The sequence below is a fragment of the Polypterus senegalus genome, chromosome 2, assembly GCF_016835505.1.
Source record: "Polypterus senegalus isolate Bchr_013 chromosome 2, ASM1683550v1, whole genome shotgun sequence".
In the NCBI taxonomy this organism is placed as follows: Eukaryota; Metazoa; Chordata; class Cladistia; order Polypteriformes; family Polypteridae; genus Polypterus; species Polypterus senegalus.
In genome coordinates, this window is record NC_053155.1 from 275,169,464 (window position 1) to 275,241,552 (window position 72,089).

General features: G+C 41.0%; 1 protein-coding gene across 1 annotated transcript; it reads right to left on the reverse strand.

Moving 5' to 3' along the window:
* Positions 1-47,604: 47,604 nt before the first annotated feature.
* Positions 47,605-56,491, reverse strand: arxa (aristaless related homeobox a). The gene is made up of 5 exons (XM_039745607.1): positions 56,156-56,491; positions 54,934-55,486; positions 53,436-53,481; positions 50,377-50,708; positions 47,605-48,728 (listed from the first exon to the last, which is right to left on the reverse strand). The coding sequence occupies exons 1-5, from the start codon at positions 56,340-56,342 to the stop codon at positions 48,488-48,490; spliced, it is 1,359 nt and encodes a 452-aa protein (XP_039601541.1). The 5' UTR covers positions 56,343-56,491; the 3' UTR covers positions 47,605-48,487.
* Between the last annotated feature and the right edge of the window lie 15,598 nt (positions 56,492-72,089).

Here is a 72,089-nt window from a genome sequence, read left to right on the forward strand (position 1 = left end):
ACTCGTATATCAAAGCAAATTTCCCCATAAAAAATAATGGAAACTCAGATGATTTGTGCCACAACCCAAACATATTCATATAAAAATGATTAATACAAGAGAGAGAGAGGTTAGGAGTGCGCGCTGATACAATGCATCGCCGTACCCACCACACAACAAACCAACTCAGGATGCCAGATTAGGACCCGAGTGCAGCCCTGCAATGGGTGATACCTCAGCACCACACCAGTTCAGATGCAGTGGACCAGTGGGAGGTTATTTTTATAGTGGCTGGAGTGCCAATTCTGCCACCAACCCCCAAGTTTTTAAAATACAAAGTAAAAATACATAAAACAAATTACGGGTATCCTGCACTTTACCTTTGGAACGAATCGTGGCTGGTGTGAGGGAGACAAGAGAGAGGAGGAGGAGGAGGAGGAAGGTTATTGTGAAGAACGACTTTCACGCTAGCTAACGGAATCACTGCTATCTGTTGGCTCACTGGAGTCGTTTTCTTTTTTTGCCACTTTTAACAAGGAACCTTTCCAATGACAGCTGTTTTTGCCTCTTTTTGAGGATTTTGTGAAAATGTGACATTAAATTATCATTAAACAGATTCATCGCTCGCACACAAAGTAAAAAAAAATGCTTTACGCACACACATGTGGTCACAATGCTATAGTAAGGAGTATACGCTCGTACGGATGTTGAGTGTACGAGTGAGGCACGCTGACTGAGACTGAGTGTCGGAGACGATTACCCACAATCCCACGGAGAGAGAAGAACCATCGACTCAGTTGTGATCACGTCACACTTGGCTCGTATTGCAAGACCTCGCTCGTTTATCATGCTAATATTTATTCAAAATTTTTGCTCGTCTTGCAAAACACTCGCAATCCAAAGTTTTACAGCATTAGGTTATATCATAAGAAGTGAATTTAAGCCAAGAGACATTATGCTCATTTTATAAAATGCACTCGTAAGACCACATCTGGAGTATCGCGTGCAGTTCTGGTTACCACGGCAGAAGAAAGACAGAGAGCGGGCGATGAGGTGCATGCCAGGACTTAAGGACCTGTCCTACTCTGACAGACTTGGAGAAGTAAACCTGTTTAGTCTCGGGCAGAGGAGACCTGATCCAAACCTTCAAAATTCTCAAAGCAAGCAGTAAAGTAGATCCATCAGAGTTCGCTCAGCTTAACCGCAAATCACATACTTGAGAACACCAGTGGAAATTAAGGGGATGTGCATTTAGGACTGAAGCCAAGATGCCCTTCTTCACGCACAGAGTTGTGGGACTCTGGAACAAATGACGAGGACATGTAGTCAAAGCAGAAATGCTGACAACCTTTAAGAAGAATCTGGATGAGATATCGGGACAGCTTAGCTATTCGTTAAAGAAACTTGCTTCATGGACTCATTTCACAATTGCTTTATGTTCTTGATGAAGCTGTCACAGACTAAGAAATCAAGATTCATCTCTTCATGAGATTTTGATTTTCCTTTGGTTGGGTTGTGCCGGCTACTGATAAATTGCACTAAATTAAGCTTCCCAAAGCTAAATTATTGCTTTCCAAGCAGCTTGAAGCCAATCATCTGATTCTAAACTGGCTACTTCTTGAATCCTTGCAAACGGTATCAGGAGCTTTCTGCGCTGTGTTATTAAAAGAGCTTCTTTTTTCCAGCTAACACTTCTTCTCCGTCAATCCAACACACCGCAATCACAGCCAGGCTGTTAAACAAAATTTCTGCCTTCTTCTGCGCTCCAATATTTCTGCAGTACCCGGAGTCTCTGCTGCCTTCTCATTTTCCTTCTGCAGATATCTTAGAACATAAAATGTGGATGCAGGAGTTTAAGAGCAGCTCTCCACAATTTCCTCCCTTAAACAAGCCGACCACTCATAGCCTCGGTTTAGACTTACCAGAAGTGGATGTGGTCTTCTAAAGCACATTTGTTGCTGCACCGCGCAATACATGCAGTAGTTGGTTTGGATACACAGGCGATACGCTCTACAGCATGGCCACAGATCACACAACGTGATAACCCGCCATGTCAATGTTTGGGCTTAACTAGTCTTCCCGGAATGGAATCTGATCCGCCTTTTTTAAATCCAGCCCAATAGCTGTATGAGTTGTCACTTTTTGTTGTTTCTAAACTCTGGTTGGCAGGTGAGCCATTGTGGCTTGGCAACTCTTTGGATGGCTGATTTGGAAAAACAAAGCAGAGAAGCTAATATGACCAGCAGAGCCAAGTGTTTATGTGCCATCTGTAAGAAATGCAGTGTCTAAAGCTGCTCTGGTCTCCTCTCCTAGACTGCGTCGTACAAACTCCACACCTCAGACCTGGCACAACGTGGCCTTGCCATCATCGGGACTCTTTTTTAAAAGTTTTATAGCCTTTTCCTTACTGATTAAAATAATGGAGATATCATTCTGAGTGTTTTAAAGATTCAGGAATTTGACGGCCACATTGTGTGTGTATGTTTGTTTTATTTTGTGTGTTTTTGCAGATGTTGTTTATGAAATTTGTGCTCCCGTTGCACCATTTTTTGCAGTTTGTCATGCAGGTTTGCTAAGCCGTTGCTGGGCCTGGCATTGGTGCCGCAGCAGATCAGCGTCATACATCTCCTGGTTGTCCAACTTTGTGGAATGCGTCAAAACAAACCCCTACTTTAATTACTGTTAAAGGACTCCATCCATCCATTATCCAACCCGCTATATCCTAACTACAGGGTCACGGGGGTCTGCCGGAGCCAATCCCAGCCAACACAGGGTGCAAGGCAGGAAACAAACCCTGGGCAGGGCGCCAGCCCACCGCAGGGCGTTAAAGGACTCTCAGGTTATAAATTGTTTTCTGTTCCACGACTTTGAGTTACCTTCTGCATTTTGGCTTAGGCTATGTGAACTATTTTGCCCGTTCACTCTGTCACAACGTTTTTCAATCTATAGTTTTGTCTCATGTTCTGGCCTTTATTTTTTGATTTTTATCCCACTGGTTAAGACATTTTCTTGTTATTAATATTATGATCCACCTTCAGAATCCATCTGCACTGAATGAAGCTGCTGCTACCCTGTGTAGTCAGAATAAACTTCAGCTGACATCGGCACGCAACTCTACGTGAGATAAAAACTTCAAGAAACACATGGAAATGGGCCAACACACAGAGCAACTTCAGCCATTTCCGGACTCCTTGTTGTTTTAATTTCATTTTGTATCTCACACTGCAAACTAAAAATATTAATAAATATTCCACGGATGTACTGTGGACTTCTACTGCTAAGGTTTGCATTGGGTGTGACGAGGATGGACAGGATTAGAAATGAGGACATTAGAGGGTCAGCTCAAGTTGGACGATTGGGAGACAAAATCAGAGAGGTGAGATTGCGTTGGTTTGGACATGTGCAGAGGAGAGATGCTGGGTATATTGGGAGTAGGATATTAAGGATAAAGCTGCCAGGGAAGAGAAAAAGAGGAAGGCCTAAGAGGAGGTTTATGGATGTGGTGAGAGAGGACATGCTGGTGATGGTGTAACAGAACAAGATGCAGAGGACAGAAAGATATGGAAGAAGATGATCCGATGTGACGACCCCTAACTGGAGCAGCCGAAAGAAGAAGAAGAAGAGGACATATTGTGGACTTCTCTCATTGGGCAGAAACATTTTTTTTCCTTGAAAAAAATCTCATGGAGGGTCCACAGCAGTGGTGATTGTGAATCACTGCATTTTCCATAAATATTTGGTTAATTTTCCAAACACAACTCTGTATGTCAAACGCCTATCGCTGAGCAGCTAGAAGACTACGTGACAATGATGCTCTACTGGGCATGCAACATAAAGGACATGATTGAAGTAGGCGAGTGCACCAAAGAAGGCCAGCTCTGCTCAGAGGGCATTCGGTGAGGTGTTTCTGTTGTTTGGCAGTCGACATATCAGGTGAGTTTCATTTAACTGTAAGATGTTGCATATTTACTCTCCAGTGGCCACCATGTAAACGTAATCTCAATTTAGCTTATCTCAGATCACCAGACCTGCTGACTGAACTCTCAGAAATATTTGCTAATGATGTTCATTTTAGAATTTTTTGATTACTGTTTACTACATATGTCAAAGTTAGTACCGCTGTACCCGCATTGCACTGGCAAAGAGACGGAATCGAGTGGAAACCCACCTGCGCTCAACACTTTTACTTTGTGTTATTAGTGTTCTTGATCATCAGACTCACAGGGCACTGCCGTCCGTTTGTCGACACCTCTGTATGTGTTCTGATCGACCCGAGCACACCTCGTTCTGTTTCTTTCTCAGCTGCCATCCTGTAGCACGAGAGAGGCTCGCTCTGATTGACTGGAAACTGTACGAGATGTTTCACGTGAATTGTGTTACATTTGTATCTACTGTGTGTGATGAATTTTATTTTCTTGTTTTTAAAGCTCAGTGTTAGCCTTTGACTTATTTTGCTATAAATGAGATTCCCTCATTATTGACAGCAGATGATCCGTGTGATCACCACACCATGCGTCGTTTCCCCCATAATGCCAGATTACATTAATACCTCAAGTAAACTGCTCCAAAGTTTACTTGGTATGGAGCCAAGACCACCCTTTTCAAAGGGTCTCTGTATGATTGTTTTGGTCCACACAAGAGTGTGATTAGCGTGTTCACATCTATCTGAATTGATAAGAGTTTCGTGGCAACTGCACCAGAGCTAAACAAACACAAATGGTACGAAAATGTCTTTAAAAGACAAAAGGCCATCCTTAGAAAGTACCAAGAAACCGGGGGTTCCATCCTCCTTGTATATTCGCTCCTTGTTACCCCATTGATCATCATCATCATAGAAAACTGGAACCGATCATCGCCCCTTGCCCGTGGTGACCCACCTTAAGGCTTTCCGCCCACCGTTCACATCCCTTTCTCATTCTGATTCACAACTCAACGCAACCCGAAATGGATCATGACCCAAGAAGCACTACGGCTTACTCGGTTTGGCCTGAGGCTACTAAGGGCTTTCTCTGCCCAAAATGCTTTTCTGTTGCAGATGTCGACTCGGAGTCCTTCCTCTGGGGATGTCAAGTATCAGCTAATCTTAGACTGAGGATGGAGACAGGATTGAATTCTACTGAGTGCCGAACATTGTTCTGTCCTGAGGAAACTAAAGTTGTTGAGATAAAGGATGATGGAATGAATCCTTTGGTTCATCTGAGTTTCATCTAATGTTGAGATTGTGATGTGAGACATGGAGGTGAGTCCAGGTTTCCAAGAAAATTACCTTTATTGTTGTGAAGTCAGGAACAATCTTAAGTGTTTAACCAAACGGGAGCTGTCACATCTGCGCTCAAACAAACTGCAAGCAAGCGGTGACACTGACGGCCATCTTGCATTAGCACCTTTCTTCAGATTATAAGAGCAGAAAGCCTCCTTCATCCAGCAGGTTCATTTTGGAAGGAGAGACTACAGAAAGTGAGGGCACGGCCAGGTCAGTTTTAAATGTTCCCCACGTCAATGAACTTGCACCACAGATGTTGAACACCAGGCCTGGAGGGCCGCAGTGGCTGCAGGTTTTCATTCAAACCCTTTTCCTAATCAGTGACCAGTTTTCACTGCTGATTAACTCCTTTTCCCTTCATTTTAATAGCCCTGTTTTTAAGGATTCAGTCGTCTGAATTGATTCTTTTCTTCATTAAATGGCAGCCAAACAGAAAGAAGACATGAAATGAGCTGACAGATGACCAGCTTTTTCTAAGAACGCCATAAAAATATTTTGGTGACCTGAGATGGGCACTGGTGAGCTGCTCATATGGCGGCTTGTTTTGTGTCTCCTTATTGTTTGGCTGCTAATTAAGGAAAAAGAGACAACTGAGGCACTTGAGTCAAGTTAATTAAAGCTAAGAGAAAAGAAGTTAATTAGCAGCAAGAACAGGTCACTAGTGATGAGCGAGCACCAAAGTGTTCGGGTGTTCGGTCCGAACACATCGCGATGTTCGTGTGCTCTACCGAGCACCCGAGTGTAATGTAAGTCAATGGGAGACAACCAGGCACCCCCTGCTCTGAAGATCTGAGGGTGTCTGGTCCATTGGAAAAGGTCAGAAAGTGACAGAAACACCACCCAAATGGACCGGGGACAGCATGGGGACGATGCATCTTGGACTCCCAAGTTTCTGCTGGGAACCAGTTTGTCCGAGTTGTACACCACTTTTACAGACTGACAAAAACACGCCCAAAACCCCCCCCAAAAAAATCAATTTTACAGGAAAAATGACACTCTAAAACATTATATGCCAGTGCCTGCATATATAGCACCCGATGACGTGTTCCGGCCAGCCAATCACTGTAATGCCAGCACCTGACATGGCTACTGGCATTACAGTGAGGGCAGTACTTACCTGCCCCTTGATTGGCTGACTCCAACCCACGAAACATGCGGGGCGGAGACTCGAGCATGGCGCACAAGCACAAGTGGTGCTTGTTCGAGTAGCGCCATGCTCTGAGCATAGTGATGCTTGAGCCAAACACGTTCGGCCGAGCATGCTCGCTCATCACTACTGGTCACTAATGAAGAAGATGAAAACCTGCAGCCACTGCGGCCCACCAGGACTGGAGTTTGACACCCGTGGCTTACACGGTGAGCCTGTGAACTTGTATTTGAACCAGAAGTGGACAACCAATTCCTGCCTCTTTTAAAAGAGTGTCGGTGCAAAGCACATTTGGGGGTTGGGGGGGAGTATCGAGGGCCTTTTAGATTAGATTAGATTCACTTTATTGTCATTACACATGTATAAATACAGGGCAACGAGATTCAGTTTAGCATCTAATCAGAAGTGCAAAGAGCAGAAGTACAATAAATATAATATGTGCATATTATGTACAGTTAAATATGATATTTACAGTTAAATGCCTTTTATTGCCTGGTTTGGGGGTGGTGGTGGTGCCAGGGTCTCACAAGGTATACGTTATGAGTGATATAAATAAAAGGAAATCGAAATCGATCAGATGTGTGTGAAGCGCCACCAAGCCCACATTGTAATTGCATTTTTCTTACATTTCTCATGTTATCCTCGTACTGTTTAACAATTACTGGTAGTGTGCAAAGGAAAGAGCAGTTTGAAATGTTTTTAATCAAATCAGTGAGAGATCATCTTGAATTGCAATTCCGATTTATTGATGACGCTTTTCGATATGCGTTTCCAGGCTTCTTTGTTTTTCAGAGTCTGTGCAGAAGGTCCCTTATTGCCTTGTCAGCAGAGGCAACCATTTTTTGCAAAATGTGGAGTGAAATAAAATACTAGCTGGGCTGATAAAAGGGGAGTTACAGTTTAGTAGGACTGGAGGGGTCGTTCATTTCTCATTTTAAAAAAAGTCATCACGGCCAAAATGAAATTATTAGCTACTTTAACCCCGACTTGCAGAAGTCACCGGCTGTACAATGCTTTTTAACGTAACTTTATCTTACGCAGAACACTGCACCTCACTCAGGCTAGTAACAATTGTTCTGTAAAAACTTCATAGATTGCAGACTGAAGTGTAAGGAGTGATAATTCATCCTAATTTAATTCAAACCAACCTGTAAGATTTATTAGGAATATTTTTTAGCAAGCTCTTTAAACAAGCAAAGATAGAAAAAAACAAGACAAATACCACATCATAAGTAGTGCTCCTGGCATTGTGCATTGGTTTTCTTTTCTTGTTCTGTAATTGTCATTTGTTTTGAGACGGGTGTCTTCATTGTACTGAAGTTATTATGGTTTATGTTTTATTTACTTGTATCTATACTAATAAAAGGCAAAGCACTCACTCACTGACTCACTCACTCACTCATTACTAATTCTCCAGCTTCCCGTGTAGGTACAAGGCTGAAATTTGGTAGGCTCATTCCTTACAGCTTACTTACAAAAGTTAAGCAGGTTTCATTTCGAAATTCTACGCGTAACGGTCATAATGGTTGACAACGTCCGCCATGTTGAACTTTCTTATTTGTGGCCCCATCTTCATGAAATTTGGTGGGTGGCTTCCCTGCGCTAACCAAAACAGATGTACATACTTATTTCAGTGGTATGATGCCACTGTCAGCCGCCATATTGAACTTTTCAACGGTCTTTGTTATTTATGGGCCCATCTTCAAGAAATTTGGTACGCCGTTTACCAATGTTAACTGAATCTTTCTTACGTACATATATACGTCCATAGCCTGCAGCTCGGTCACCATGCGAGGCGGCGTTGGGTCCCCCATCCCAACGCCTCCCACGTTGTTGTCTGCCTGCCTATATAAGGCCGTCCGTCTCTCCGGTCTCTACATTCCCTTCCTTGCTTCACCACAGGATTCACGTCTCCCTGCTGATAAATGCAGCTTTTTTATTTAATCCATGGCTTCTCCTCTGTTTTATTGTTGATTTATTACGATTATAGTTATTGTGTAGGTATTTTAGACTTACTTTACATTGTTCAGGTACCATTTCCTTTATCATTCCAACCGTACCCCCATTAACATGTCTATCGAGGTGAACATTGTGTCTTATGTATTGAATCACTGGGACAGGTTCAAGGTGTGGACTGATGACGGTACAGGAGATAATTATACTACACAGGAGCACTAGAAGAGTGAAATGCTTAAGCCCTTCACCTATGGTTCTGCATGTGAGTTGATGGCTGCCGCTGAATTGTTCGGTTGTCACTTTCAAGTGTACCGAAATGGCCAAATATTTTACACCTTTGGACAACTGCAAGTGCCTCTTAAACATCTTTGATTAACAGGTGATGATTTCAGTAGTGGACACTTTGATGTTTATGAATGTTTAAACTCTCAAAAGCTGGATGTGAAGTTATAGATGAAACCGGCTGTATACTTACAATGCTTGACAGATGGCGAATGTCACTTCAACACAAGTCCTACAAATACTGTCGTAATTGAAACAAACCATGAAACTCAAACCGATTATGACAGCAGTAATCCAAGCTGTGAGATTTGAAACAAGATTACTGTTCACATGGCCAACTGTACGTTGCATGCTCAACAGTAAGCTCAGCGAACAGCTTGGTCATATTACAACCAGAGGGCCGAACTGACAACGTGGTATACAAAGAGATCCTTAACAAATAATTACTGGTATATTTTCCCTCAGTTTAAAAAGGTTTAATTTTCTTCTTAATAAAAATTTTAAGGCAGTACTTTGCCGCTGTGAAGCGCGGGTATTTTGCTAGTTTATTTAATAAAATTTTGATTACAAAAAAATAAATACTATACGATGGCAAAGAACAACCCCCACCCCGAAATACACACCAAGATAACTAAAAAGAAAGAAAACTTAAACTTTGGACTCGGCAGTTCCAGTCACAGCGAGTCGTTATGCAGGCGTATTGCTGTTGGTACAAAGGAGCCCCCATAGAGTTTCTTGACACACAGATAGATAGATAGATGCTTTTATTAATCTCAAGGGAAATTCACATAATCCAGCAGCAGTATACTGTTACAAAAAACAATATTAAATTAAAAAGTAACAAAAATTCATGTAAAAACAGACAATAACTTTGAATAATATTAACGTTTACCCCCCCGGTGGAATTGAAGAGTCACATAGTGTGTGTTGGTCAATCTCTTCAGTCTGTCAGAGGAGCAGGACAGTGACAAAAGTCTGTGTCAGAGAGAGGATGTGCAGCATTGTTCAGAATGGCACTCAGTTTTGTTTTAATTTTCTTGTTTTCAATGACATCCAGGGTATAAATGAGCTTGCCATTTTAATTAGCTTCTCTGTTACCAGCCCAGCACACCACAGCATAGAAAAGCGCGCTGGAGTTATAGAAGATGTGTAGGATGTCACTACTCGCATTAGAGAAACACAGTCTGCCCTTTCTAATATAGTATCTCTGTGTTCTGAGACCAGTCGAGCCTGTCATTGATGTGGACCCCCTCTACGTCCGCTGAAGAGTAACCAGACGTAGAGACTGTTTGGTGCATTGAATGTTAATAATCAGTTCTTTGGTTTTGCTGATGTTTAGGTCCAGACAATTCTCTTTGCACCAAGTAAACAAACTTCCCCACCTGACTCCTCTCCTCTGTCTCATGCCCCTTATTGATACACCCCATGAGTGCAGAATCATCTGAGAATTTTTACAAGTGACATGACATGGTGTTATATTTATAGTCTTGAGGTGTAGAGAGTGAAGAGAAAAGGAGACAGGGCTGTTCAATGTGGTCTCCCAGTGTTGCTCCCATCCAAATCTGAAGCACAGTCCTCGAGTCTCACAAACTGCAGTCTGCTCAACAGATACAGTGGAACCTCGGGTCACGACCGTAATTCATTCCAAAACTCTGGTCGTGAACCGAAGCAATTTCCACCATAGGACTGTATGTAAATACAATTAATCCGTTCCAGACCGTACAAACTGTATGTAAATATATATATTTTTTTGTTTTTAAGCACAAATATAGTTAATTATACCATTGAATGCACAGCGTAATAGTAAACTAAATGTAAAAACATTGAATAACAATGAGAAAACCTTGAACAACAGAGAAAACTAACACTGCAATAGTTCGTGCTATAGCGCTAAGAAACGCTCGCTAAAAACTCATTTTTTTTAATGAGTTTTAAGCACAGGGAAAAAATGAACATTTGAAAAATTCGTAATTTAATAAACCACCAAGAAAAATAACATTGCAACAATGCACACTACGAGCAGATCGCTGGAAACAGAAGTGAAAACAAAAACGAGCCTTTTCTACCTTATACATCCAGCCCTCCGTCTCTCGCTCGCTCGCTCTCTCTTTCGTGTGTGTGTGTGTGTGTGTGTGTGTATATATATATATATATATATATATATATATATATCTCTGTCTCGCGTGTGTGTCTCTCTCTCTTGCACACCGTGTGTGTGTGTGTGTGTGTGTGTGTCGCTCTCTCTCTGTCTCGTTTCTCTCTCTCTTGCACACCTGTGTGTGTGTGTCTCTCTCGCTCGCTCGCTCGCTCTCTCTTTCGTGTGTGTGTGTGTGCCTCTGTCTCGCGTGTGTTTCTCTCTCTCTTGCACACCAGTGTGTGTTTGTGTCTCGCTCTCCTCTCTCTCTCTTGCTCGCTCGCTCGCTGCACAGGAAATGCACACGGAGAGACTGAACATGTACAAACCGAAAAGGAAACTTACTTGTTCATATACCGAGTGTGTGGTCGTGAACTGAGGCAAAAGTTTAGCAAAGTTTTTGGTCGTAAACCGATTTGTACGTGTACCGAGACGTTCGTGAACTGAGGTTCCACTGTAGTCCACTATCCAGGACACCATAGGCTCTTCCACCTGCATATCTGAGTTTACCTCTTAACAGGGATGACTTGGTGGAACTGAAATCAAAACATAATCCTGACGGTGCTGCCAGCGTTGTCCAGCTGAGAATAAGCTTTGTGGAGCAGGGAAAACTTCACTGGGATTAACACCTGTCAGTGACAACAAACCCAACAGACACTCATCATCATCATCATCATCATCATCATCAACTCCAAATGAGAGTGGAGCCTGGTACAATAAGGTATTTATTAAAAAAAAAGTGAAACTTTAAAAATCAATTATTAATTAAAATGAATCTAAGGGTAGAGCCCCTTCATCCCAGTGCCCTGGTAGGCTGACCCCTCGAGTCCAGTAACACTTTGAGGAGCAGCGCCATAGCCCATCATTCTCAAGGCGCTGTCTGCGCCGATCGGTGTGCTAACTAAGTGACCCTCTCAATATTCAGTGCTTTCAGATCGTCCACCTGAGTCTTACCCACCTCAATGCGTTTTATCGCCTGCAGTGACTTTGGCTACATTTGCTACATCTACCTAAGGTAGAACATTTTCTGTAGCTAATTCATTGCATATTCCATAGTGCGAGAGTAAGATTTCAATGTTCAGCCATCAAACTGGGCTCTCTGATAAGCACGGGGTATTTGGGACTCTGCATACATGCTGTACGTACTCGCCAGTAAGCACCAACTCCAGGCTTGGCTCCAGAAGGGGACACTGGTAGCCATTTTCTGGATGAATCTTGAGTTTATTCTTCTTTGTGTGGTCCTTCTCATAGTGACAGATCACCACAACACACAGCTCTAAGGATAACTGAGCTGCAAACGCCCCTTGGCCATGCCAAGGTCACAATTATAAATGGGTTCTATGATTTTCATGTGCTGCGTATTTGAAAGCAACTAAGTAAATAACTACAGGCTTTTTTTTAAAGCACCACTTAAGCTTGTACACCCGTTACGTGTTAATGTGAGTTTAGTATTTTATTGTTATTTTTGAGTTATTATGTGTCATATTATTGTGTATTTTCCTTTATGTATTTTACTATGTACTGTGTTCTTAAATTTAAATCTGTTCCTTGCTCATTGTGAGTGGAGCCCCAGGACACGGGGCCACCCTGATGTCGCCAGACCTCTGCCTGTTTAAGTCAGCTGTGAAGGCTCAGGAGCAGGAGGTCATTTCATTTATTGGGGAGTGCTGTGAGTATCGATATTTCTGCTTAGATTTGGTGGGTTTGTGAAAATTCTTTCCTGTTTTTCTCGCCAACAGATTGTGCATCACGACTTGTTTGCTGTGGATTGCCGTTTTGAGGGAAGATCTTTTTCCTTTTATCTGTGCAATGCCCCTATCAATGTGAACATGGAGGCAGCTCACTGCAGGCTAAGAACTTTTGTAAGACCCTATTTATGTGTACATTTTACTTAATATCATTGTACTTAATTGATATCAATATAAACGAGAACAAACATACTGACAGCAGGTGAGTACTAACATGTCTACACGAACTTACACCTGAGATGAAATATGAGATCATTTCTGAAATGTGAAGCCTTTGGTCTCAACTGTCCATTGCAAAATAAGTAAGTTACCGACTGGTTTATGTGTGCGTTAGAAAAAGTACAAATGAAAAAGAGAATATGCGGTATCAGCACGAAATGTACAGCAAGACAGCTGCTGTTTTGAGTTGATAGTGTCAGACATACTGTAGCAGTACCGCTGACACCAAAACCAGGGGGACAACGGATTCTCAGGGTGCTGCAAAACAATCTAAAACAACTTCAAAAAGGGGAAAAAGACAAAATCTGGCTTTAATATAAGCCTCTCTGAAACGAAAATGCGTGTTGATGATGCAAGGGGGACAAATCTGAAGAGAGCATTATGATGGTGCAGCATTGTCATCCCCCAGTCATTTAAACAGGCTGCTGAAATGTAGACATGGTGTGAAAAGCACAGTGCGCTTACATGAGCAAATGGAGGACTCTGCCTCTGCTTCATTCAGGGACTCTGACATTCTCTATCCAGCATTAGTAATACGAGCTGTAAACGATTTAATTGAAGCAATGAATTCTTCCCGATGACAGAAAATAAAAATCGAACTTGACAGAAATTTCTCAGGATCTCCACCTGCCACAGAGTCAAAATGTGCCTTGTGGATCCGGTAAAAAGTTCCCTGCAAGTGAGCTGATTTGTTTGCATCTGTCGTCAACTTTTGTTTTGTGCTTTGTTAAAAAAAAAAAAATGTCTTCACTGTGTTCACACTATCGGGGTACTAAAAAAAAAAAAAGAAAAGTGTGTGACATGGATAGCGTTTCTGTTGTGACTGCTACTATGGAGCTCTTAATACATTGTGCTGCAGCTCTGACACCTGAGGCTGCTGTTTAGGCAGATGATGACTTGCAGAAGCGCCTAACCTTAAAAATGTACACTAGCAGGAAGGCTCTTTTATTTCATCTTTGTGAAAGCAGTTTTATGTTGTCTTAAACCAGGCCCTCTCATTTAAACTACAGTTAAATATTCCGAAAGTCTGCTGTTTTGAAAGGACAGTCACAGACCCTCTTATTATGTTGTTTCATTTTGCGTATTATCCTTTCAGATCCACTTTACTGAATTCAGGGTCTGGAGAGGGCTGCAGTCTGTCCTGACAGCAAGGCTGGAAACAAGCGCAGACCAGGCGGCAGTCCGTCACCGAGCCCACCCTTTGGCACTGCCAATAAGCTTCACATACCTGGATTTGGGGATTTCCTGACATTCTTCTCTACTGATCCCCTCAACCTCTGTCAGGTGGGCTGGAGACTATCAGTGTACAGTTACTATCAGGTCTCTCCAGAGATGTTCGATTGAAACACTTAAAAACATTCCGAGAGTTGACCCTAAGCCACTCCTGTGTTCTCTTTGCTTTGTGCTTGCGGTCATTGCCTTGTTGGAAGATGAGACTTCGGCCCAGGTTCTTATCAAGCACTCCCTCAACTCTAACTAGTCTCACGGTTCCTGCTGCAGAACAACCCAAAGCATGTTGTTGCTACCACCATACTTCACTGTTAGAATGGGACTGCAAAGGGGAAGACAGTGGCTGGTTTCCTGCAGACAAGAAAGACATTTAAAACTGAGGTCAAACAGCTCACACCAGAGAATGTTGTTTGTTGCAAGTTCCAAATTTGATTTTATGTGTTGTCTGGTCAATCTGTCATAAAGGTCCAGGTATGTGAAGTTTTACAGTGATGGTTTTCTCTCTGGGAGTTTCTCTTGTCTCCACTCAGGTTCCTTGGAACTCAGCCACTGTGACCATTGGATTCTCGGTCACCTCTCTTACCAATCCATTTAAGAATCATGAAGACCACTGTGCTCCTAGGAACCTTCAGTGCTGCAGAAATTTTGTACGTAGGCTTTCCCAGATATGAGCCTCAACACAACCTTGTCTCTTAGCTCTGCAGGCAATTCCTTTTTCCTCATGGTTTGCACATTGTCAACTGTGGCACCTTCTATGAACATGTATGTGCCTTTCCTAATCATGTCCAGTCGATTGAACTGACCACAGGCGGACTCCAATCACAGTGTAGAAACATCTCCGTGATGATCAATAGATTGGGATGTACCTGAGCCACATACAAAGGGTCGGAACACTTGTGTCATTGTGATATTTCAGTTCTTTAATTTTTATACATTTTCCAACATTCTTAAAATCCTGTTTTCGCTTTGCTATTCTGGGGTTTAGAGTATTGTTTGATGAGGATAACAATAAATTTAGTACAAGGCTTTAACATAGGAAAAAGTGAAGGAGTCTGAACGCGCTCTGAAAAAACTCTGTGTACAGTATTTATATACACTGCTCAAAAAGAAATGAAGGGAACACTTAAATCACACATCTCAATGAACAAAATATTCAAGTGGAAAATCTTGACTGAGTAATACTGTGTAATTCACTGAGAACAAAATGATGTAACAGTGGTTAATGGAAATCAAATCACCAACCGACTAAGGGCTGCAGTCAACATCACACCGAAAATCAAAGTCAAAAATTGAAATCCTAGGCTGATCCAACTTGTGCGAATCATCATGTGACTCAGTAACAACAACAACATTTATTTCTATAGCACATTTTCATACAAATAATGTAGCTCAAAGTGCTTTACATGATGAAGAAAACAAAAAAAAAAGACAAAGTAAGAATTAAAATCAGAGAACACTAATTAACATAAAATAAAAGTGGGGTCTGATGGCCAGGGAGGACAGAAAAAACAAAAAAAAACTCCAGATGGCTTAAGAAAAAATAAAATCTGCAGGGGTTCCAGGCCATGAGACCGCCCAGTCCCCTCTGGGCATTCTACCTAACATAAATGATCAGTCCTCATTGTATTCAGCGTTCTCATGGAAGGATTTGACGGTCACGTGGACCTCTGGCCTTTAATCCATCAATGTAGGGACATCACAGTGCTTTGATCAGGTGATGGTGGCGCCAGTCGGCACCACAAAAAAATGGAAAAAAAAACAGAAGTGAGAGTAGGGGTCAGTACGGATTTTGGACCAAACACCATGAATAGTAATGATAATTAATTGAATATGCAGAGCATCAGGATTAAATTAAAATGAAGCTATGAGAAGGCCATGTTAAAGTAATGAGTTTTTAGCAGTGTTTTAAAGTGCTCCACTGTATTAGCAAATTCCTATTGGCAGGCTATTCCAGATTTTAGGTGCGTAACAGCAGAAGGCCGCCTCACCACTTCTTTTAAATTTAACTCTTGAAATTCTAAGCTGACACTTGTTTGAAGATCTGAGATTACGATTTGGAATATAAGGTGTCAGACATTCCGAAATATATGATGGAGCGAGATTATTTAAGGCTTTATAAACCATAAGCAGAATTTTAAAGTCAATCCTGAATGACACAGGTAACCAGTGTAGTGACATCAAAACTGGAGAAATGTGTTCGGATTTTCTTTTCATAGTTAGGATTCTAGCAGCTACATTCTGCACTCATTGCAAGTGATTTATGTCTTTTTTGGGTAGTTCTGAGAGGAGTGCGTTACAGTAATCTAGTCGACTGAAAACAAAAGCGTGAATTAATTTCTCAGCATCTTTCAATGATATAAGAGGTCTAACTTTAGCTATGTTTCTTAAGTGAAAAAATGCTGTCCTAATGATCTGATTAATATGTGATTTAAAATTCAGATTACAGTCAACAGTTACCCCTAAGTTTTTACCTCCGTCTTGACTTTTAATCCTAGTGCATCAAGTTTATTTCTTATAACCTCATTGAATTCATTATTGACAATCACTAAAATTTCAATTTTATCTTTGTTTAGCTTGGGAAAATTACTATTCATCCACTCAGAAACACAAGTAAGACATTGTGTTAGTGAAACAACAGAGTCGGGGTCATCAGGAGCTATTGATAAGTACAGCTGTGTGTCATCAGCATAGCTGTGGTAGCTCACGTTGTGCCCTGAGATAATCTGACCTAACGGAAGCATGTAGATTGAGAAGAGCAGCGGACCCAGGATAGAGCCTTGTGGAACACCATATCGGATATCATGTGTCTTTGAGTTGTAATTACCACAACTCACAAAGAATTTTCTACCTGCCAGGTAGGATTCAAACCAATTTAAGACCCTGCCATAGAGGCCCACCCATTGACTAAGGCGATTTCTAAGAATGTTGTGATCAATGGTGTCAAATGCAGCACTCAGATCTAAGAGGATGAGAACAGATAAATGGCCTCTGTCTGCATTTACCCGCAAGTCATTTACTACTTTAACAAGTGCAGTTTCTGTACTGTGATTTGTTCTGAAGCCTGACTGAAACTTATAAGAAAGGCAAGTTAGAAATAGGTCTAAAATTGTCAAAAGCAGAGGAGTCGAGATTACTTTTCTTGAGTAGGGTTTCAACTACAGCAGTCTTAAGACAGTCTGGGAAGACCCCCATATCTAATGACAAGTTTACAATGTCAAGAATATTATCAATTAGCCTGCCCAATACTTTTTTGAAAAAATGTATTGGTATTTGGTCAAGGACGCAGGTGGAGGGTCTCAGCTGTGAAATTATTTTATATAAATCAGGTAAATCTATCCTGGTGAAAGAATTGAATTTGTTTTTAGTACTGGGGCTTAAGAGAATGTGCAGTGTTGGGGAGATGTACTATATTATTTCTAATATCATTAATTTTTTGATTGAAAAATACAGCAATGTTCTCACAAGTTTCACTGGAAGTATTTTAGGGGCATTCCTTTGAGCTACCTGGGTTTAGCAGACGATCAATTGTAGAGAATAAGACTCTGGGATTACTAGCATTGTTATTTATAATTCTAGAGAAATAGCAGCGCCTCTCAAGACGGACAGTGTTATTGTATTCTGTTATTTTAACTTTTAATATTTCATAGTGGATAGTTAGTTTAGTTTTCCTCCATTGACGCTCAGCTCTCCAGCATGTTCTCTTAAATCAGACACTCTTTGGGTCTTCCATGGTATAACAATGCTAGAAGATTTTTTAACTGTCTTTTCAGGTGCAACTATGTCAACAGCAGCTCTCACCTTAGTATTACGTTTTACCACCTTACTATTTACATTGTCCTCGCTATTGTAGTTCGCAGTATAAACTGACTGGTTGCTTGGAATGTTTGTAAATGTTCAAGCTGCTGATAAATCAAAGAAGCATTTTTTAACAATATGCTTCTCATGAATGTTTTCTATCATTATTTCTATATTAAATAGTAGAAGAAAATGGTCTGATAGACCGATATCAATTATCTGCTTCACATCAACTTTCAGTCCTTTAGTAATTACTAAGTCTAACGTATGACCTGCTTTATGTGTAGGCTGATTAATGAACTGTCTCAAATCAAGAGTCCAGGAGGTTCATGAATTCTTTTACTTTCTTTTACTTTTTTTACAGTAGTGTGTATGGCCCTCATATGCCTGTATTCACTCTTGACAAAGTCTGGGCATGCTCCTGTTGAAATGACAGATGGTGTCCTGGAGGATCTCCGCCCAGACCTGGATCATGGCATCAGTGAGCTCCTGGACGGTCTGTGATGCTACTTGGCAGTGCCTGATGCACCGATACATAAGATCCCAGAAGTTCTCAGTTGGATTCAGGTCAGGGGGAACATGTGGGCAAGTCAGTGGCTTCAATGCCTTCATGCCTTCTGATGACATAAGGCTTTGTATTGTCTGACAATGGCTCTATGGCACCTAAAAGCAGTCCGGGTACCTTTGCCTAGCACATGGAGGTCTGTGTGACCCTCCAAGGATATGCCTCCCCAGACCATTACTGACCCACCGCCAAACCAGTCATGCCAGATGATGCTGCAGGCTGCATAACATTCACCATGGTGTGTCCAGACTCTTCACATGTGATCAGTGTGAACCTGCTCTCATCTATAAAGAGAACAGTGTGCCAGTTGTGGAGCTAGCAATTGTGGTATTCTCTGGCGAATGCCAATTCAGCTACACAGTAATGGGCTGTGAACACAGGTCCTACTAGCGAACGTCAGGCCCTCATGGAGTCTGTTTCTGATGGTATGGTCAGAGACATGCACACCAGTAGCCAGCTGGAGGTCATTTTGTAGGACTCTGGCAGTTGCTCCTCCTGTTCCTCCTCACACAAAGGAGCAGATACCAGTCCTGCTGCTGGGTTGATGCCCTTCTATGGCCCTGTCCTGCTCTCCTTGTCTAACAACCCTTCTCCTGGTATCTCCTCCATGCTCTTGAAACTGTGCTGGGAAAAACAGCCAACCTTCTAGCGATGGCACGTATGGATTTGCCATCCTGGTGGAGTTGAACTACCTGCGTAACCTGAATTGGCTGCAGGTACCTCCTCATGCTATCAGTAGTGACAAGGACATTAGCAAAATGCAAAACGAGAGACAAATCGGTCAGAAAGGACAAGGAGAGAGCAACTGTCTGTGGCCACCACCTGCTACCATTCCAGCTTAATTTCCTTGGTGTTAGTCTGTGATGATTAAGTGTTCCTTTAATTTGTTTGGGAAGTGTACTATATATATATATATATATATATATATATATATATATATATATATATATATATATATATATATATATATATATATATATATATATTTATGTACAGGATATGTTTGGCAAGAAAACAAAAGTTGCAAAACAGAGCAGCTACTTTCACAAGCCGTGGTTGATGCTGGAATTGACATTGCAGTGACACGCGAGCCAAGCAGCTCATGTAATGCGTGCAGCAATCATTCATGTGAAGACTATAATTAATCTGTGTTCATTACAAGGTTTGTTTTCCATGTGCAATACAATGCATGAATGATAATAAAATAGCTAACAGCCCAATCAACAGCAGCAAACGGCAGGGCTATCAAATTCTCACTTGACAGATCTCTTCAAAGTAACCAAAAGGAGAATGAAAATCACAAGGCATAAATGAATCCTGCAATCCAAATGAGCATCTCAAACGTTAAGCTAAGCATTAAAATGAGCCAGGTAATTTTTCATATTCAGTTATTATTTACAAAATCAACTTCTTTATTTGTATTTTTTGCTTATCATTATCTAATAATGTCCATCCAAGTTCTCAAAGCTCTTATTTGTAAACACTACCGCTGCCTAAAGTGCAGGTCAGAGACTGACAAGGAGCTTCTTTCCACAGTTCATCCACATCCTAAATCCTAAGGCTACATGGTACCCTAATGGTTCTTTCTTTCTTTCTTTCTTTCTTTCATTTTTGGTAATACTTTAGTTACTGTAAAATACATCTTACTCATTTACTGTTATGCATCAAGACCTTAACAAAGGCTTCTTTTGGAGTTCACAGCAGTTATAAAACATCAGTAGATTGATTATTCAACTCTGTGCCATGTGGCCTACTGGCATGATGGTAAAATGATTTGTTAATATGAAGGATTCCCAGGTTTTACATTAAAAATATGATATCAAGAGAAACTCCTCAGACCACTTCACAGTGAAATTTTATTAGTAGGTCACACTGGTGAGATGAATAAACACTTTACGGGTGCTTTGTAAGTGATATGAAGTCCAAAATAAGCCTTTGTTAAGATCTTATTACAAAACAATAAATGAGTAATAGATGCATTTTTGCAGTATCTAATTGTTTTTTGAAACTGATATAATTCTGTCATTGTTCATCTTGATATTTATAGTATAGAGCTGAGAGTTTACTATTTATTACCATTTTATGTTCTTTTAATGCATTTCAATACGTATTGTGCTGCATGCATAATTATATATGACAAAGGATTTGATTTGATTTGAAAAGATATGCGCTAACAGTATGCATGTGTAAAAGTTTTGTGCATGACAACTACAGCTCTGTGATGTTACGCTGGTCTCATGAAGCATCATGGGGTGCTGGGACAAAAATGCTCATCTAAGCCAAACACATGGCAAATTTCCAGGAAAATATCAGGCTAACAATGTGATTGGTGAGCACGGCATGTTTGCTGTGAGAAACGCTTCGGTGAAATTCGCTGATCAACACTTCCTACCACTAAGTCATGGTTGCTTTCTCTATGTTTGGGATTGGGACACCCTGTTACAAATTTCCCATGTTTTACATAAAGATAAATATTAATCCATGTGTGTTGTGTGTTAATAATTTTGTTTATGACCCAGTATAAATACTTAAGTCCTTTAATTCCCAGTAGGACATGTTGCCGTTTTGCAGCGTTGGTATTTTCTGCATACTCTTCTGTTACTGTCATGAGGTTGGAGTTCTAAAAGCACTTCCAAAAATACTTACTAGGTGATGATTTACCATCAAACCCTGACAAGTAATGAGGTCAAACACGGGTTCTTCATTAAAAATAAGAAGTTTATTTTCACAAAAATGTTCTGAAACAAAAGAGCACAAAAGGTGAAGGAATTACCTAAAGCAATAAGGTAATCCAAGTCGTAATACAGAAATGTGAAAAGTGGTCAAAATGCAAAGAATCCCAAAACTCACAATGGCACGACAACACCACCACTCCTCCGCACATTCGCAATGAACCGCCACGAACTGTGAGAGACCCTCTGGATTTAGAGGGCAGTGAATGGCAGGTAGCCTTGCCTCTTGGGGGACCAAACACAAAACACATGGAAAATAATACAGGCTGATTTAACATACAAAAACAACATAAAAAGAAAAATGAACATTAACAACATGAATCAAAGCATCAAATGCGACATAAATCATAAACAACATGACAGCTGCTGGGGGCTGCGTCCTGTGCGCCACATCATGGATGATTCGCTTAAAAACCTCACACAGTGCAGAGTCTGAGATTACGGATTCATCATTCAAACAACTTCAGTTTTTTTGCTCTTAGAATGTAATATATTCTGGATCACGACTCATGGCATTCGACTTCTTGATTGTGTTTATGGTTTGGTGACAACATGTCCACCTTTCAATCATTGCTTACGGTTTAGCTTTCTGGTGGTGGATATTGACCCTCATTCCATTTTCTCAAGTGTATGTGGACTCTGTCTGTGCTGCAGTCCATCTGATCCTCTTTGGATGCTTGTGGCTGGCACAACAGGCTCAATGTATCATTCACTACATTTTAGTAGTTTCAGGGTAACACCGACGTAACGAGAAATAATAAAAGTCACAGTTAAAGCTCTCTCTGGAGGTAAAGCAGCTGACCATTTCAGGCCTGGTCAGTGAGCAGTGACCTTGTAACTGTCCAGCATGTGTACAGCATCACCCGATGAACTACTGCCAAGAAGCGCCAAGACTAGTGACCATAGTGCCCTTGGCAGAATGCTATGCATTGACTTTCCACCAGCTGTTGCAACTCACTTTTAAAAAAGAACTAATGGGTTATTTCACGCTGAAGGTGGACCCAGTAGTTTTGTTTTTCTACATCACTTGATGTTGCTGTCAATTAAACATCCTGGAGGTGCCAATCAGCAATGACATGGACACTCTTGGCTCCTGCTTTGGCATCATCGTAGTATAATGAGCTCTCTGAATGAGTGCACATTTTGCAAAGGCTCGTGAATCCTGTTTGTTTCAGTATGAAAGTGTTTGTTCTAATTGCAAGGGGAGGATTATGGAATTTGCCGGATATTGATAAAAGCCACATGCGAAAATCTAGCAACTTAACATTTACGATATAAGGCACCCATTTAAAGCTAGTCTCCACAGTTCACTAACCACGGAGCACCAGTAACACAATAACCCACAATCCAAAGTGCTTTGACAGGCTTTCACATAAACTTTCGATTTAAATTGGCTCATCTTAAGACTTGAGAGTCTCGAGTAACCTCATTAAATATGACTCTGATGACAATTAGTCAGCTGGCAGGTTGACTCTACATGCTTGCCTGCTTGTTCTGATACATGAATGCAGGAATATTAAATAAAATGGATGTATTCCACCAGACTAGCCATGCTTCCTGTCTAAACAGGTAATGTCATGATTTACAATATTTGGTATCTCTTGCCCAACATTCACTTTCAGCTACTCTCCTCGATATTCATGTGTGTGTGAACGTTTCTTCACCAGCAGTCTGTTGCTTAAGTGGATTCCCTTAAAGCCTGCCTCTCAGACTCTGTCCTTATTTTTCTCGTATCTTGTCTGCTTTTATACTTGCCGTCCCTGAAGATGGCTCTTCACAAGCCACCCATGCCATTTCTCGTCTTCATGAGTCTCAAGCTCATACTTCCTCTGTCATCGCGTCACCAAGTCACAAACTGACCAATCAGATTTTTTACAATGGACCGGACACATAGACTTGAGTTTTTTATGCTATTTAGGATTTATTTTAGATGAACTGTTAATTCGGATCAAACTGATCAACACCACCATGCAAGTAGCTGCAGGTTTTCATTCCTGCCAGTTTCTTAATTTGAAACCAGCTAATAGAATGTGCTTCTTTGACCTTCATTTTAACTGACTTGCTTTTTTAAATGTTCTTTTTCTGTATTAGCAGTCAAAAATAATGAAATACAGAGTGAGCCAACAGATGACCGGCTCACTCTGGGGGCCACAAGTTTTGTCCCAACCACATTTTAGGCCCATTCTTGCTGTAGATGAAGCACGCCATTTAATTCTGTGACTTGTCAGTGCTCTCGTGCCACCACTGCAGACATTTTCAGAACTGTCGATTTCAGCCTGCCATTAATAATCAGTATTTCTCAGATATTAACTTTTTGCTTTTCCAATGTTTTATTGAAGCAAGCATTGTATAATGGACACCTGGGTGCAAATGAAATCAAGTTATTTGTTCATTGTTTCTGTTTTAGATTTTAGTGACTTATCTGTTAAATATGGAGAAGCAGTTCCCAATGATGGGATGACTGGAGATTATCAAGATATTTGGTGCCTGTTGAGGTTTTGATTCATGCAGACTCTGAATATTGCAGTGTTTTTATGAACTGGGACCTTGTATATAATGTAATTATCTGCACCATTTTTTGTTTCTTTATGGCCATTGACATTTATTGGTAATGATGTGTGCATTTGTAATGTCATCAAAACAGCAGGATGAAAAGTCTTCGCAGACATCCTGGGATTTTGGATACCAACCCTAAAATCTCTCCACCTTGTGATTCTTATAGTTTACTTTTTTGGTTAAACATCTTAGCTATTTTTGTTCAACTCTGATTTTTGGTTTTGGATTGCTTTTTCACGTCCGGGTTTTGTCTTCCATGGTTAAGATCTTTGCCTGATTTCTGAGCACATCTCATCTTCTAGTCTCTACACTTCACTGATGGTAGATTACTCCTCCTAGCACAACAATCATCTGTTGGTTCGTTTTGCATTTTATTATTGCTTGGCAGATGGTTCTCGGAAAAAGAAACAATTAAGAGTTGGGAATCTTAAAAAGTAAGTCAGTTAATGCATGATCAAGGCCACATTGTCTGTTCCATTAGCAGCAGTAACTGGCAACATATTAAGAAAATGGCTGGGCCTAAAACCTGCGGCCACTGCAGCTCTCCAGGATCCGAGTTTAACAGCTCTGTTAGAGAGCAATAAATGTCCCAACGTCAAGAAGCTGGGCTCTTAATATCACTATGGAATGCTGTATAAAGTACCATTTGGTGAGTACCTGCAATTTCTTGTTGCTGATTAGAAATGTAATCCATCATGGCTATACAAACTAATCAACTTTACTTTTTCCAGGAATTTCTGATTATAGCCTGCTGTATTTCTGCTGCATTGTGTTGTATAGGAAACACCTTTTAACTTGAATGAGGCTTAAAGTGCTTAGAACAAATGAGCAAACAAGAGTGACTAATTGCATTATATCAAGGAGCATCCACAATGCAGAGACTGATGGGTAGAAGACATGACTGCTTTAGGCCAAACCAAACTCATCACCAGGAACCAATCAAACTGGGCCAGCGCTGCACAAATATCATGGGGGAGAAAAGGAGACCCTGACTATGTAGTAGTAGCTTACTGAGCGAATACCATTTAAATAAGTATGATAATGATAAATGAATTGACGTGACGGCGCAGGAACAGCAGATGGAGCAGACATTTGAGGTCACCTCAGTGAACGTACTTCTGAAGGACAGTGAAGTAAAGAAGTCAGAGTTTTGGTGTTAAAGCATGCTGTTGAAAGAGGGCTATGACAGTAAGCACTGGCAGCCTTACCCAGTGAGATGTGCTGGCAGATGAGATTAATGAATGAAGACTTCTAGATTGGTCCTAGAAAATGAATACTTGAGGCTTAGGCTAAGCTTCTTGGTGTGTGATGTCTGAAGCGTACACTTAATGTCTGTGACTAGTGAGAAAGTCTTTCGGTTAAAGATGGTCTTGCTAGTGGAAAGCTGAGTGACCAAGTTGTCTTACGAGATCTCAGAATCAGTAAAGTTTAACAGGTGGATGTTGGGGTTGATCAGTCAGGCACACTTTCCTAGATTTGGATTCAAAGCCTTTGATCATTCTTTGTACTGAATGGAATCTTTATTTTAATTTCATGTTCAGACGAGTGGCTACTGATATGCTGCTGTGAAGAGGCAGGTAGTTTCTAGTGTATTAGCAGCAGACACATAAACAAACAAGGATATAGACACAAAGGGCAGATAATGTAGCCTATCAATCGATAAATGAATAAATCTATATTGTGCAGATATTTCAAAATTAACTTATCAAGAACTTTGGCAGGAAGCATTGAATTGCTGGATAGCAGTGGGCAGAAAAGACCCCCAGAGGTACTTCTCAGCACGCCAGGCTGGAATGAGCCTGTGGCTAAAAGTGCTCAAAGAGAGTGCCTCCTGGAGGGGAGTTTTCATGATGCCATTCAATTTTGCCACCATCCTCTTTTTCAGAACAGCGTCCAGGGTTTGTCCTGTGATGGAGCAGGCCTTCCTGATGAATTTGTTTAGGTGTTGCCTTTCTCTTGAACTCAGGTTGCTTCTCCAGAAAACTGCATCATAGAACACCACACCGGATACTTTGGACTGGTAGAACATTTCCAGCAGCTTGCTGCAGATATCAAAAGAGCTGGGTCTCCTTAGTGAGTGCAGTCTGCTCTGGCCCTTCTTGTCCAGCACCACTGTGTTGTCAGACTCGTCCAGTTTACTGTTTATGTGAACCCCCAGGTACTCTGCTCCACTTCCATGTCCTCCCCCAGATGGTCTCAGAGACTCATTTGGAACACCGGAAGTCCACCACCAGGTCTTTTGTCTTGCTGATGTTGAGCTGCAGGTTGTTGTCCCTGCACCACAACCTTCCTGCATTCTGACTCGTCACCATTAATTAGTAATGTAGCCTGCAATGGAGTAGTCATCTAAAAATTCCTGTAGGAGGCAAGTGCTGGTATTGTGCTGCAAGTCTGTTGTGTAGAAGGGAGACAGGACAGAAATTAGACCAAAGTAACTGAGAAGTGTGTGATCACCCCTCTGCCATTTTATAGGTGGCCATCTTGAATTCTACTCAAAACATAAGACAATATGGGGTCATTTGATGAAACTAACTCTAAAATTTCAAAAACACTCTAAATACATTATTTGAATATTTGTATGTTAGTAATTATGATTCAATTGTTTTTTTTTTAATTTCTATTCCCTGCAGCATCATTTTATTTGTATTATATCTTATTTTGGAATGTCTTACACCTTATACTCCAAATCGTTACCTTAGATCTTCAAGTGAGTGTCTGCTTAGAATTCTAAGAGCTAAACTTAAAAGAAGTGGTGAGGCGGCCTTCTGCTGCTACGCACCTAAAATCTGGAATAGCCTGCCAGTAGGAATTCGCCAGGCTGATACAGTAGAGCACTTTAAAACACTGCTGAAAGCACATTACTTTAACATGGCCTTCTCATAGCTTCATCTTAGTTTAATCCTGATGCTCTGTATATTCCGTTAATCATCATTACTATTCATGGTGGCTCCAAAATCCGTACTAACCCCTACTCTCTCTTCTGTTGTTTTTCCGGTTTTCTGTGGTGGCGACCTGCGTCACTATCACCTGATCAAAGCACCATGATGTCCTACATTGATGGATTAAAGGCCAGAAGTCCAGATGACCATCATCACCAAGTCCTTCCATGAGAACTCTGAATACAATGAGGACTGATTGAGGTCATTTATGTGAGGTAGAATGCCCAGAGGGGGCTGGGCGGTCTCATGGCCTGGAACCCCTGCAGATTTTATTTTTTCTCCAGCCGTCTGGAGTTTTTTTTGTTTTTTCTGTCCTCCCTGGCCATCGGATCTTCCTTTTATTCTATGTTAATTAGTGTTCTCTTATTTTAATTCTTACTTTCTTTTTTTCTCTTTCTTCATCATGTAAAGCAGTCTGAGATACATTATTTGTATGAAAATGTGCTATAGAAATAAAGGTGGTTGTCTGTTTTGTAGCTATTGTTGTTTTCGACGATGGCTTGGTTGTGGGGTACATGACCTGACTCTGTGTGACGCCATCGTGTTGACTCTATATATGATGGCTATGTACATTGCTCTGCATCCAAGCTTTTGGATAAACCAAATACTTTGTCAGGAAATCTCAAAATTAATAATTGCTTAGGGAAGGAATCTTGGTTTGTTAGAATTTATTTTGTGTCTCTTTAGACCTTCAATTTACGGCTGATGTTTTGGTGGCCTTTCTTGCTCATTTTCTTCTTTTGCCTCGGGCTCTTGCCCATGTTCTTTTGTTAAACATTTTGGATCTTTATCTTCCATTTTTGCACAAGCCTTTAATTTCTCCATATGTGTTGGTTCCTGAATATCTGTGCTCTGCTCTAAAAAAACATTTTGACGCACAGAAACTTAAATTATTTCATGTATGGGTTTTATGGTGGATGTCATCTTTTTTGTGTGTGCTTGAAGTCTTAGCTTATTCAGGATCTTTAATGAGACAGTGTTTGGGCAGGATCTAACCCTGGAAGGCATACCAGTGTATTGTTGGGCACAACTCTCAATGACTGATGTCACATGGTCATAGTCGAAGGACAATCAATGCCTTAAGACGCGTCACTTCTGTAATTTGAACGTCTCACGCTCACAGACAGCTAAACCTTCATTCAAGGTTCAATATCCAAGCCCTGAATATGCCATGGTGGACAAACAAGTGAATGGCTGAAGAGAATTACAAAAGACAGTGATTGTGCCTGGCATGGCCATGCCCTCAGTAATGGAAAGAAATGTGAAACTAGCAGGATCATTAAACAATACGCCAGCATAGGAATAAAAACACTCCACGATGAGTGTGCTGTACTACTCCAGATCTGCAACAGGCACAGTCGCCTGGATTAAAGAGAGGGAGATGTGCAGCCTGAAACATGTCGTGATGCCCCGGACTCCAAAGGGTCCACTGTGCTGTCGTTCTGATAGCTCAGGTAGCAGAGGAACTGCCGGGGTGACCCGGCACAAGGAGCCAAGAGACAAAGCCTTTGCAATCATAGGGCTACTCCTGAACTCCAAAGTAATCCTGGGGTTTGTTGAGTATGGAGATGGGAGGAAGGAGGTTATGGGAAATGCTAACATGGCTTTGGGAGATTAGAGACCAGGGTTGAGAGAGTATGTTGGGAATGGCAAAGGGAATGCGGACTGAGACACTTCAAACTAGACAATAGCAGAGCCACCCTGCCCGTTTTGATGTTCGCACTCCAAGTCCTTTGAGACAGCAATTTGTTTTTTTTTTTGTCCTGTTCTTTTGCTATTTTTGTGTATCTCACTTGTGTTTTTATGTAAAATCCTTTACTTTTAAAAATGTTGCTATGTTTGGCCTTAGTATTTTGTAATACAAATTTTGCCTCCTAATAACTTCCTAGCTGTGAAGCTCAAAATGCCAGTTTTACTTCAAGTCTAGACATACATATAAAATCTGACATCCCAACACACAAGCAGTTTACAAAGCAGTGACGTGGCCCTCCTAACAGCTAATCTTGATGAGTAGTGAAGGCAAAAGAAATAGGAAAGCTGGGCCAGACTCCTATAGATATGGGTCAGCATCTTTAGAATCAGGGAGGAAACAGACACATATATAAATCCTCTGGCCTCTCTTATAACTCTTCTCCTGATCCTTCTGCTTAGCGCTGGTGGGCTCTACTGGACACGCACAAGCTGTGTGATGCGTTGTCATCAATTTCTGCATATTTTATATGTTACTTGATGTGTTTTTGGGTAACTGGTTAATCAACTGACATTCAAAAGAAATTTCTCATAATTAAAGCTTGTCAAGAACTGACATAGGTGTGCTCCCTCTCAATAACTTTTGGTGTCTTTTATGCTTACGGTGTATGAGAAGGAGATTCTTCTGAGCACACCGTCAATAACGGCCTGAGTTGTAAGAAGAGGGGAATGTCTCGGGCGGCTGCCGACTGCACAAGGCAGCCCACCTGGTTTTATTTACTCTACTCGGCCTAGTGTGTAGGTTGAGATGTGCTTAAGATATTAGGTTGCTTTATTGATTTTATGTTCCTTTATTGGTGCTGAATGCATTGAATTTGTTATCATGAAAAATAATTGTCTGTTAATTATTTTTTGGGCATTGACCAAGACACAGATGGTGTACTACTAGGAGGCAAATTATATTAGGCAAATAAGGCATTAATTGAATTGAAAGCCATAAATTTTATTGTAGGCTGGGTAATTATCAGACTACATACTTTAAAGAGCTAATGTAATGACATAAGGAAGTGTTCTGATGAGAACACGCCAGTCATATTCCATTGACTTTTCCAAATTGCTGGACAAGACTGGCAGGTCCCTGTGGTTCTGTGTTCGGCCACACTGACAGTAACCTGTGTCACACACCTCTAGTTTTCCTTCTGCATAAATGAGTTTAAACATCCAAAGCTGGACCCTGCATAATTCAGTCTTAGGCTCAGTAAGGGCAACATTGGAGGCAAAGCAGAATCAACCTCTGGATGACATCGTCTACCGCTTGTGTGAAATTTGTTCTTAACCCGCTTCCATCTGTGCACCCTTAAGTTTCCCATGAATGCAGAAATCAAGCATATTATTTGTGTTATCTGGTCAAGAAGGTGATAAAGCATGTTCCAAAAAGCAAGCAAGACAGAAAAAACAGGGGTTAGGGTTGTTATAAGCTGAGCTCTTTAAAAATGTTTTCAGGTAAATGAAACTTCTCTCTATAAAACTGATCATGAAATTATAGATTTCCTTTATTCCAGAACATTTCAGACTATTTATTATGTAATAGTATTGCTTCTAGAACATTGATAATATTTGTTCGTTGTTAATTTTATGCTTCCACAATGTAATTTTGTTCCTGGTCTGGGTGCTGCTGTGCTATCGCTCCTATTGGCGGGACGTCACTCCTGGTTGCTGAGGGGGGCGTTTATGGACATTACGATGACTTGTGATGACAAGAGGGGCTGGCGCCCTGCCCGGGGTTTGTTTCCTGCCTTGCGCCCTGTGTTGGCTGGGATTGGCTCCAGCAGACCCCCGTGACCCTGTAGTTAGGATATAGCTGGTTGGATAATGGATAATGGATGATACAATGAGGTTATTAGAAATAAACTGGATACATTAGGATTAAAAGTCAAGACGGAGGTAAAGAACTTAGGGTTAACTGTTGTCTGTAATCTGAATTTTAAATCGCATATTCATCAGACCACTAGGACAGCATTTTTTCCACTTAAAAAACATAGCAAAAGTTAGACCTCTTATATCACTGAAAGATGCTGAGAAATTAATTCACGCTTTTGTTTTCAGTCGACTAGATTACTGTAACGCACTCCTCTCAGGACTACCCAAAAAAGACATAAATCACTGCAACGAGTGCAGAATGCAGCTGCTAGAATCCTAACTAGGAAAAGAAAATCTGAGCACATTTCTCCAGTTTTGATGTCACTACACTGGTTACCTGTGTCATTCAGGATTGACTTTAAAATACTGCTTATGGTTTATAAAGCCTTAAATAATCTCGCTCCATCTTATATATCGGAATGTCTGACACCTTATACTCCAAATCGTAACCTTAGATCCTCAAATGAATAGAATTCCAAAAGCAAAACTTAAAAGAGGTGGTGAGGCGGCCTTCTGCTGTTATGCACCTAAAATCTGGAATAGCCTGCCAATAGGAATTCGCCAGGCTGATACAGTAGAGCACTTTAAAACACTGCTGAAAACACATTACTTTAACATGGCCTTTTTATAACTTCAATCTAATCGTAATTTAACTTAATCCTGATACTTTGTATGTTCAATTCATCATAACAACTACTCATGGTGGCTCTAAAATCGTACTGACCCAACTCTCTTTTCTGTTTCTTTTTCCGGTTTCTTTGTGGTGGTGGCCTGCGCCACCACCACCTACTCAAAGCTTCATGATGCTCAAACAATGATGGATGGATTAAAAGGCAGAAGTCTACGTGACCATCATCATCATCAAGCCCTTCCGTGAGAATCCTAAATCCAAAGAGGACTGTTTCACTTATGTTAGGTAGAATGCCCAGAGGGGACTGGGCGGTCTCATGGTCTGGAATCCCTACAGATTTTATTTTTTCTCCAGCCGTCTGGAGTTTTTTTGTTTTTTCTGTCCCCCCTGGCCATTGAACCTTACTCTTATTCTATGTTAATTAATGTTGACTTATTTTATTTTCTTATTGTCTTTTATTTTTCTATTCTTTATTATGTAAAGCACTGTGAGCTACTGTGTGTATGAAAATGTGCTATATAAATAAATGTTGTTGTTGTTGACAAGAGTTAAACTTTCATTGGTGAGGCAGAGTGGTTTGTTTGCTTGACAGCAGGTGCTTAAAATGAAGCTTAAGGCCAAGAACTAGGAGATCAGAGTTACCAAGTGGCAAAAGCAAAAAACTAAGTTCAAAATCTGAAGTTGAAAATAACAAAGCCAAAGATTTAGACTGCCTTAACCTATAGGACAAAGTGAGATGTGCGCCAACATCTTATATAGTGTTTGCATGACAATTTAATAAGATGCATACCGTTGATGTCGCTACACATTACCAGCGACAGAGAGTGGCTGCACACCACATGGCATCATCCACTAATAAAGACAACACAACAAGGGCACTGTTTGTGACAGAAAATAATAATAAAGAAGACATTGGGAAAATAAATTAAAGCTCATTTTAAGTAGCTCATAACATCAGTAACAACGAATGTTTATTTAAAGCAAGGAGACTTCACATCAATGCATTTTCTTCAGTCATTTCCTTTATTGCCTTTCATCTCTACTGATGACATCCATTAGTCATCTCTTTACTTATAATGTTTGGTACAAGAATATCCTTCCTTTTATGAAATATTCATTTAAGCCTTCAAATGGCTTCACAGTTTTCTGCATTGACTGAAAATGTGCCTTTGAAAACCCATGTACTCTGAACTCCGCTTGATTGTTACATGATATCACGTCTGCACGGGTATTTCACTTTTCATTTTATTTTAATATCTTAAGTGAAAAACACAGTTATTTAATACTCCCACAAATTCCCCTTCCTGTTTTTTATATTTTGCTGCTTTCTTGTAATTTACATTCTTATCTATTCCTCCCTCCTCCTTGAACCGTCACCTTATTGTGGTGGAGGGGTTTGCGTGTCCCAATGATCCTAGGAGCTATGTTGTCCGGGGCTTTATGCCCCTGGTAGGGCCACCCAAGGCAAACTGGTCCTGGGTGAGGGATGAGACAAAGAGCAGTTCAACAAACCTCCGATGAAGAATAAAACTTTGACGACGTTTTCCCTTGCCGGACGCTGGTCACGGGCCCCTCTGGAGCCAGGCCTGGAGGTGGGGCTGATGGCGCGCCTGGTGGCGGGCCTGCACCCATGGGGCTCGGCGGGCACAGCCGAAGAGGTAGCGTGGGTCCTCCTCCCCATGGGCTCACCACCTATGGAGGGGCCAAGGAGGTTGGGTGCCTGTGAGTTGGGTGGTGGCCGGAGGCGGGGACCTTGGCGGTCTGATCCTCGGCTACAGAAACTGGCTCTTGGGACGTGGAATGTCACCTCTCTGAAGGGGAAGGAGCCTGAGCTAGTGCGCGAGGTCGAGAGGTTCCGGCTAGATATAGTCGGACTCACCTCGACGCACAGCTTGGACTCTGGAACCAATCTCCTTGAGAGGGGCTGGACTCTCTACCACTCTGGAGTTGCCCGGTGAGAGGCCGAGCAGGTGTGGGCATACTTATTGCCCCCACTGGAGCCTGTGCATTGGGGTTTACCCGGTGGGCGAGAGGGTGGCCTCCCTCCGCCGGGTGGGGAAGGGTCCTGACTGTTGTTTGTGCGTATGCCGAACAGCAGTTTGGAGTATCCACCCTTTTGGAGTCTCTGGAGGGTTGCTAGAGGGCATACCTTCTGGGGATTCCCTCGTTTTGCTGGGAGACTTCAATGCTCACGTGGGCAATGACAGTGAGACCTGGAAGGGCGTGATTGGGAGGAATGGCCCCGATCTGAACCCGGCGGTGTTTTGTTATTGGACTTCTGTGCTCGCCACGGATTGTCCATAACGAACACCATGTTCAAGCATAAGGGTGTTCATATGTGCACTTGGCACCAGGACACCCTAGGCCTCAGGTCGATGATCGACTTTGTGGTCGTGTCGTCGGACTTGCGGCCATATGTCTTGGACACTCGGGTGAAGAGAGGGGCGGAGCTGTCAACTGATCACCACCTGGTGGTGAGTTGGCTTCGATGGTGGGGGAAGATGCCGGTCAGACCTGGTAGGCCCAAGCGTGTTGTGAGGGTCTGCTGGGAACGGCTGGCAGAGTCCCCTGTCAGAAGTAGCTTCAACTCCCACCTCCGGCAGAACTTCAACCACGCCCCGAGGGAGGTGGGGACATTGAGTCCGAATGGGCCATGTTCCGTGCCTCTATTGTTGAGGCGGCTGACCGGAGCTGTGGCCGCAAGGGGGTCGGTGCCTGTCGTGGCGGCAATCCCGAACCCGTTGGTGGACACGGCGGTGAGGGATGCCGTCAAGCTGAAGAAGGAGTCCTATAGGACTTTTTGTCCTGTGGGTCTCTGGAGGCAGCTGATAGGTACCGCAGGCCAAGCGAACGCGGCCGGTTGTTGCTGAGGCAAAAACTCGGGCATGGGAGGAGTTTGAGAGGCCATGGAGAGCGACTTTGGACGGCTTCGAGGAGATTCTGGTCCACCGTCCGGCGTCTCAGGAAGGAGAAGCAGTGCAGTGTCAACACCGTATATGGTGGGGATGGTGCGCTGCTGACCTCGACTTCGGACGCTATGGGTCGGTGGGAGGAGTACTTCAAGACCTCCTCAATCCCACTAACATGCCTTCCATGAGGAAGCAGAGCCTGGGGACTCTGAGGTGGGCTCTCCCATCTCTGGGACTGAAGTCACCGAGGTGGTCAAAAAACTCCTTGGTGGCAGGGCCCCGGGGTGGATGAGATACCGAGTTCCTTAAGGCTCTGGATGTTGTAGGACTGTCTTGGTTGACACGCCTCTGCAACATCGCATGGACATCGGGACAGTGCCTCTGGATTGGCAGACCGGGGTGGTGGTCCCCCTCTTTAAAAAGGGGGACCGGAGGGTGTGTTCCAACTATAGAGGGATCACACTCCTCAGCCTCCCTGGAAAAGTCTATTCGGAGGTTCTGGAGAGGAGGGTCCGTCGGATAGTGAACCTCGGATTCAGGAGGAACAGTGTGGTTTTAGCCCTGGTCGCGAACAGTGGACCAGCTCTTCACCCTTAGCAGAGTCCTGGAGGGTGCATGGGAGTTTGCCCGACCGGTCTACATGTGTTTTGTGGACTTGGAAAAGGCATTCGACCGTGTCCCTCGGGAATCCTGTGGGGGTGCTCGGGAGTATGGGGTACCGGACCCCTGATAAGAGCTGTTCGGTCTCTGTACAACCGTGTCAGAGCTTGGTCCGCATTGCCGCAGTAAGTCGAGCCCGTTTCCAGTGAGAGTTGGACTCCGCCAGGGCTGCCCTTTGTCACCGATTCTGTTCATAACTTTTATGGACAGAATTTCTAGGCGCAGCCAGGGTGTTGAAGGGGTCCGGTTTGGTGGACTCAGGATTGGGTCACTGCTTTTTGCAGATGATGTTGTCCTGTTTGCTTCATCAGGCCGTGATCTTCAGCTCTCTCTGGATCGGTTCGCAGCTGAGTGTGAAGCGGCTGGGATGAGAATCAGCACCTCCAAATCGAGAGCATGGTCCTCAGCCGGAAAAGGGTGGAGTGCCCTCTCAGGGTTGGGGAGAGATCCTGCCCCAAGTGGAGGAGTTCAAGTATCTCGGGTCTTGTTCACGAGTGAGGGAAGAATGGAGCGTGAGATCGACAGGCGGATCGGTGCGGCATCCGCAGTGATGCGGGCTCTGCATCGGTCTGTCGTGGTGAAAAAGGAGCTGAGCCGTAAGGCAAAGCTCTCAATTTACCAGTCGATCTACGCTCCTACCCTCACCTATGGTCATGAGCTATGGGTAGTGACCGAAAGAACGAGATCGCGAATACAAGCGGCTGAAATGAGTTTCCTCCGCAGGGTGTCTGGGCTTTCCCTTAAAGATAGGGTGAGAAGCTCAGTCATCCGGGAGGGGCTCAGAGTAGAGCCGCTGCTCCTCCGCATCGAGAGGAGTCAGATGAGGTGGCTCGGGCATCTGATCAGGATGCCTCCTGGACGCCTCCCTGGTGAGGTGTTCCGGGCACGCCCAACCGGGAGGAGGCCCCGGGGAAGACCCAGGACACGCTGGAGGGACTATGTCTCCCGGCTGGCCTGGGAACGCCTTGGGATTCTCCCGGAAGAGCTGGAAGAAGTGGCGGGGAGAGGGAAGTCTGGGCCTCTCTGCTTAAGCTGCTGCCCCCGCGACCCGACCTCGGATAAGCGGAAGAGAATGGATGGATGGATGGATGGATGGATCTATTCCTCCTCTAATGGTCACGTCAAATTTACAAAACTTTCCAGTGATTTTCATTCACATAATCTTAAAAAGTCCTAGGCAGTCAAGGCCATGAGTGTCAGCTGTTTAGTCTGCGGCCATGTCCACACCATTACGTTTTTATTTAAAACACGCTAAAACAACATGAATACATGTGACCTAGCTGTTCGCTTGCACTGGCAATGCTGGCAATGGCAGAAACAAGATGAAGAAGTGTCCTCCACACTAGACATGCATTTGCAGCTTGCATTTACACTTGGAGAATAGCAATAAGTGTGTAAAAAAAAAAAAATACACAGTGTTATATTTGGACTGACCATGAGGTGCAACTGGTACTGAGAGTATCGCTCGAGTATAAGGTGAGCAAAGCATAAGAATATGTAATGGGCAGTATCCAGTTTGGGAAGGGCGATGTAATAAGCACAATCCAATCAGAGCATGAACAGTCAGTGCTTTCAAAACTTTTCATTTTCTCCTTGTCCTGACTCAGCAGGAAAACATAACTGATTTCTTGAGTTAAGAGGCAAAACTCACAGTCAAAATTCAAGCAAGACACAAAATTGAAGATTAAGATTTAGAAGCTTATACAAGTGTGACCTGCTTTTGGTGAGATGGCACATTCGTACACTTTTACATTTTTTTGCCGGTTGCAGACACCTCACTTCTCATTCAACCCAAGCAGACAAACTCATGTTTATGGTACATGGACGTTGTACATTCACACAGTGAGCTACCATACATTTGCGTGAGTCGTAATAACTATTCACAGTGGCTACAACATCCGTACTGACCCCAACTCTCTCTTCTGTTTCTTTTTCCGGTTTCTTTGTGGTGGCGGCCTGCGCCACCACCACCTACTCAAAGCATCATGATGCACCAACATTGACGTACTGAAAGCCAGAAGTCCACGTGACCATCATCATCAAGTCCTTCCATGAGAACCCTGAATCCAAAGAGGACTTTTTCATTTATGTTAGGTAGAATGCCCAGAGGGGACTGGACGGTCTCTTGGTCTGGAATCCCTGCAGATTTTTTTTTTTTTCTCCAGCCTCTGGAGTTGTTTTTTTTTTTTCTGTCCACCCTGGCCATTGGACCTTACTTATTCTATGTTAATTAATGTTGATTTATTTTTATTTTTATTGTGTCTTCTATTTTTCTATTGTTCATTTTGTAAAGCACTTTGAGCTAAATTTTTTTTGTATGAAATTGTGCTATATAAATAAATGTTGTTGTTGTTGTTGTCGGGTGCCAGCCTGTCCAGCTCAATTTGTGCCACAGCTGCACTCGACTACACGTCTGTCTCGACCTGTCATGGCCCATTTAGCTGGCGCTTCTGCAAGTTCACTAATATAGTAAAACTGCTAGGGAGTCTTCAGATTGATTTTTTTGTCCTGAAGACTACATGCAGCTAGTATTATATAAATGAAAAAATCTGAAATATTTATAACATGAAAAAATTTTAGAACATTCAGAAGGCCACAGAGATACCTGTCACTGTGGGCAGAGCATAGCTGCAAGTGACTGGGGCAATAAACGGTAACATTTGAGCTACTTTAGCATTTAGCGGCCCTCTGCCCACGTGCACATGCCCATCCGACTGACTATGGACAGCAGTGCTTTGGTATTGTCTTGTCGTGTTATGTCACATTCAGCTGGGAAAAAATAGGAAAGGGGTTGTTAGAAATGTGACTTTTAACATTGGAATGATTTTGGTAGTGCGCTGTGTGTGTTGTTATTTTATTTTTAACTAGCCGTCCTCTGTGTTTCCACCCAAGTAGCAGTGAAACAGGACAGTGAGGAGGGGCCCACCCATCTCCCTACTCCTGACATCATGCTTCCTCTTCCTCTTGGCCAGCAGCCCCTGTCTCAGATTAGTGAGAATATGTCACTCCTGCAAGCGAACTATGATTCTTAGCATGATGAGAGAAGCTGCAAATTCAACCGGAATGTTCAAGCAAATTATAGAAATAAACCCGATCTAAGTAGTTCTCTCGGTAAAAGTGGACAGACAGACATTGAATTTTATATATATAGAGATTGCAGAAGAAGAATGCTGCCCTGTCTGCAAACCACCACTACCATGTGGCATTTAAAGGGGGGCTGAGCCCGATTTTTGGATTAGAGGCCTGTATATTGAGCTTCTTTGGGCTCAACCCAAGTCAGAGACTTCAGATTTCCAGGCCATCAGCCCTCATAAGAACACAATGTAAAGTTCCTCGAGGACATGTGCATGAGTAGGCCCTGCTGTTCCGCCCATGACTGATTCCTACTTACCACCTGCTGTCGCCAGGATAGGCTAAGCCAGCAGCCTTGGCACAAACCCAGATGAAGTGGATTACAAAATGTTATCAGTTATTTGATCAAATATCAAAAATAAAGAAATAAATAAAAATTAAAAAGAAACAACTGGCCAGGACTTTGTCTTTATGATGACTAACACAGAACACATGCTGAGAGTTGAAGTCTCTGACAGAAGTGTATGAAATTGAATGTCTGGGGATTATAAGAGATACTCGTCAGGGAACATAAAAATGTTACAAATCATTCTCAGTCCAACAGAGGGCTTTAGAGAGTAGCTCAACAGGTGAATGTGGACGCCTGAAGGATTTGAAACAGGGTCACAGTTGAGCCATTCGTGGGGTAAGGTGACCAGAAAGAAGCGCACAGGAAATATCCGCACAGAAAAAAGTGCAGTCATATAAGCGCACAGGAAATAACCGAACATGGAAAATGCGCACATGGCAAAAAACACACGTGGATAAATGCGCACATGGAAAAATGCGCATACAGCAAAGAAGAAAAAAAATGTATATTATACATCGCAATAAACGAAATTATATAATTGTTCACTAAACGTATTTATAAGCTTGTATTTTTAATTTGCGCTAATTGGGGTAGTGGGCTGTTGGATGGTCCATAAAATAAAATAGTCATTAATCCTTTCATTACTGTCATTGTTGTGCCTAAATTACCATTTCTAGGAAATTATTATTCTTTACAATAGTTTTCATAATTTATATTACACCTTCTTATTCCACAGGTAGGCAGATTAGGGTTTTATAGTTTTGATTACGGCAAATAAGTAAAGGTCATCCTATAAATAGGCCACACAGTTAGAGTTTTCTTTAATCTTCCCTAACTTTCGAGCAAGGCAAGTCGACATTTTTTTTTTGAATAAGTGAGATGGAGTTTTCGACCAGTCAGAAAGACAAGAAATTTCTTGGTTACAAGGGATTTGAATATCTGCGTTGGAATAGATACTTGGAGGTGCCGTGAGAATCAATCAACAAAGTGCCATTCCTTAATGAAAGCGAAGGACGGAGACATTGTACAAGAGCAAACCAGTCATTGTTTTATCATAATAAAAAATTTCTAGCAGTATAGATGGATTATATTTTATATTTGTAATAGTTATATGTTGCCGCAGTGTGCTTTTTTCTGTGTGTAAACTTTACCATATATGTATTCTTCCATGTGTGTTTTTTTTTCCATGAGCGGTTATTTCTCGTGCACTTATACTTTTTCTGTGCAGATATTTCCTGTGTGCTTTTTCTCCTGTGCACTTCTTTCCGGGATTCGTGGGGGAAGTGTCCAAGACAGTTCACACTTTGTTTTGTCCTCGTTTTTTTCTTTTTTCTTCTATGTAAGCTCTGTGATCTGCGAGATCGAGGCCTTTAATGACCTCTTGGGCACAGCTATCAGCAGTGTGTCTGTCTGCGGAGAGAATGTCGGCCACATTCAGAGGATTACTTATGTCAGCAGTGACATTCATGTTTCTGGTGACTCTTCCTATGAAGTAAATAGATGGACTGGGACAGCATGGGGGGTTCATGAGGTTGCTGGAAAGGGATGTTTGGCACTGCCGATATCTTTGCAAAAGGATAAAGGCCCAAATCTTTAGTGTCCTGGTGCTTCCAGTCTTGCTATCTAGTTGAGAGACATCTATGCTATCCAGTGACCTGAGACGAAGACTGGACTCCTTCGGTACTGTGTTTCTTCAGAGAATCCTTGGATACCGCTGGTTTGATGATGAGTTGAATGAGCGGTTGCTCATGGAGTCCCAAATGAGGCACATTATATGCTTTGTGAGGGAAGGTCAGTTGTGATACTACAGTCGTGTAGTGTGATTCCCTGAGGGTAATGCTTATAGGGTCCTCATTGCTGAGGACCCGAGTGGCTGGATCAGGTCAAGGGGACGCCCACATAACACCTGGCTGTGGTAGAAAGATGGTCATTTCTAGAGGGTGAGACTGGGCCGCGTGTCCATCTGGGGGATGCCAACCGAGATCCTGAGTTGTTTCACCTTGTGGTGGTTGCAGCAATGCTCTGTACCAGTGCATGCTCCCCAACCTGACCTGACCTGAGACTGTGTCTTGTGATAAAAGAAGATTAAACTTCTGGCAAACAATAGTGTGCTTATGCCTAGTTCAGATTTTGTCTGTTTCCATGATGAAAGATGCCTTTGCACTTGCAGTGCAGTGTAGTGGGATTGATCGGGCTTGTCATTTTGGTGGCCAAAGTATTTTGACTTGTTTGATGTAAAAGCAGCAATGCCAGATGGCTTAGTGATGGAGCTACTCAGAGTCGTTGTAGAAGTTTTGACACAGTGTAACTTTAGTGTCATGAATTCCTCATGCCAATTTTGGATCACCTATTATGTACCACTCCTACCAACATTTTCCTGTTCATTAAGATGGATGTATTTTGGGGACAAACATAAAGATCAAATGCTGTAGGGTTTGGGCTTTGGGCAAGTGTGATTTCCGTAAAATGAATTTTAAAAAGAGGATAGGTGAATATCTTAAGCCAATGTCACATGACATGACTTGTAGTCAGAGGGGATATCAGACTTGCCAACTGCATTTGCTGATCCCATCACCATGGCATATCATATTACATAGCTAGATATCACTGGGGATTATAAAAATAATACATTTTATTTATATAGCACCTTTCCTATGTTAAATTAATGACTTTTTAACATAGTTTCACATTTCCAAAGAGTCGCCTCTTTTTCTGACAGTGAATAACTGGCTTCCTAACAGAGCCAGTGCCATACCAGTACTTTCTAAGTGTGGTGAGTTCACCCGCAGTCTCAGCCCTTTTTTTTCCATTCTGTCGTGGTACATAAAACACGAGACACCTACAGATGAGTCTCCTTATTCCTCATTGCTGCATGACGTGCATTGTACTTCCAGCTGAGTGCTCAAAGGTTGTCAGCTCTCACATGTACACAAGCCCACACACACACACACACACACACACTCACGGGTCTTTTGTTTACATATGTCTAACAATACATAAAATAAATATTGTAATAAAAGGCATTATATAGGCGCCTGACCTGACACAGATCGACATGGAGGCACATATAAAATGAAAGACTTTTTATTTTTCTTCAGCAGGAGGGCACGTCTTCCCCGTAATTCCTCCAGCCACAACACAGTCCCAAGCACTGAAACCCCACCACAAAACACTCTCTTCTTCTTTCACCAACACTCCTCCACAGCTTTGTCCTCCTTCTGCCCGACTCTGGCCATTGAATGGAGGGAGACGGCCCCTTTTATACACACCTGGACGTGCTCCAGGTGCCTCCAGATTAGCTTCTGCTGGCACTCCCCAGTGTGGCGGAAGTACCAGCTGCGCACCCAGAAGCACTCTGGGTGTCCCTGGTCTTCTTCCCCCCAGCACTTCCGGGTGTGGCTGATGTGCTGAGGGCCAGGGCTCCTCACGCATTGGGGCGCCCCCTGGCAGTGAACATGGGCCCCTATAGGGTTGAGCTCTCAAGCTCAGTTCCTGTGGTCCCCAAAGCAACTAGGGTGGTCGCCCCCACGTGGCCTGGAGGAGGCGTGAGCACTCCTGGGCGTCCCGGCTGGGTACCACCCCAGCCACTCTCCACAATATATATTTATAGAGAGAGAGAGACAGTAAAACTAACTGAAATATGCTGAACTGTGCCACAGTGGCCTACTTGAACCCTAACCCTAACCCTAACCCTAACACTGCAATCATAAACTACGTAATGAGTGACCTTCATTCATCCATCCACCTTTGTGTTCCAAAACATGACCTCAATACGATGGAGTGCCAACTAAGCAGCATCACCAACAACAGGGGACAAACCCTGGAGAGAGCGCCAGTCCGTCCCACACTCTTAAAAATGAATATCTGTAATGGCACTTTACTGGGCTGTGAGGTTCCTTGTAGAACCGTTGCCTGACCAAAATCCATTTCATTCTGGAAAAGGTGCTCGGCATATGAAGTTGGCTCTTTGGGCTTTGAAAACGTTCCTAATCTGTGGACAAAACAGAAATCTTTGACTTATAGTTAGCTACCTAGGAGGACACAGGAAAACAGGAACTTAGTCTGTGTTATTGTATGCAGTGAGAGCCCTTTTCAACTCATGAAGCTGCTGGGATTTCACAAATCTGTTATCATCTCTTCATAGCTATTTATGGAACCAGTTACAGATCTTATAAAGAGAGGGATCTGTTTGGAACCTTCATGTGGATAGTCCTTTTGGGAACCAAAAATGTTTCCTGTATGGAACTGTAAGAGTGTAGGACTCATTTGTGCACATGGCCAGAGTCACTCGTACCTTCTCAGGTGATGATTGGCCTAACCTGAGAAATGGAGAAGAAAGGCACACCTATGGAGAAAGTCCACAGGAACACGTGGAGGACATGCAAAAGATTCATTTAATTTTATTGAAACATTTAATAACCAGTAAATTGTTCAGGAAAGGACACGGGACGCATGCAGGTTTTATTAACATGCATTTCAAATAAACACACTTTTTATGCATGTTGGGATTTTTTAGAACGTTTGTACTTTTAAATCACCCAGTAAATACATGAAAATGTGTACTTCCAAAATAGAGGGTTAAACTAGAAAAAACAGTATTATGAAATAATTGTCATATTAAAAGAAAGACAAATCAGGATGATGGCATACCCTCAGGCGTCTGCCTGTATCAGAGTTAGAAAATTCATAAAAAGAAGACCGGTGGCAAGGATGGAGTACCAGCCTACCTGGGTATTTCAATTCAAGGTGTACTCTTGTTATTTGCACAGCATGCAAAGCCCATGATCACAGCTTTTTTTCTAGATTAAAAATCATTATCAACAGAATAGAAATCCACTTTCCTGCCTACTCTCTTAAAAATGAAGGGGCCACAGCGGTTCTTCAGAGAGATTTCATAGGGGAACCAGTTTGAGTTCCAAAAAGTACCATCCACATGAAGGTTCCAGGAAAGAACTGTTTTTCTTTTTTTTAAAGATCTTAAACCTGGGGCCATAAATATCCATGAGGAGATGAAACCCTGTTTGTGAAACACCAGTCAGTTTAAATGGAGTTTAAGAAGGACTTGGTCTGCATAGAGTAACACAGGCGAGGTTCAGGTCGTCATGATCTGCTGATATCCTGCTAGGTGTCCTATTGTACATTTAAGATTTCTGTTTTGTTCACATGAGAAGAACCTTTTCCAAATATGAAGAACTAATACCAAATGCAATTAACAGAACAGCTCTTTGTCAAGCAATGGCTGTACATGAACCACACAAATCACATCTGATAACATTAAGAAAGTAATGTTTTATATTTGAAAAAAAATGCTGATTAAGGAATATGAACATTTCATTCCAAATGGTTTGATAATTGGGCACAAACTAATCACACACAGTAGATAGATAGATAGATAGGAACAATACTTTATAATGAAGTGTGATTGATGATAGATAGATAGATAGATAGATAGAATAAGCTAAAAAGTGTGGTAGACAGTAGGACTTGATGTTATTTTAGAAGAGTTATGTGGATAGGACTACTGAGGTTTGTTGGGCTGACTGGCATGTTCTTGTCTAGACTGTTCTAATATGAACAATAATTTATTAAAAATAAAATGTAATTAATGATAGATAGATACTACAATGTATGTGTAGTATATATGTGTGTGTATATGTATATATACAATATATATACTGTATATATGTGTGTATGTATATATATATATACTATATGCATACAGCATATATTTGTGTGTGTGTGTGTGCCCTTTATATATATATATATATATATATATATATATATATATATATATATATATATATATTCCACACAGTATCTATACAGATTAGTATACATGTATGTATATGTGTGTCAAATCATTCGACTGTGACTTTCTATCGCGATCGGCGCCTCTGTATTCCAATTCCTTAAATGAAGACATCTATCCCGGCTTCAGATTTCACCCAGAAATTCCTCGAGCTCACAGGATGCATTATCGAGGCGGTGGAGGGTGTTTTCAAACCCTGGTGTTGAATAGCAGTGGTTTTTGCATTAATTTAACCACTAAGCTAATAAGTAGGTTTCGTTTTGTTATGCTAAGCTTTTATTGCCTTTCTTTTCATCAGAATGGTGGTGTTGAGCAAAGCAGTAGACAAGGCATTCTTTGATGAGGGAATTAGTGTTCTATTCTTCCCCTATTATTCATAGCACAGTGGAATATGTAAGTACCTGACGGTGTCAAAGGAGAGCAGGCTCTATTGCAAAGTGTTCTCCTTGTTTCTCTGAATAGCTGACTATGAGATGATAAACCGCTTAATACACCGCACTAATTGGATGAGAGCAAAAGAGATGGGAATTAAGGCAAGCCAAAAAGTAGAAAGTGCTACCAGTCCGTCATTCAGTCTTTTAGCTCTTCTTAACAACTCCCAAAAAGGACTTTACGTTGCTGTTAATAGTTTTTTTTTTTTCTCTTTCTATTTTACAAACAGGGAGGTGCTCGCATTGGGGCGCGGGTCTGCTGTTTTTCGTTACGAATCGAAGAGCCGACGGTTGTCCTTTTTTGCGATTTCCCAGTTCTCAATTTTAATAACTCGTGAATGATCCCCATCAGCTACCTGCTCAGTTACGGGTGCGCACTGAGCACGTCTCGGGTGTTCCCAAAAGGACCCCAAAGCACGTGAAGTGTCCAGGCAGGGGCGGCGTACTGCTGCGATCACCGCCCGCACACAGGCCGCCATTGCCGGCGCTCTCAGGAGACACGCAGATGGGCACTTCAGCTCAGAGTTTGTGTGAGGAAGTGGAAGGAAATCCTTGATGGAGGGTGGCTTTCGTGCCGGGGGTCAGGCTCCTTCTGAATTGTTGCAAGCGTTCCCAGATATTAGGAGCAAATTGGGTTGCCATTCATTAATAATGTTGACAATAAGATTAAACCATTCTGGAAAATCTCATAAAACCTCCTAAATACGCTCCAGTGGCCTTTTTAGAAAAAAAAATCCACATCATTCAACACTTGGGGAGGTTTGCAAGGAGAAGAAAATTAGTTTCTTTGCTTAATGCTCCTTTGAAAAGACACTCAGAGTTTGTCAAGCGTGACATGTCAAATGTTTAATATGGAGTTGATGGAAGTCAGGGGGTCTTTAACGCGCGATATTTATGCGAATATTAAGTGTAGAATTAGGATGGTTCCAGCTGGACGAAAGTTGGAAGAATAGCTCTATGCCGTCTCTCTTACGCTCGCTAGCTCTCAGATCTTAGTTGTTTGCGGCATCAGAATGAGATGGGATTAGAGTTTGTAAAACAAGGAAAGTAAAAGCTTTTCATTGGACCGAGTAATAAAAAGATTAATCCGGGAGGTAATTTCACGCGATTTGATTCAGCACCATGGACGGGTCAAACGAAGAGAAATGACTTTGCTGAAAAGAGTTCATTAACTGCTATAATGGATAAGGTTCTGGTGTGGGATCCAACGGGAGAACTTTAGTAATACATATAAAACGGTTCTCAATGAAAAGCATTAAAAAAGATAAAAACTATTTGTTACTCTATTAATAGAAAAAAAAGACTCATTTCATGCGGCTTGGTATCCCATGTGTTAAACCCAATTTTTCTCTATAGAAACTTTCGCCTACAGCGGATTTTATTAACGGATAGATGAAATGTACTCTGTGCTTTTCTTCTATTATTCAGCAGTACTTCACATACATACAATTATTGTCCTCATGAATACTAATTTTGGATTCAATTTCTATTAAAATTTCGATTTAAAATCATATTTATTTTTTCAGTTGGTAGCCTATGAATTTCTTTAAAGTTTTGGGGAGATCCGTGAACTTGAAGTTTAACTCGATAAAGGAAAAACAAAGTCAGCTTTACTGCACCCATTTATTACGTACGGAACATGAAAACGGAAAGCATCCGGCGAGATGAGGGACCTGCATCGGACTGGACAGCCGGCCAAACAGGCAGACGGACAAACTTCACTTAATCATATCGGAATATTTAGGGGAAAAACGGTGAGACATCGGGAAAAATGAATCAGAGGAATCATGAAAACGTGTACAGGAGGACGGGGGTAAACTTTCAGATGACTTCGGGAAATTGAAGTTAAAGAAGAGAATTGCAGTTACACGTGCAATAAAGGTCACATTATCTATCTATCTATCTATCTATCTATCTATCTATCTATCTATCTATCTATCTATCTATCTATCTATCTATCTATGTGTGTAATTGCACTTGCTTGCAAGTCATAATGGATCTTATACAACATCAAATACTGTAGAATACTAAATAGTATGTAGATCCCTTTTATTGCGTCACTACGTTCTCTACAATTTAAACTCTTGCTCTTTGTATAGAGAACGTCTTATTATATTATGATAAAGTAAGTGCCATCATGTGAGTCACGTATACCCCCAACCTCTCTTCGTTTTCTTTACGGCAAAGTTTAACTCCAAGATTTGCCGGCAGTACAATTCTGTAGACACTTCACAAGGACAAGCTGCTACCTCAAAGCTAAACAAGTCACCGCGCCGGCAGGGAGATTATATGGTAGAAGACCACAGCAGTTAAATAACCGGTGAGACTCCACAAACAGGAGCGCAGACTGAGGCATGGAGACAATGTTTAACATCAAACTTAGTAACCTGGGAGATCCGTCACAATCCAGACGGGAAACATCACACTGCCAAGCAGGCTTTCTCTTTTATTTTAAAGTAGGAGAACTGCCCTAGTTACTATTTTACAAGACGTGTTTAGCATAGTTCAGCTTATTTTTATAGCATGTTTTCTTTTTAATCATTGCTCATTTCTATTAAAATTAGATTGAGGTTTTTAGTATACCACACGTTCCCGATAAGAGGATTCTTTGTTTAATCTGCTAATAACTGCATTTCCTCAAAAGAGCTTTACAATTATTTCCCTCTCTCTCTCTCTTTCTGTCGTATTATCTTTGAAAGTAGTGTATGGAAAATAATCGATGTTCTTTTAGTATAATACAAGAAAAGGGGAGTGGCAGTGGAATTATTCCCTTTCGAGGCTGGAAATTCCACCGATTAACAAAATCAACCCTGATGACGCGCACAAAAACCTCTGGAAATAGAACGGGAAGTGAACAGTTAGTGAAGCTCTAATTAAATATTTGTGTTATGCCTCCTCCTTTAGCGAGCGTCTTTTTTTTTTTTTTACTGCGCTTTGCAGTCAGCCTGGCCTCAACCTTTTTATAAATGTCATTTTCTAGAGTTACTGAAGAATTACATGATGATTACCACTCAGAGAGTATCTATCTATCTATCTATCTATCTGTCTTACAGTAGTCTTCATATATTTTCTGTCTGTCTTTCTCTCTATCCCTCTGTGTAATCGCATTTCTTTGCTAGTCATAAAGGAGATTCTACAACACAAATTATGACAAAATCCCAAAGAGAACTGTACGTCCATCCCAGATGGGTCCCTGGCCTGCCTTTTCACACTGTGCTTTATTTTTTCCTCATCACAGATTACAAGTAAATCTTTGTACAAGTCCATCTCCCTTTTTTTTGTTGTTTCTTATACCAATACTTACTCCAAGGTTCAGTAAACGCAATACTACACTTACACAAACCCAACTTATTCATCATTTTTATTGTTTTAGTATGCCACTTCTTTGCTTCATATGAAGGGAAGAAAAATGGGAACAATGGTATTACACAAAAAAAAGTTGCTATTGCCTTTTATGGTTTACAAAACCCTCCAAGGCATATAAGTTAAATAAAGAGTCTGTACATAAATATTTGCTAGAAACCTATTATTTCCACAAACACAGAAGGATTCTACAGAATAACAATCTTACAACACTATATCAAGTGCATTTTTTTTTTATAACATTTCAAATATACAAACCTCTCTTTTGCGATTTTTGATGCTTAATTACAATATTATGTACAGAAATGTTAATCACAGTTAAGTGACTTGAATAGTTCAAAATCTGGCAGTATATTTCCTTTGGTATAAAACCTTGGTTGAAATGAACACTCATATTACTTAAGTGCACCGTTTCTTCGATAAATAGTGTTCCAAGAGCCAAAGCAATTTCCAATCCTGTATTCAGTCCAAATGAATGTTTCAAGTCGGTTCAGACTTGATGTAATACTCTTCACTTGTCATAAGATAACCTGTATTACCCCCATGGGTAACAGCACCGATCAAGTAAATTGTTTTAAAGTAATGTTATTTAAGAGCAGCTGGAAGTAAATGTTATTTACAGAACTTAACCTACACCGATTGACTTCATATGACTGAGGGGCGCGGGGCGAGTGGTGAGGGGGACTCGTCGGGGTGGTGACTGCAGATAAGGTACATACAGTAGCGTTCACAACACTGCGACCAATGCAGTTACCTTTCCTACTTTCTTCAGAGAACTTGGAAAAAGTGATATCTTACGTCCAAAATAGGCATCCACCTTCAATAAATCCTGACACGTTTCTTTCAACACACAGGTACTATATTTAATTTTGTAAAAATGACCAAATGAACGTGAATATATATATATATATCTATATATATATTTATAATAAATTATTAGGTAGTATTGAGTAAAGATTGAAAACCATTTTCCATATTTTTAAACTTTTAGTCAGCAGCTTGGTAACACCAGGTATGCACAGAATAAGCTGGGCCTGTACGTTGCTTTTCTTCCTCTCTCTCTGTCTTCCATTTTGGTCTTGTTCATTATTGGTTGTGTCCGGCCGAGCTCAGCACACTTCTTTTCCAGTGCTGTTGGATGGAAGGATGTTGAGTTGTGTGAGCTGAGCCGAGTGCTCCTTTGCTTTAAGTCTCAGGGCGGCTATACTGGAGGCCCTGCGGTCGGCCGCTGCCGAGGTTGGGTCAGATAAGCTGCTGGCTTGGACGGTGCTCTCTGCGGCTGGTGTTGGCTGTCTCAGCAAAGCTGCAGCTGTGGAAGCACTAGTCAAGGGGGCCATGGTGGAAAACAGTCTGGAAGTTCAAAGACAAAGAATTTGAGTCGTGCCAAACATACCTAGAAAAGAAGACACAGAATGCATGTCCTTCCCCTCCTCATCAGCCTTGTTTCCAAGTCAAGTGACATTTTAGTTCAGTAGAAATTGCCATTAATGCCCTTACAACATCTTACTTGGCGGAGGAAATCAAACGGATTTTCTTTGCTGCATGTTCAAAACTAAAAGCAGTGCCTGAAATAGGATGTATGTTTTTAACGCCAAATATATTCTTTTGTCATATATTGAAACTGCATAACTACATTGGTCATAAAAGGGCTACGGCCCCAGAAGCACATTCCTGTAATAAACTTTAAAATATGGCTGACTAAAAATCCCTTCACATCGCTCTTTATAAACAGAATCAGGTATCTCCAAAATTTCACAATAAGCATCACTTCCTGTCATTTTAAAAGTGCATACCGAAGGGACTTGAATCAGAACCAACCACAGCACCTCCAAGGCAAAGGAAAGGCCAGCACATTTCAAAATGGGTGAGATGGGATTTTCATTCTGACTTTGTTTCACTCTGAAACAAGTTGCTGTAAGTTGTGAACATGTGCAAATAAACACATTTGAATTCAACCATCCCAGTTGGATCCAGTAAGCTAAACTGGCAGACCTGTATTCATAAGGATAATCCAAAGAAATGAGAGTGATTGTCTTCAGATTTCTCAAAGTGCTTTCAGATATTCTGAAACTTACCCCCATTAATACAGCGGTAAATAAGAACAAGGGAATATTCTTTTAGAGTTGAGAATCTGCATAAAGTGATGTGCATTCTGCTTACAATGTAATCAGCAGCAGTTGCTCTGCTTTGTGTTTTAAATGAGCAGCCCCACATTCATAAATAATAAATCATGTTATTTATATAGTGCCTTTCCCATGCTGAAGGTGCTTAGTGGGGAAAGGCCTTCTGTTAAGGAATGTCAGCTCCTTTCACCACATACAGTCACTTTGAGTGAATTCTACTGGCATTTCAATAAACTGAAACATATAGCATATTATTACGGGATTGCAATCAAAAAAAGTACTCTTTTCTTTTCAAAAGTAAAATTAAATTACTACACAGCAGATGCTAGGACTCAACTACAAAAAAAAAATCATTCATCTGATAGGAATTAATTTGTAGTTAATCATTTTCCATATACAAATAATATAACATCCAAAATATGAACATATTCCAAATCTAACATGAGTGTGCATTACAAAATAATACACTTTGGTATTTTCTGCAGCAAGACTGTTAATTTCTAAAGTGTGCAATAAGAATGAAAAAAATCTCCCTGCAATATCTATCTATCTATCATATAGTGCCTTACATATCTATCTATCTATCTATCTATCTATCTATCTATCTATCTATAATCACATCTTATCTATTATATTGTACTGTTTATATACTGTACACACACACACACACACACACAGTATATAAAGACCCATTAAGTCTTAACTGCAGAGCACTTTAACAAGTTTTTCTTTTCTTTTCTTTCTTAATGCTGATATGTTCGCCACAAATGACACTCCGATCATCGTATTAGCGGGGCCGTTAAATTCCTTTTGTGATCACATCATGCCAAAGACCCTCCGTCACCCCCAAATGTTAAACGATTGTGAATGATTACCTGCCAAAAGTCGGGCTGATGAATGCCGGGTGTCTGAACATGGCTGCCCCCAGAAAGGTACTGAGGCCTAGTGGGGCGCCACCAGGCGGTAAAGAAGACGTCCCCGGTGCTGGAGGAAGGCCCGGAAAGGTGGCGGCAGCAGCGGCGGCGGCGGCAGCGGTCCATGCCGACTCCAGGGTGTGATGGTGAGGGGGGAAGGGGCTGCTGTCCAGGTAGGGGCTTAGAGGGTGGGCTGTGGCCAAAGGTCCGGGGAAAGGCAGTCCTGGTGGGTGAGTTTGTACTCCGGCCTTTTCTCGTTTTCTCCATTTGGCTCTGCGGTTCTGAAACCATACCTAGAAAATCAAGAAGAATATATACATATCCATAAAACACTGAGCTTGTCCTTTAGTTTTCGTTTTTTGAGATTGATTTTTTCTTCGAATTTTTAAAAATTCATATATTTTATTAAAAAAAAAACTTCTAGAGTATTAATGACTAAAGCAAACACCGAAAATTAATTATACAAATTTAATTCGTAAAAATAATTAAATTGCATTTAATCGATTATTTCTTTACTTCTGCAACATTTAATAATATATGACACATTATAAGCATTTGATATCAATCAGGTTTTGTTTTTTATAGTGCCCTTCACCATAAACTCTACGACATTTCACACATTTTTACACTCTTTGCGCTGTGTAATATTTTGCAGTCACTTTATAATTATTATTGCGCAATACTCAAAACGAACTAAAGTTGGCTGAGACCATTGTTGTAAAGAATATTCCTAACACTATCGAATATAAACTGCATTGGGCGGAAATGTTCACCTTTAAATATTCCGATGATGTCGACATTTAACGGAATTTTTAAAATACAGAAACGTTATGCAAATGCAAATACATTGGTAAAAATGCAACTTGTATTTTTACATTATTTAATTTTATACTAAATATAATACAAATGCTGGCCTAACGTCATAAAGTAACATCCCTGACACACATCAGCCCGGAGGTCGTTGTGTGCCGCTGCCCCGGTGTGAAGCTGTGCGGAGTCTCCGTTAGTCGGGCCGTCGCTTCAGCTCTCCCCGCAGCCGCCATTCGGACGCGACGCAGTTCAAGACGTCAAGGATGGAGGCTGCGCTTCGAGTTCAAGTGTGAAGGCCTGGACGAAGGTCGGCCAGCAAGTGTCCAGGTGAAAGCCAAATTAGCGACGGAATTATTAGCATTACAAACGGAAATCAAGCGTCTGGATCTGCCACGATGCCGAGAACATTTGTAGCCATGATTGAATATCGTTAAAGGAAACAGGGCACCACAAGAGCCGCCTTTTGTTAGAACTTTCACAATTATATTATAGGAAATATTAAAAATAATAATAGCAACAGTTGATGATATAGAAAATGAGATTGAGGAAGGAGGTTACTAAACAAAAAGATTAAATCGCAAGCAGATTTTTGTTATGATTAACAATGCAGCTCCTGTCAAATCACTTAGTCCCCACACGACCATCTAAATTGATTTTTTTTATTTAAATGGAAGAAATGTAAACATAACTTCACCTTAATGAAACAACAATACTGCGAAAAGTCAATGAGAATTATTAGTTCTTAAAACCTCCACCTCACAAATACCCGTTATCCGAAATCTCCTAATTAAAATTCGAAGTAGTCTACCTAAACAGAGAATGGCAGGATAATTAGCCAGCATGTTCACCACAAAAGACGGGGAACGCGGGCCCGAAAAGCCCCTAATAATAATTAAAACTCTTTAAATTAAATTCTCGTCTAACGGGTATTCCTGACTGAGAAAAGTTATTTAACTTTCCCACGACTTTCGCAGTATTCGGCAGCTACAATATATACGGATCGGCTGTCACATCGTAGCTGTTTGACAAATGAACAATGTGTCAACAGAGGGGGGGTGAGTGGCGATGGGTTGGGAGGGGGGTGCTTCGCTATCTTAATGCGAGAAGCTGTTGTGTATTAAATGAGCCATATGGAATTTATTAGGCTTTATCGCAGCTCGATTGTAACTGTAAAGTGATTTGCTTTTACTTCAGCTCCAAATTGACATCTGTTTTATGTTGGCAATCAGGGCATCTCAGTGTTTGTTGTCTCTTTGGATATGGGGCTTGGGCTGAAAAATGCTAGCCACACTCCAAGGAAGGGAGGGTGGGCAGGGAAGGGTGGGGGACTGGGATTTGGGGAAGGCGATGGAGTTTATTTATGTCTTACTTATTTCAGCAGGCAAACCTAACCACCTAAATGACATTCTGCTCACTCCTTAGACAGAGAGAGTGCGAAAGAGGGTGGCATCGGATCAATGCGTCTCTCCTGCAATCAGAAAAGGCGAAATCAGCTGGCATTAGCCGGCTCCCCTCTCTCTAGCACAGGCAACGGGAAATCAAATAGCATTTCAGCTCCAAATAGCACTGTTTACTCTTGCATTAAGTGTGCTTTTATGAATCACAATCGTTCACTTAATCACTTCTTAAAATGCCTGTTTTGCGTCTAATAGAGGTCGAAGGGCGGAAATCGGGGTTTGCCAGAGAAACGAGTCCTCGTTAAAGTTAAGAATTAACTTTTAGCCGAGTGCCTACCGTTGATTGGGTTTCGGGGTTACGAGGACTTCGATTTCCTTGTTATTGCGGCACCTTGCACGGCCATCGGGTATCTCATTTCCTTCCTGTCGCTTTGATTAAGGAACGTCACTCCAGTTTGCAATATTCGCTGTTAGCACATTACAGTGATTATGAATTGATATCCTGGTGCCATTGGCCTGCATTGCGTAGTGCCCTGCAGTTACTGGGGCCCACCCGTTTTCTTCGCAGGTGGACGCTTTAGACAGGTAATCACCGGGGAGTGTGGCCCATGATCGCGTGAGGTGAGTTAACTGAACACACTGAGCAGAAGCTCCAAAAAAACAAAACAACTTTATTAAGAGAGGATTCTACTTTGTGACGTTTAACTGTTAATTACACAATATTTCGTTATTACGTTTCTAGTCTGTTGATGGTCAACTAAACAGACTTTAATGCAAAAGAATAAAAAAGGAAGAAAACTCGCTGATACTCACTTGTACGCGGGCTTCTGTTAAATCTAGCCGCATTGCCAGCTCTTCTCTAAAAAAGAATATAACAAAAACAAAAGAAATTTTAGCCTTATTCTCATATATAGCTTTGTAGCTGAAGATTTTATTTAAAAAAAAAAACACGAAGCCAAATGCATAAGTAATACAAAACCACACATACCGCAGTAGGATTCAAATCATACCTCTAATTTAAAAAGTAGTAATTGTGATCTTGACATGCTGTTTAAACTGCACAAAGTATATCTAAACCACTGATGTTCAAAAAGGCGATTTCTTGAAATATCTAAACGACAAAGGAAAACAGCCAACGAGATGTAACACGCGTCGCCACTAATTTATGAGATTAAACGGCAGTTTGCACGAACTCATAATTAGCACAGGATCGCACTTTCTCGCACGCGGCTTCTCGGCAGCGGTACACGCGTTGTTCAGAACATTTTTGGTTGCTTACATTTTCTGTGGTCTGACGGTATTTCTTTTCCCATGCATGTTGAAAATAACAGAAATGCAACTTCAACCTGTCAGGTAATGGAAAGACACGTGTACTCCGAAAAGATTATTAAAATATATTGTAGTCTTTGACTGCAATGACGACAAAAGTAACATGGAACAACCTTACGTTTACTAATTTTAATTTCATGTTCAACCAAGTCTGAGATGCTCCAACGCAATCCATTTTCCTTTATTATTCTTGTCAGTAAAGATAAAAATTAAATTTAAACGAAACAATGTTTGTTTCGGACAAACTGAGTATGTTTTACGGTCTTGCGTGCATTATGCTCGTCTGTGTATAGATGGGAAAAAACTGAAGACTTGGGTAGGTACTTAGGCATAAACCGCATTTTATTTCTTCGATAAAATAATTTCTTATCAGGCAAATAAGATTTCAGTGTAGGCCTAAACTTGATTAATGCCTGCTGGAACGAAATTTGCCGGAGGAAAACAATTAATCGAATGAACGAGAATCTCCTAAATAAGAAAACAAAACATTTATTTCTAATAGTGCTTTGCCCCAGCCCATGATAGTAATTGTAAACGATATCAAGTCAGGAACTGGTTGTACTTTTTATAATTATTTATGACTAGAATTTTGATAAACTCATTTAATAATAAAATCGTCCACTCGGAGCAAATTAAAACGAACAAGCATGGGAGCCTTATCGAGTTATCTGTCTGTCTGTCATCTGGGTTGACAGCACTTTGTTCAGCAAAACAAGGAAGCATCGTCTAAGACGGAACTTGCGTTTTTATTTTCGATTTAATATAATGGGAACGTGACAGAAGAATCGAGCAGCTTAATTTTAAGCGATACTATAAAAAATAAGACACGCAGCGATTTCTGTAACACCCACTGTATCCCGTGAAGCGCTCCACACCGAAGGGCCGCGCCTAACGGGATCAACCGAAACTTCATCCATAAGAAACACCGAGCGCCTCTCATCAGTTAATCCCGCGTGTTTAGGCCCACCGTGCTCCGGTCTACCTGGTAAAGACGTCCGGGTAGTGCGTTTTCTGAAAAGCTCTTTCTAGCTCTTCCAGCTGGTAACTAGTAAAGGTAGTCCTGTATCTTCTCTGCTTTCTCTTTAGCATCCCTTCCTCGGAGTCGCTTCCTGCAGACAAACACACGCTGTCTTCCCCGTCCTTCACGTCCCCGTCATTTTGAATGGACTCTTCTCCTTTGGGCGAAAGGTCCACTTCCCCGCATACTTCCTCTTTCAATGCCTCTTCTTCAAACTTTAACGATTCCACCTCCATCCTGTCCTCCGGTACGCACTCGGGACTTTTGTCGCCCATGTTTTGTGTGAACGGGGCATTTTCTCGATAGGATTTACTGCGACTGATGCTGACCTGTGGTGCCTGAATGATTTTCAGGTTTTCGCAGGTTTGCTCCAGGGTTCTGTCCCTGTCCCCTTTTTCTCCGAGATCATTAAATCCTCTGCTGGAGTCCAAATATTTCCCCCCCTGTCCATAAAGTCGGCGTAGTTTCGGAGGCAGATGAATGTCTGTGTCAAAGGACAAGCTGTCTTTGGGTGAACCTGCAAATGAAAGAAAAGGCATTACAGACGTCAACATGTGGATCATCTCGGTGACCGAGGGGTAAAGTGAATGCGCTCCATAAAGCAAAGCACATCAGACTCATATCTTTATATATGACAGAAAGAGCAACATTTTAGATATACAAGAATTCTCTAACAATTAAACATACATACATATCTATCTCAGACACTTGTAGGATGCCCAGATACTGGCAGTCAAAATTCGAAATATTCTGCAGAGCACAAGTGGTAAGTATTATTACAGGCCTCTGACAAACTATTCATGGAACTTTAAACCCGTTCCTTTTGGCCACACCTGATTCCAATAGTAATTTAATAAAATACGCTATTTAAAGTGTTACATAGATAGATAGATAGATAGATAGATAGATAGTAACGTCCATGTGCCGTTATAAAACAAACAGCAGACTTTTTTTTTACTGATTTTGTTTTACTACATTTGATCTCGACATACTCGCTGTGCCCAGTGGTACCTGTAACTGTTTTCTTTGGTGATACCGTTATAATGAACTCTAAAATAAATGTGTTCTGAAGTAATTTAAGCAGTGCTTCCCATCAGATCGCACTAAACCCGTCGACCCCGTCCCCCCAACGCTCATCTGAGCCCCTCATTTCGGTCGCGCTGTGACAGCCCCTCACGCTTCTTACCTTCGGTGTTCTTCTCCTGCTCTGCTCTGGTGGGCAGTGACTGCAAACTTTGCGCTCCTATCAATCTCATTTTACAAGGACTCCTCCTGCCCAGAATACTATCTATACAGTACGACGAAAGCAAAGTTGGAGATTTACTTTTACATTCTGTTCTTTCTGAGATTTCATCCTGGAACTGATTGCTCATTTTTCAAATTTCAGGACGGTCTAGCGGAGTCCTTCACACTGGGGGGGTTTCGATATTCCTCCAGGTCTACTGCAGTTCCTCTAAAGCAGGACACTAATGACATATGCAGCGAGCAGCAATAGCGGAGCTCCTGATTCTCCCTCATCCACGTGTTCGTACCCTTCTGATTGGCTCTCACCAAAGTAAAGGGATCTTTATTTTACTTTGCTATTAACGCTTCACTTGCAGGAGAAAGCAAAGCGCGGAGCGGAGTTTCTAGGAACGAACTGTGCGCTCAAGACGCTGAAATACTTTCGAAGACTAGAAATAAAAGTTTTGTATTGAACGGGAGCGGGTGCATAATATCCAGCACTCGGAAGACAACTTATTAAACCTATTATTAAAAACGAACTTTTATTAATACTGACGAACGGCGCGAACTGTATTAGCGGCGTTGCCAAATAAGCAAGGGCATGAGAGGAAATCAGTTCGGCACTCCTCGGTGATTTATTAAGGTGTTCATTAACCGTTAAAACAACGCGCCGTTTAATTGAGAAAATGTGACAATAATAAGTTAAGTCGTGTTAATTTGATCCGGTTTGAATCAGACCGAATCAAAAGAAATTGTTGAAAAACAATGAATAACGCATTGTGAGAGGTAGCAGCTTACCGATTTTTTGTGCCATCGAATACAAGAACGAAGCGGAGATTTCTAAACCCATTCACAAATCTAAACGTGAGTAGACAGATGTAACAAGTGCTTAGCGGCAGGAATACGTTAGAAAAGCCTTGCATTTTCTCCCTGAACTCCATCCCATATTTTTCATATTTCTTTGAGGTATATAATACAGAGGAAGAGATCAAGTTGTAAAGGAATATTAAAGCTGTTCAAAATATCTTATTCATTGTCTTTGATGTTTGTTACATGATGATAATGATCTTGACAGTCGCATACTTATCCGTGTAAATATTTAGAGAAAAGAAAATCAAATTATTGGCACAAGCGAATCTATGATCAAGGAGGATAAAGTAGTGCGTTAAAAGTCAAATAGAAAAATTTAAAAAACAAAACAAAAAAATGTTTAAATAACGAAAACATTAGTTTCCATATTTGCTGTCAGTTGTAAACAGAACACATTTTTAAGAATGTCACTAAAGCACAATGGCATAAACGCAGCGATAATAAAAGTAAAAAATGTATCGTTTCGGTTACAGTTTTTAAGTATCAATTTAAATATTCGAGCATCCGATTTTAACATTTTCAGATTTTTTTTATGTTCACAAAGAATTCCTTTTGCAATGCGGATGTACATTTAGGAAGTGAAAATATTCACAGGAATAAATGATAAAACAATCGAAGTAATAAACAATAAACGCCTTTTCGTGGCTTCAGGCGTTCACAATCACGTTTCAAGTAAGTAAGAACACAATTGTCAATTAAATTTTTAAAACGCAAAATGACTTGAACCACTTTGGAAAGCCTAGTCCAGCAATTTCAGGCGCACAGTTGTGATTCACTTAAGGTTAATATCGACGCAGTAATGACACATTTATGAGTTTTGTCTCTGAGAGAGCTCGACTGATTTTTTTTTTTTTGGTAATAATCCAGAAGTGAGTATGAAGACAGATTGAGAATGTAATTTTAAATGAAAGTCTATTTAACCTGCTGAGAATGGCACGACCCCATCCACATCTCAGATCCATCAGTGCTAAAAGGATCATTTTCAAAATTCAATCCCAAAACTTCAACAAGCTACAATTTACTCTTTCTCTATTTATATACCAGCCCAGTTATATTGCCAGCTCTGCCAAGCATGAAAGTAATGATAATAATAATACGATATAAAGCAGAACCCGAAGACACGAAATGAAATTTATGTTGAGTGAATCGTAGTGATTTTTAAAACAATAACAAAAAATGTAAATAATATATTATATATTTATATAGTATAGGTATAAGATGTGTGTAAGGAACTCAACATGCTGGCGTGCAAGAGTTTTGCGCTGTTCAGAGATGATTTGTACGTACAATATAAAAAGCTTCACTAAAGAAGTGTGTAGCGAATATTTGGACTTGAAAATAGCACACTAAACTGTTCGAATCTGAATAAAACGTGTTCATGCGAATAAAAAAAAACTCTGAAGGTAATTTATCAATTATTAATTGAATTTCATGGATTCTGTAAACGATCCTTTTTTTCATTACACCAACTCACACTTGGCCTTTTATAGCGTATTCTTCTATTCGACGCTATGTTTTCTTGAGCCCCGACAGACACGCTTCAGAACCCCGGTTAACGGAGGCCACATTCAAGACGAAGTGTTGCGGTTGAATGCCGGGGGCTTAACGGCCTGCGCATCACCCCTTTGTCGACTGAACTCAAGTTAAAGCTCCGCGCACTTCACAGCGTGTGAGTCCAGCATTACTGCACTGATACCCCGTCTTGTTTTTCAGAGTAAATCGATTTATTTGTACACATCTATTTAATATATAACATTAAAATTAAACGATGCGAGAACTATCAGGGAAGGGTTTTATTGGTTTTAGTTTGGTTGATTTTTTTTTGTGCGCATGAAGTCTTTTTTCTTTACTAAAGAAAGGTTATTGTGATAATGCAAACTGAATAAATTGCGAATTGATTCTTCTTCTTCTTATTATTATTTTGTTACAAAAACAATTCCAGGTCCAGCTATATTTTCAGGTGACTTGATATTTTCTCATTTTTAGGCCACTAAGTAACGCGAGTGCTCTTCACACATCCCCGAAGGCTCCAGGTTGGACCAGCGCTCTACCGCACTTACACAAAGATTAATGCCATTGAAATCTGTGTTGGATACGTTATGATTTTCTTTGTTGATATTTTCCGTTATAAAATATTTATCCACAAAACTAAAATCCATCTCCGCTTTTCTTCCCAGTTCAAGGGTAAAGTTAGAAAAGGAATTTGAATGCCGACAAGATATTAAAATTAATCAACTACCGACGCGAAACACACAAATGATAAAAGTCCACTAAGTTGGACTATTTCTATGGCGAAAGACGCAGCATAAATGCAACAATAATAACGAGAACATTTCCGTTGGGAGAAAAAAAAGTTAGTCTTTATTTCAGCATTATTTTGAGGACTTTATTTGTTTATTTAGTCACGATCTGTTATTAACCAACAAAAATAAACACCACTCTCCATTATTTCCAACAGGGCACTGGTAGGCTTCGATTAATGATGTGCATGAATTAAAAACAAAGCGCAAATGTTAATTTTGCAATTCCGTTGACATATAAAGCGCCCCACGCTAGTCGACAGGAACGAAAAATCAATGGGGGTGGAGACAGAATTTAAAAAGCCCAACCAGAAAAAAAACGCCTTCTCTTTCATCCACCATGTCAGCGGCATTATACTGTAATTACACCGCCGTAGAGGCAAACCCGATAAAGCGCACTCGTAAGAGGCAAATCTGGGGCGTTCACACTGCTGGCCACTTGAAGGGCCCATTATATGTGCTCGTAATACGGCGTTGATTATTTACCATACAGGGAAGACAAACAAAATAACATCCGAAACTGCTTTTACTCCTTTTACAGAATATCCCGAGAGCGGGCAAGCACACTCTCTCTCTCCCCCCCACACACACACACACACTCGCACACGCACACACTCACACACTAAGCAACCACCTCCGCAGTGGCAAAAGGTTTAAACCTAATTAAGTGCCTAATACGCTGGTTATCAAGTATAAATACAGAGCGCATTGCCGTGGCCTTTTAATAATACAGCTGTTCGCAAAACAGACTGAAGTAGGAGAGACTTGCATCGGTTTAACCTTCCATTAGCGCCATCGTGTGGAATTCATCGAGAGTTACACATAGAAGTTGGTAGGGATCGCTCTCTCCTTATCGGTGTAAAACAAGCCTCCGTAAGCGGCCTCTTTTAAGACAATCGCATATTTAAAGGTTTAGTAATAACAACCAATTCCGATTAACTCTTAGCGTACAAAACGACGGCTTGCAAGTCAGTGGCTGTGACTTCCGTTCTTGACTCGGGCAACTAACCTCAACCTAACGAGGATACGAGAAATCATGTGTATCATTTAAAAAAGTGGATAATTCTTTCCTTAAAATAGACTGCAGCGTCGCGTTAAAATGGCAGAACCAATTTGTTTAATATATATTACTATTAAAAAGCCGAATACAAAAGTTTTAATTGAACAAAACCGCGTAGTCAGTCTGTCGGTCGAGTGTTCTTTATAACAGCACTTGACAGGAACTTCAAGAGAGAAGAATGGAGCAGAGCGAGGGGCTTTGTGAATAAATCTATCTATCTATCTATCTATCTATCTATCTATCTATCTATCTATCTATCTATCTATCTATCTATCTATCTTTTTGCATCTTCTATTGCTATAGCCGTCTTTCTCTGCCTGGATCGACAACTACATTGTTGTAGCAATATTCATTCACCCTTTTCTATTCCTGTAGACCTTGTTTGAGTATTGGGCCAGTACAAAATGAAAAAAAGTTACTCTACTCTCACTATATTATTAATGATTTATATTAATTAAGCTTCATCGAGTTCGATTGAATTGCTGACATTATTAATGAGTGTACTACCGTGTCAACTGTGCCTACAGAACTTTATTACCAAAAACATTTAAAGCTTCAAATTACTCTCAATTGTTAGGGTCCAGCTTTTGACCTATGGGTCTCTGATGGATGAATTAAAGTCAGGATTTTGATATTATTTGAAAGATGGGCTAGAACTAGGCTCAACATAAACTTTCTTGTAGACATTTCTTAGGATTAGAATGCTTATTTCTTGCTGTTAACTTACCTGTTTAATAAAGCCGTTTTGTTTCAGTTACCGATGACCAAAAACTGCTGCCCAATATACAGTAAAATGAAATGTCTCTAACCAGTTAGTGGATAAGCATGTAGACAAGTAGCTCCAGCTCCACACCAAAATGATAAGGGACCTCTGAAAGATTAGGGTATAGGTGTGATTAAGTCTTAAGAATCCAACAAATAACAGAATATCTGACAAAATGGTATGATATTAGATAGGACTTAAATGAGCCCTGGAGCTAGGACTGTGGACAATGAGTGTCATATGGTAGATAGATAGATAGATAGATATGAATGGTAATATATAATAGATAATGTATGAGTAATGATAGATAGATAGATAGATATGAATGGTAATATACAGTATAATAGATAATATTTGATTAATAATAGATAGATATGAATAGTAATATATAATAGATAATGTATGAGTAATGATAGATAGATAGATAGATGATTTTATTATACAGTACCTTTCCCATAGATAAATAGATTCCTCTTGATCTACAGTATACAGTATGTAGTTTGCTGTCTTAATTATATTGCCTCGGTTTTCTATTACATGAAATATACTGTTTGGCCAAAACTATGTGGACACCCTCCATATTATTATTATTGCATAAAGTGAAGCACATAGCCATACAATCTCCATTGACAAACATTGGCAACAGAATGGATTGTAGTGAAGAGCTCAGTGACTTTAAGTATGCCATTGTCATAGGATGGCACCTTTTTCACAAGTTAGTACATGAAATTTCTGCTCTGCTAGATCCATCCCGATCAGCCATAAGTGATATTATTGTGAAGTGGAAGCATCTAGGACCAAACATACAAGGCTAAGACCACCAGTGCCACGCCAAATCCGGGTTTGGCGGTGGCCAGTAAAACAAGACCTTCTAGACAGCACAGTGCCTACTGTACAATTACTGTAGGTGGAGAAGGGATAATAGTCACAGGCTGTCTTTCAGGGTTTGGTTCCAGTGAAGGGTACTGTTATTGCTACAGCATATAGAGACATTTTGGACAATTCTGTGCTTCTGGGTTTTCGCAAACATTTTGGGAAGGCCCTTTCCTGTTCCAGCATGGCTGTGCTCCTATGCTCAAAACCAGGTCCATAAAGACATGAAGGAACCTGAGAGCCCTGAGTTTAACCCTACTGAACATCTTTGGGATGACTTTGAGTGCTGATTGTGAGCCAGGTATCTAACCTCTCAATCCTCTTTTGGATGAAGGAGCAGAAATTCTAACAGACACAATCAAAAATCTAGTGGAAAGCTTTCTTAAAAGGGAGCAAGCTGTTACAGCTGCATTGGGAAGGGGGGTGGGGGTGGGCTTTTCAGTTTCACATTAATGTCCATGGTTTTGGGATAGGATGCTCAAGAAGCTCATACATTACCAAATTATGTTGCTGAGTTTGTTTGAGTGGTCTGTTACTTTGAACAAAAGGAGGGCTTTGTTGGCTTGCTTGTTCATGGCCTACAACACCTGGTCTCCTGTCAATGTCATGTGGATGTAACGTAATGTAATGCAGGCATTGCAGAATGTAAAAGTACTCTGTTTTGAAAAGTCTATCAACAACAAAAGTAGAGGTAAACTTTAATATTAAGTCAATGCTGTCCAGGCTCATGGAAAAAAATGAAGGAAATGATAAAAAATAAAAAAATAAATCTGGTATTTCTCATGCTTCGGTGGACTTTGCCTTTTCTGATTCTGCAGGTAGAGCTAAATCAGCTCTGTAATGTGTTTCATGAATATATATTGCTGTGTTTTATTGTTATTACAGCAAATGATAGTGTCATAACAGAACTGAAAGTGATGAGCGTCATGGGTCACTTATGTACTTACTTTTATATATATAACTTTTGTGCAACTTTCATCACAATATAAAGAATAAAGAAAAAAATGCGAAAAGGACACTTTATCTTTTGAATCTTTCATTGTACTAGAAGTGGACTTTGGTGGAGGATTATTTGTTAAGCAGTAATGACCACTACATTAGACGTTGACTTTAGCCCAGAGGTCTTATCCATCACATTAGCCTGGTCAGTCTGACATGTACATATAGGATTGGACTCTATGGATTATGTCATCTATCTTTTAAGAAATTAGACTTTTCAGAAAGGGATCAAGATGTTGTGTTTTCTTCGTCATTGAAAATCAGACCCCAAATTATGCATCAATAGGCAGTATGAGTGTAAAAGCAAACCCTTGTCTGAGAAAACGTTAAGAGGTAACCTTTTCTTTCTTTCTTTCTTTCTTTCTTTCTTAAAGATATCTTAGAGAAAAATTACAAAAAACAGCTGGCAAGTGATGAGATGTATGCTCTTCATAAAATGCTTTGCTGAGTAAAGCCATTTTAAGATGCAGTTACTCATTAATAACTGTTCATTTTAAAAGAGTATCCATTACAATTGAACATGCTAATGCTTCAAACCATCCAAATATCTTCGTCAGAAGCCTACATCTCCCTCTGTGTGTTTATTTCAGGTAAATATTTACTTCCTACAAATGCACACGTCAGATTAATTGGAGCCTCTAAACTGGCCTGGCAGTGGGGCTAACTGTGCCCTTCGATGGGCTGGCAAGTCCCTTCCAGATTTATGCTTAATGTTATTAGGATCTGCTCTGGCTTCCTGTCACTCTGGTTCAAAAGTTGATAAGCTATTTCTTTCTAGTAAACCGTTGGTTCACATTTTATCTTTCTACTATGGATGCAGACAATGGACTCAGAGAAAGAGATACAGTAGATGAATTACTGTATATAGACGATTAAGAGGATAGTCAAAATAGTTTGTAAAAAGTAAAACACAAAGGGTACACACTGAGTTTCTGTCTCCAGTGCCACATCTCATGGTGTCTGACAATCAAGTACAATCATGGCACTACCCTCACTGAACAAATTATTAGAAACACCACACTACTACTTGCAAGTTCCTGCTTTGGCTCTGAAAACAGCTTTGATTCTTAAAGATGTCAGAAGCATTCCTTTGAGATTCTGGTCCATGTTGACATGATTGCATCCCAAAGTTCCTGTAGATTTGTCAGCTTCACATTCATATTGTAAATCTCCTGTTCTCACACATCCAAGTGGTGTTTCTTTTGGATTCAGATCCGGTGACTGGAAAGACCACTGAAGGACACTGAACTGTTCATGAAACCAGTCGGAGACAACTTTTGCTTTGTAACAAGGTTCGTTAGCATGCTGGAAGTAGACTTTAAAAGATGAATAAACTGACCATGAAAGAAGGCTCATGGTCAGCAACAACACTCAAATAGGCTGTGGCATTCAAGAGATGATTGATTGGCATTAACTGGCTCAAAATGGGGCAAGAAAACATTCCAGAGAGCATTACACCACCACAACCACCAGCAGCCTTGACTCTTGACACAAGGCAGGCTGGGTGCATGGATTCATGCTGTTAGAACCAAATTCTGACCCTACCATCCGTGTGCCTCAGCAGAAATCGAGATTCATCAGACAAGGCTATGATCTTCCAGTTTTGGTGAGCCTGAGCCCACCGCAAGCTCAGCTTTCTATTCATAGTTGACAGGATCATAACTTGACATGTACTTCTGCTGTTGTAGCAACATCCAACATAAGAGCCAATGTGTTATGCATTCTGAGATGCTTTTCTGCTCAGCAAAGTCATACAGAGTGCTTATCTGAGTAGCCTTTCTGTCAGCCATTCTCCTCTGACCTCTCTCATCAACAAGGCATTTCTGCCACTCACTGGATGTGTTTTGTATTTTGCACCATTCAGAGTAAATGCTGTGCATGAAAATCCCAGCAGTTACACAAATACTCAAACCAGCCCATCTTGCACCAATAATCGTGCCACAGTCAAAGTCACTGAGGTCACATTTTCTCCCCATCCTCCTGTCTGATGTGAGCTTTAACAGAACCTCCTGACCTGTCTCTGCAGAATTGTATGCATTGCACTGCTGCAATATGACTGGCTGATTAGATAATTGAATGGATAAGCAGGTGTACAAGTGTTACAAATAATTTGCTAAGCTAGGGTATACAGAACTGTTAGAAAAGTAATTGAAACTTAAAACCCATCAAAAATCCTTAGTTTAAATCTGGGTTTCTGGAGCTGGGGGGTAGCAACAGTTACCAATGGGCCACCATGATACCTCTAAAACCCATTTGGCTGATTGTTATGTAGTAACCAAATCATAGTGATGGGTCAGGTGGCAAGGTGATGACAGATGTATATTTTCGATAATATCCATTGCGTTTATAGTGTAGGATTCTTTGCATGTTTTGTATCATCTCCTGTCAGAAAACACTTTTTCACGTATGTCGGACTTGCTGTCCTTAAAGATTTCAAAGTGATGTCTGGACCTGTGACTCCTGGTGTGACTTCATCCAGGCCTTTCAGTTTGTTTTTTAGTTCTGTGCATGCTGTAACATTTATACAATAATTTATTCTCCATACCTGAGCTCTGAAAGTTAGTTTCCAAACTGACGCCTCAACAGATGATGTCAGAGTTTGTCGCCAGTTGCTATGGCAACAAATATGGCAGTCAGGTTTCATTTTAATGCATCTTCACACCGGGGGTGGGGGGTTTATACAAGAAGTTTTAATATCTTGCTGTTCTCCACTATCAGTGCGGTTCCAGTGACAGTTTCACTGCTCCGAGAATAGTTTGTTCATTTTGTGCCTCATCTCTAACAAAAGCCTCCAGCATAAAATGTGCTCCCCTTGCATGTTTAATGTCATTTCATTTTCATTGTATTTTATTCAATGCCAGAAAGCAAATATCTCTTTCTGGGAGCCAGAACTCATCAGCTGAGAACATTTGACTTTACTCATAAGGACTTTACCCAGAATATCTAGCCTCGTGTGGTGGTCGTTTTAGTTTTCGTCTGTACAGATTGCTTTCATTTGAAGCCTTTTATCTTTTGCTGCTATTACATTATTGTATTAAAGATCTCCTCTAAATCTGAGCAGGTATTCTGAGCTAATACTTAAAAATTGCAATGTTTCGAACCTTCTTGTGTTAAATATATTTTCAACGCTTGAGTGATAATTAAAATAAACAAAAAATTAATTTCAACCACCTGTGGTAAACATTAACATTATACAAAGTTATCGTCTGTTTTACCAGCATTTTTATCACTCTTTAATTTAATGTTGTTTTTTATAAGTATGCTGCTGCTGGAGTATGTGAATTTCTCCTTGGGATTAATAAAGTATCTATCTATCTATCTATCTATCTATCTATCTATCTATCTATCTATCTATCTATCTATCTATCTATCTATCTACTGTATCTAAAATATACATTTCTTTTTCAATAGTTGTTTATTGTATGTTTTATGTTTTAAATGTTTTATTTTGTATTTCCAATGTTATGTTATGTGTTAAAATTTTATTTTATTTGTCCATGCTACACTTATAATCTTTGTATAGTTCATAAGTGAAGTGCAATTTAGAAAAAAAAAATTAAATCAAACTGAATAGATGTCGGGCGGCACAGTGGCGCAGTGGGTAGCACTGCTGCCTCACAGTTACAGGACCCGAGTTCGCTTCCCGGGTCCTCCCTGTGTGGAGTTTGCATGTTTTCCCCGTGTCTGCGTGGGTTTCCTCCGGGTGCTCCAGTTTCCTCCCACATTCCAACTGGCGATTCTAAATTGTCCCTCATGTGTGCTTGGTTTGTGTGTGTGTTCCCTGTGGTTGGCTGGCACCCTGCCCGGGGTTTGTTTCCTGCCTTGTGCCCTGTGTTGGGATTGTGTTGGGATTGGCTCCAGCAGACCCCGTGACCCTGTAGTTGGGATATAGCAGGGTTGGATAATGGGTGGATATGTATTTTGGCAGACAGCTGGTGCCCTTGCCCAGCCAGAATACCTTCTTAATGGAAGAAACAGGGGAGAGAACATGCACAGGGCATTATGTCCTCTGGAGCACTAGCTCCGCTGATTTGCAGTGATTCCTCAGACTCCCACAGGGCTTCATGGGAGTTGGAGTTTGGTACAGCCCTGTTGCGTTCAATGGGTGTCGCTAGGAGGCACTGCAGGAACTGCAGAGTCCAACTTTGTCGGGCTTCCGCCTCACCTGGAAGTGCTTTGGAGCCAAGATAATGGGCCACCAGAATTACTCCCGGAGTGCAGGATGAAAGAAGTCCACTGCCACTTCTCAGAGGGCCAAAGTCAAGTGGAAGAGGGACTAAAGTTGCTGAAGGAGGAGTGGAGGCAGAAAGACAGAGACAGAGATTGAGAGAAGAGAAGAAGACAAAGTGTTGAATGCTTTATTGTTATTAATTTGCTTCTGTACTGTGAACTGTAGGTGGCAAACAATTGGGAAGAGTTTCCCTCAGCCAAATAAAAGTTTTTTGTTGAGCTAGAACTTTTGTCTGCGTCTGTCTGTGCAGGGTTTAGGGAGCTGGCGCGCCCCCTGCAGGCCACAATATGAACATGGAGTGAACTGTCTCAGTTTTCTCCCAGCATCCAAAGATCTGTACTGCGGAAAACTGGGTTTGATAAATTATTACTGCATTAGTGTTTGTATTGTATGAATACATTTGTGTGCCCCTATCTATGAATGTACATCCTATTTGTATTTTCCTGACTGGCTTAGTTCTTTTCACAACTTATTTTCAACGTCGTATTTATATGTTGACATTCTTTATTTATGATTACTTATTCCCCAATTCTGTGTTACGTTTTGTGTAATATTGTATTTGGGAAAATTGAATTTTTGAGATTTTCAATGTTCTTTATGGCTTACTAATCACATTAGACCTGCAAGTGAAATCCAGAAGCACAAATTGATTATTTAGTATGTCAATTGCATTTTATCAATATGACAACCCACAAAAAACTCAATAACTCACTGAATAATGTTACTGTATTTCCAGTACTATGCATCAGATATTGAGTTCCCATGGCTGAATTAATGATAGACAGAGTGCAAAACATTATATGGCCCAAGAGTCAGTTGAAGCAAGTCCTGAAAACTGAGGGTTGGATGCATACTTTGTTGCAATGCACATGCTATGCATATACAGTATGTACTGTTACTGAATAAGTCATCTGTTATTGAGTCTTTCAGGAATAACTTTAGGCCACCTGATATAGTTTGTGATACATATGCAGCTTTGGAACTCTTATCATATAATATTGTATATTTTCACATCAAATTGATAAAAGGTACAACAAATACAAAGTTAATTTTAACAGCCTCGCAGTAAGGAGAAAGATTGAGGCTGTCTTGGAAGGCCATTGTAAAGGTGCATTGATTATAATGGCAATGTTTTCAGTAATCCTACTAGGGCTTTACCTTTAGGGTGTTACAAGTGAACAGCAGGGTCGATAAAAGTGGCCTGTGAAGGTGGCTTTGTCATTACAATACCTGGCATCATACGCTGGTTTGTCATCTCTCATAAAATGACTGTGGCTGCCAGCAGTCTTCCTTGTTCTATTGCATTGCATCCATCTAAGTTTGCTCCTACTCACAATAGTCAGTTGCATATGATAAGGAACATAGATTGAACCTTTCATGAACTTGTGAATGGTCAGTCAGTCGTTTTCCAACCCGCTATATCCAAACTTGTGAATGTTTTTTTTTTCAAAATAACTTCTATGTATCTGCAAAGCAGGATACTTTTTAGTATAACTAAAATTGTCAGGATGGTAACCCACCTTGCAGCCTCGTGTGGGTTCCAGTCCTGTGCCTGGTCATGCTACATGCTCTCTCTCTGTATTTGTGTGAGTTTGTCATCTGGTACTCCAGTTTTTCTCCCACATCCCCAAAGAAACATGTACTGTACCTGGTGAATCTGAATTGGTTTAGTATGGACAGGGACCCAAAATATCTGTTAGCAGAGATGAGCAAAACAGGCAAGTTTCGATTTCTATCATGAAACTGAAACAAAAAATTGTGTCTCAGGTGCTTTCAAAAAAGCAAAACTTGAAATTCATTAAAACTAGAGGGCTTTGCCCGCCCCCCCCCGGCCAAGCCATTGTGAAGAGGGGGGCTGAACGCACTCCAAGGAGACGTGGCCGCTCCTCTGAAACCCCTCTTAAATGGTGATAAAATGGGAAACAAATAACAGTTGTTTTTTTTTACCTCCTCTTTGCTCGATCAGCTGCTAGCTTGCTGCTGCTCCTGTGCAGTGTGATCTGCATTTCGTATGGCGCTTTGTGTTTTAAAGTCACTGCCTTGTTTCTCTACTCCCCCAGACATCCTGAAACACTATTCGATCTCTTTTCATTGTTCCGTTATTATACCGAGTAATCTTTTCCGTTTGTTTGCGCTAATGCTCTCATTTTTTTGAGACTTTCAAATTTTCGTACTTCCATTATCTCTAACCTGCTCTGCATGTATCACTGGACTTGCTTCCAAAGGTTGTAAGTATGACGTGACTTTTCCGTCACGCGGCACGTGAAACTGTCTCTCTGTCTCTCTTCAAATGATCACGTCTCATCCCAAGTTTTTTTTTTTATAATAGATTGAAGAGATATGGGAGATTATAAAGATTTTATCTTTTGGTTTAAAAAAAGACTGTTGCTCCCTAAAGCCTCCTTGGCACTTTTGTGTTTACCTGTGCTCTTTTCTGCAGCTGAGTAATGCATGTAATCTGCCCCATGCTAGTAAAATCAGTTCTACATATGGCTTTCTTTCACATCACCACAGAGGAGTGCGGTGCTTTTTTAAACAATGCGGCTTATTTTCCACACAAAGACACACAAAAACCTGCTGTTGTGCACATTACTGTGTCTTCTCCATAGGAAAACCATACTACATGAGGAGCCGCCAAATTCTCTAGTTATTAGCCAGCAACTGCCATTGTCCGCTTCTTGATTTCTGCAGAAGAGGCTGAGGATATGCACTTCAGGTTTCTTTTCTGACTTCAATGCATCTTTAGGATTCTGATTTCCAGGACTGTCATCATAATTGCAAAGTCGGGTACAACACTACCAGATCAAGAGGTAGGACTTAAACCATCTGAGGGCAGTCCCGGTTGTCTGTGTCAGAGGAGAAATATAGCTTGATGAGGACAGATGACATGTTGGTAGCTCTAGTCATCCAGAACATCTCAGATAACGAATGGCAATTAGAGCCGTCTCTGTGGAATGGCCCTGATCAATGATTATCTATTCTCAATGTTGGTATTAGCCATCACAAGCCAAACTAACCTATGAATTGTCTAAAAATATCCCTTATATATATTTCTCTTCTGGTTCGTCCTGCTTCCTCTTCAATCCCAGTCCCAGTATTTCTTGATTCCTATTTGTCCTCTTCCAAACACTTCCCCACGCTGCCTGCGGCCTCCCATACATCCCCATGCTGCTTTTTTTGAATCCTATTCCTCCTTTGGACTACTGCATTCCCTGCTCCTCTCTCATGACCCCATTGGTGTCATGTCACCGCCCGATATCTAGCCTGACCATGTGACTTTTCACTTCGGCTATGTCTGCGCCTGGGGGTCTTTTCCATAGCCTGCTACAGGAAAGTACTCTCTCGACCATTGCCATTGGTTTCTCTCCTTGCTATTGGTTTCGCTCCTTTCTATTTTTGTTATACTGCGACGGTTGTTTCCTAATTCTTTGTTATAAAATGAACGACAGTATCTTCTCTGTTGACGGGTTTTTGTACAACGTCATCTGTATTTTTAGATCCGGCAACTGCCTGTTCCTATCAGTGGGTTATTTCTTGACACAAATGGTTGACGAAGGCAATGCACTCTCACTACGACATAGGACAGTAGATTTCGTTGCATCACATTGGGACATATTTGGAGACGTTCTTCCTGTTATTCTTTCCAACCCAAGTCGAGTTATCACAACAAGTCAGGAGTACTATCAATACATGGCAACATCTACAGTTTATGGTGGTGAAGCTGAAATTCAAGCTCTTTTCGAGACTGGATCTTTCGACTCATTATCTGTCATTTCCAGCAAAACACCTATTCACAACTACGTCTTTCAAGAAGTATTTCTTTCTTCTTGATTTCTGAATTCCTTTCTCACCGTTTTCCATTCCTATTCTTACACCGCCGTATGCTACAGTGGATGACCACTAGTTATACATAATATTTTTAAATGTGACAGAAAATGAGTTAGAGATCTTTATTTAAATACTAATTGAGAGACAGACACATGTGGAATTAATGCATGTAAATGATTCTAAGTAGGTTTAAACACCTTTTTCTCTTGTGTCAATAGCAAGGATTTTGCTGGAAACAAAAGCAATTTATTTTAAGAATTTTTTTGTTAAGTGAAACACCGGGTTTTGCTGAGAATTTAATTGTGCAGTCTTGATATGTTATGATATGTTCAACATGCTGGTGCTCAATACACAGAGTCTTCACATGTTCTGGGATATGTCTTTGTGTCTGCCAAGTAGCACAATTGCCATTCCTTTTGTAGAAGTTGATTCAAATACCTCAGTGACTTTATCTTGGTCAGGAATGAGTTCATTCGGTACTGACGAGGTTCAGAGGGCTCAGATAGTCCATTTAATTTGAGTCTCATAATCAGACCTGTAAAGTGAACTTTTCTTATTTAATTAGGTTACCTTTTGATTCATGTCTATATTTGCACCACCTACTATGATGAGTGTACACGTTCACTTGCTGGGACATAGAGCACAAATCTTAATATATTCACATCTATAGATTAGGCGGAGTGGTGGCTCTTAGGCTAGAGATTTGCACTGGCAATCAGAAGGTTGCTGGTTCAAATCCTGTAAATGCCAAAAGGTACTCTGCTCTGTTGGGCTCTTGAGCAAGGCCCTTAACCTCCAATTGCTCCGTCCTGGGTATGATACTAATCTGCATCCATCCCTGCATGTAGTCCCTCCAACCTGCAGGGAAAAACTTGGGGGTTGGTGGCAGAATTGGCACTCCAGCCACCATAAAAAAATCTTGCACTGTTCCATTCCATCTGAACTAGTGTGGTGCTGAGGTATCAACCGTTG

Excerpts from the sequence above, each read along its gene's own strand:
- arxa (XM_039745607.1), bottom strand. The coding sequence starts at position 56,342 with ATGAGCAATCAGTTCCAGGATGAAATCTCAGAAAGAACAGAATGTAAA. Across the intron at positions 55,487-56,155 it reads GCAGGAGAAGAACACCGAAG|GTTCACCCAAAGACAGCTTG; the intron begins GTAAGAAGCGTG and ends TTTCATTTGCAG. Across the intron at positions 48,729-50,376 it reads ATCAGCCCGACTTTTGGCAG|ACTGTTTTCCACCATGGCCC; the intron begins GTAATCATTCAC and ends TTGAACTTCCAG.